Source organism: Castanea sativa, chromosome 10 (assembly GCF_040712315.1).
Source record: "Castanea sativa cultivar Marrone di Chiusa Pesio chromosome 10, ASM4071231v1".
NCBI classification, from domain to species: domain Eukaryota; kingdom Viridiplantae; phylum Streptophyta; class Magnoliopsida; order Fagales; family Fagaceae; genus Castanea; species Castanea sativa.
Window position 1 is genome coordinate 31,146,940 of NC_134022.1, and position 60,948 is coordinate 31,207,887.

At 35.8% G+C, this 60,948-nt stretch overlaps 4 protein-coding genes across 5 annotated transcripts; 2 read left to right on the forward strand and 2 right to left on the reverse strand.

Annotated features, from left to right (window-relative positions):
- The first annotated feature begins 8,677 nt into the window (after nucleotides 1-8,677).
- Nucleotides 8,678-9,706, forward strand: LOC142612387 (uncharacterized). Its single transcript, XM_075784482.1, has 4 exons — nucleotides 8,678-8,776; nucleotides 8,822-8,968; nucleotides 9,032-9,192; nucleotides 9,298-9,706. Exons 1-4 carry the CDS (start codon nucleotides 8,678-8,680, stop codon nucleotides 9,704-9,706), a joined length of 816 nt encoding a protein of 271 aa, XP_075640597.1.
- Nucleotides 9,707-15,588: 5,882 nt separating this feature from the next.
- On the reverse strand, nucleotides 15,589-16,119 carry LOC142612388 (dirigent protein 9-like). The gene has a single exon (XM_075784483.1). It carries the CDS (start codon nucleotides 16,117-16,119, stop codon nucleotides 15,589-15,591), a length of 531 nt encoding a protein of 176 aa, XP_075640598.1.
- Nucleotides 16,120-25,620: 9,501 nt separating this feature from the next.
- LOC142613704 (pleiotropic drug resistance protein 3-like) lies at nucleotides 25,621-49,085 on the forward strand. Its single transcript, XM_075786165.1, has 24 exons — nucleotides 25,621-25,943; nucleotides 30,229-30,352; nucleotides 31,154-31,242; nucleotides 31,370-31,454; nucleotides 31,680-31,839; nucleotides 31,921-31,997; nucleotides 32,105-32,158; nucleotides 32,256-32,346; nucleotides 40,263-40,564; nucleotides 40,646-40,927; nucleotides 41,024-41,340; nucleotides 41,555-41,715; nucleotides 42,416-42,519; nucleotides 43,860-44,013; nucleotides 44,154-44,294; nucleotides 44,500-44,570; nucleotides 44,662-44,994; nucleotides 45,358-45,648; nucleotides 45,948-46,031; nucleotides 46,208-46,341; nucleotides 46,531-46,758; nucleotides 47,577-47,748; nucleotides 47,817-48,071; nucleotides 48,767-49,085. Exons 1-24 carry the CDS (start codon nucleotides 25,621-25,623, stop codon nucleotides 49,028-49,030), a joined length of 4,296 nt encoding a protein of 1,431 aa, XP_075642280.1. The 3' UTR covers nucleotides 49,031-49,085.
- A 2,282-nt stretch (nucleotides 49,086-51,367) lies between these two features.
- On the reverse strand, nucleotides 51,368-59,825 carry LOC142611570 (squamosa promoter-binding-like protein 1). Of its 2 annotated transcripts, none has more exons than XM_075783639.1 (11): nucleotides 59,652-59,825; nucleotides 58,588-59,513; nucleotides 58,077-58,258; nucleotides 56,049-56,599; nucleotides 55,013-55,087; nucleotides 54,817-54,924; nucleotides 54,597-54,714; nucleotides 54,358-54,499; nucleotides 54,016-54,166; nucleotides 52,712-53,338; nucleotides 51,368-52,102 (listed from the first exon to the last, which is right to left on the reverse strand). In XM_075783639.1, the coding sequence occupies exons 2-11, from the start codon at nucleotides 59,187-59,189 to the stop codon at nucleotides 51,659-51,661; spliced, it is 3,000 nt and encodes a 999-aa protein (XP_075639754.1). In that variant the 5' UTR covers nucleotides 59,190-59,513; nucleotides 59,652-59,825; the 3' UTR covers nucleotides 51,368-51,658. The 2 variants fall into 2 exon arrangements, with proteins under 2 accessions (XP_075639754.1, XP_075639755.1); XM_075783640.1 differs by having other exon boundaries at nucleotides 59,648-59,825.
- Nucleotides 59,826-60,948: the final 1,123 nt, after the last annotated feature.

A 60,948-nucleotide genomic window follows, 5' to 3' on the forward strand; every position in this document is an offset into this window, starting at 1 on the left:
GGTGGAGTCCGCAATACAAGATTGCTTAACACTCCTCCAACTTATGGCTCTACCTCCCAAGGTGAAAACACATCCTGAAGTAGATTTTCTGAAATCTAGATCTGATTGAAAATCTGAATCTGTATAGCCAATGGGAATCAAATCCTCACTATGGTAAACAAGCATATAATCTCTCGTTCTCCTAAGATACTTGAGAATATGCTTTACAGCTTGCCAATGTTTTGGTCCTGGATTTGATTGATATCGGCTGACTATGCCAACTGAATAACAAATATCTGGTCTAGTACAAAGCATGGCATACATGAGACTTCCCACTGCAGAAACATAAGGAACTTGTCTCATCATATTTTCTTCCTCTTGAGTCTTAGGCCTTCGGTCATCAGACAAAGGAACTCCATGTCTAAAAGGAAGCAATCTTTTCTTAGAGTTTTGCATGTTAAACCGTTCTGAAACCTTATCTATATATCCAGCTTGTGATAAACCTAACATCTTATTCTTGCGATCTCGCCAAAGCTTGATCCCTAGAATAAAGTTAGCCTCACCCAAGTCCTTCATATCAAATTGGCTTGACAACCAAACTTTAACCGATGACATTACCCCTACATCATTCCCAATGAGTAGAATATCATCAACATAAAGCACCAGGAACATTACTACTTTGTCTCGATGCCTTTTGTACACACATGGTTCATCAAGATTTTGTTCAAAACCAAATGACTTGATTGCTTGATCAAATCTAATGTTCCATGACCTAGATGCTTGTTTAAGTCCATAAATGGACCTATTCAACTTGCATACCATATGCTCTTGGTTTTTCGCTATGAAACCTTCTGGTTGCAACATGTATATTTCTTCTTCAAGATTGCCATTAAGAAATCCAATCTTGACATCCATTTGTCAAATCTCATAATCATAATGAGCAGCAATGGATAAGAGAATTCTGATAGATTTAAGCATGGCTACTGGCGAAAAAGTTTCATCATAATCAATACCTTCTTTTTGTGTATACCCTTTCGCCACTAGTCTTGCTTTAAAGGTTTCAACATTTTCATCTATCCATCTCTTTCTCTTGTAAACCCATTTGCAACCAACAGGTTTAATGCCGTTAGGCGCCTTTACAAGATCCCATACATGATTGGAATCCATAGAATCCAATTCAGATTTCATAGCTTGGACCCAATAATGTGCATCTATATCATTCATTGCTTCATCATAAGTGTAAGGATCCGATTCAGCCTCTTCTGAGATAGCCTCATAAGTTTCTCCCAAACCTATGAATCTTATAGGAGGCCGAACAATTCTCCCACTACGACGAGGCACCTGTGTACTAGACATCTCATGAGTAGTATCTTGTGGTGTATCTAATACAGTCACATTATCCCTAGTTTCATCCATTGGTTGTTCAACTATCGGTTCATTCATTTCAGCCAAGACAACTCTACTTCTAGGAGTAAAATTATTCATATAGTCATTTTCCAAGAATTTGACATTTGTGCTAACAAACACTCAATTATCCTTATGACTATAGAATAAACCTCCAACTGTTCCTTTTGGATACCCTACAAAAAATACCACTTATGTTTTAGACTGTAACTTGTCAGACTTTCCTTTCAACACATGTGCTAGACAACCCCAAATGTGAAGATGTCTCATACTAGGCTTACGCCCATTCCACAACTCTACAGGTGTTTTAGGAATAGACTTCGAAGGTACTAAATTCAGAAGATACATTGCAGTATTTAAGGCATATCCCAAAAAAGAAATTGGTAGAGTCGAATAACTTAACATAGACCTAACCATATCTAAAAGAGTCCTATTCCTTATTTTTGCTACACCATTTTTTTGTAGAGTTCCAAGTGCAGTCAACTGGGATATAATCCTATTTTCAGTCAAGTAATCCTTGAAATCACCAAGACGGTATTCGCCACCTCGATCCAATCGAATGGCCTTTATGTGTTTACCCAATTGATTTTCAACTTCAGCCCTAAACTCTTTGAACTTTTCAAAGGCTTCGGACTTCCGTTTCATTAGGTACACATAACCAAATCTAGAGTAATCATCAGTGAAAGTAATGAAATACTCATAGCCACCTCTTGCTTTGATTGACATAGGACCACATACATCTGAATGTACTAGTTCTAGCAAATCTTGCGCTCTTCTACCTTTTGCATTAAAAGGTCGTTTGGTCATCTTACCTTCCAAACAAGATTCGCAAATTGGAAAACCATCAAAGTCCATGGGCTATAAAAGTCCATCTTTGATTAGTCTTTGAATCCTACTTGAATTAATATGACCTAAACGCAAGTGCCATAGATATGCACCATTAGTAGAAGAAAACTTTCTCTTTAATGATTTCACATGAGAGTTACTATCTAATTCAGAATTGTATAATTCATGCTTATCAGGAGTTAAAATATAAAGACCATCTACAATATTGCCAGAACAGATAAACACTTTATCCTTCTTTATTACAACATTGTCTTTCAGGATAACACAATATCCATGTTTACCTAAGTAAGTTACAGAAATTAAATTCCTACGAACATTAGATACATACAAACAGTCTTCCAATATTAAAACTCTAAACTTAAAACACAAATTAAACACTCCAACAGTTTCAACTGGAATCTTGCTCCCATCAGCCAAAGTAAGAAATAGTTCTCCCTCATTCAACTTTCTGGTCTCCTGGAACCCCTGCAAAGAATTGCAGATATGATTAGTACAACCTAAATCCACACACCAGGAATCTGTTGGATTCTGTACCAAACATATTTCAAGAAGAAATGAACTTTTCATACCCTTATTCTTGGTAGCCTTGTATGTTGGACAATTCCTTTTCCAATGTCCTTTCTCACCACAATGGAAACACTTTCCTTTGGTTTTCTTTCCTTTGTTGGCAACCCCTAAGGCAATTTGTTTACCACCATTCTTAGTGAAGTCCTTCTTCTTCTTCTTCTTCTTCTTACCCTTGCCTTTCGACTTAGGTTGAGAAGTAGAAGCTTCACCCACATTGGCTTCAACACTAGAAGTACCAAGGATGCCTTCCGCCGCCACTAACTCATTCATTAATTCAGACAAAGAATAAATCTTTTGTTCATATTATAATTAAGTCTGAATTCCTTGAATGATTCTGGTAGTGACTAGAGTATCATATTCACTTGGGATTCTCCATCAATGTCGGCACCTAAAACTTCTAATGTGTTTAGATTAGCAATCATCCTAAGACAATGCTCTCTCACTGAACTTCCTGCAGCCATTTTGGTATTATAAATTTGCCTCATGGTTTCTTGCTTTGCAGAACGGCCTTGCTCACCAAACATCTCCTTCAGACTATGCATTATGTCCGAAGCAAGTTCTACATCCTGCATTTGATGCTGTAGAACATTTGAGATAGATGCTAGGATGTAGCACTTGGCCATCTCATTAGATTTCTGTCAACGATCATATCGCTGTTTTTCCTCAAGAGGAGCATCTAATGAAGGAAAGTTAGGACATGGTTGAGTAAGCACATATTTGTGCTCTTCAACAGTAAGAACAATGTCCAAATTTCTTTTCCAATCAATATAGTTAGATCCAGTCAGTTTGTTTTGGTTAAGAATAGAAACAAGTGGGCTAAATGATGCCATGACAAAATCTGAAAATAATAAACATGAATATAATAAGTAAATTGGACATTATCAATTTAGCATAAAAGCATATAATATGGAACCTTAATAAAACCATAAAATAATATATGCAACGATAATCCAATCTCATATTCAATATCCCTCAGCATAGAGTGAACATAAAATACTATGATTGATTGAGAACTATTCTCATTATTAGTGCTATCATGATAACTCTTATCAAACACTAATAATATGCCGTTTTATATTTAGCCTCTAAGTAATAATAGTAAAAACTCAGCATAGAAGATACTAAAATACTTAGTCTAGTGTATGCCATTGTCTAGAATCATGTGTAACCACATTTCATCCCTTTAACAGGCTTATTTTGTAGTACCATGATAAAATACCCTCCGCATGGAATGCAAAACTCGAAGCTAAGACAAGGTGTTTATCAAACCACTATAAACCATGAAATTCAATCTTGTAGGACCATGAAATAAATACTCTCCGCATGGAATGCTAAACTCGAGACAAAGACAAAGTATATATTTCACACTACTATGAACCAACAATGAAGGCCGTGAGATCCAACCCTTGAATCTCTCTCCCACTAGATATTTTAAAATAAAGGTTTTTAAGATCAATAATGATAATAATGCTAGACACGTAAAAGAAAATATAATCCTAATCTAATTAGGAATAAATTTCATTAAACTAGCATTAACATATATAAATATATATAACGTAATAAAAATCTTTATTATATATAAAAATATATATTATATTATATATAATATAATATACAAATTAATATATATAATATATATTTAATTACATTACGTTATATATATGTATTAAATATATTATAATATATATATATATATATATATATATATATATTGTTGTCAGAAGATTAGAATCCACACGGATTCACTTTCTTCAAAAGCAACAAAAAATGGTCAAACCATGCAATGTAGTCAACCCGTGCAACAAATTCAAATCATGCAATTGAATTCCAAGCCAAACGGTGCAATGAATGAGAATAACTACCCATGTTAATAATTACCCCTATTCGAATAAACATCAAGGCAACAGATATTGAATGTTGCCGTGCAGAACAGTAATGGCTATAAATATATATATATATATATATATATATATATATATATATATATAAATTGTTTCATATGAATTCCAACGCTAATAACATTAATTCATAAAACAATGATTATCAAACCATGTCTACACTAAGATAAAAGTTTTCTTAAATTCTAAAATCCAATCACACGCTATACAATCATGATATGAAAACCTGGCTCTGATACCAATTGAAGGAAAAATTCTGGTTTTGTAATTCATACAAAACCCACAGCGGAAGCAACGAACTAGGATCTATTTCATTCATGATTGATAACGTGCACAATGTAAATTTCAGAATTTAAGAACAAGATAGCGTACTTTGGTGTGGAGAAATTCAAAACAAAGATTAGAAGCACTTGGGAACACTTTTAATATTCACTCCAATTCCACTTTACGCCCAAGACGTGTGGTCTCTCAATCAGTTTTTCAAAGGGAGAATGAAAGTGTGTCTCACACTCTGTCACACACCGTTTCTTTTTCTTTTCTAATCTCTTCTAATAAAAATTCTGTATGTTTCTCCCTTTATAACTAACTGATTATCTAATTGGGCTGGCCTATTGGGCCTTTCCAATTGGGCTTTAGTGTGTGGCTTGGAGTGGGACCAAAAGGGACCAATAAGATACTAGCTCCAATGGGCCTTGGGCTTTTCCGTCAACTCTTGACAAGTCCAAAGTTACCATTAATTATATTTAATACCACTATATAAATATAATTGCACTTTAGGCCTTATTAATAAATTATATCCCAAGACTTTATTATACACGTAACCCCTTCATAAAAATATTCGTAGTAACACAAAGTCATAAATGTAAACTGCCACTTTGTAAATTACTACATCTTATCCTTGAGTACCCGGTTTAATCCTTTAAAGTTATTTATTATATATTTATGAAATCCAATTTCATAAATATATACTTTAGTAATTTCTTACTAAAGTGGTTAGGCCTAACTCTCTGAATAACTGAAACCATTAAACTTATCTCAAAGGAATATTTTATATCTCTATCAAGAGACTATGAATTTCATCTTGAGAATATATGTTCCATCAACACTAAATGTGGCTGCCCAACATACTGAGGTTTTGACCATCACTTCAGATCTCACTCCTGATATGTCAAAGCAACCTACACTTCATGATTGGGTCCATTATTCTCTCAGGATTAAGAGTTCATGCAAGTAGAAGTCGTAAGATTTATTATTCATTTGACAGTCGTTAGAAGAATAATAAATCTCACAGCGGTCCTGTTTAATATGTTTTAACTCTTAAAACATATCAACATATCAACTAGAAGTTTCCACTTCCATGATCAAGACAAATCATCTTAGTTGACATGTTATAATCTTCACAGATGAAATGCCCAATTTCATCACCGACTACGAACTATAAATTCTGAGTTTACAAACAACTTGTGATTTACATCTTCTGTGACTTTTCACATAAATCACATACAATGCATCTCATGGACTATATGATAATGTCCCATATTCATGTTACCATTATTTTAGATAATAATAAAATAACTTTATCAATCACAATATTAAGTTATACATCATGTCATACATAATGTCATACATAATATCATACATAGCATCATACAATAGGATTTAAGGGCACTAATCCTAACAGTTGAACCCCAGCAAGTGTGCCTTTGGAGTGGCCTCGGGGAAGTTCTTGGGATTCATGGTGTCCCAAAGGGGGATAGAAGCAAACTCAGAGAAGGTATGAGCCATACTTGACATGACATCGCCAAAGACCGTAAAAAAAGTCCAAAAGCTTACAGGGAGGATAGCAGCACTCAACAGGTTCGTGTCTAAAGCAACGGACAAGCGCTTACCCTTCTTCAAGACAATAAAGCAAGCATTTGCTTGGACTGACGAATTCGAGGTAGCTTTCCAAGAATTCAAGCACTACTTAAGCAACCCACCTTTCTTAAGTCTGCCCAAGGAGGGGGAAGACCTGTATTTGTACCTGGCAGTATCAGCCACAGCCGTCAGCACAGCTTTGATTCGAGAAGAAGGTAGGAAACAACTCCCAGTCTACTACGTTAGCCAAGCTTTCCAAGGGGAAGAATCCTAGTATCCAAGGATTGAGAAGATTGCGTTTGCGTTGATAGTAGATTCGCGAAAATTGAGACCTTATTTTCAGGCGAACCCCATCTTAGTAATGACGGACCAACCCATTAAGAAGTCCATGAACAAGCTTGAGGTTGCAGGTAGAATGATCTAGTGGGCAATCGAGCTTAGCTAGTTTGACATTGAGTACCACCCCAAGACAACTATTAAGGCGCAAGCACTGGTAGATTTCATCACTGAATTTACCATCCCCGACAAGAAGGAGAGTACGAACGAAGTGATAAGATGGACAATTCAGACTAACGGTTCATCAGTCCAAAAAAGAGGTAAAGTAAGGGTCATCATCATTGTTAAGGACATATTTTATGTAGTTGGCTAATTCTTTGACAAAACGCACTTTACTTGTATTTAGGTAGATCTAGGATGTGTTTAATACTTCAAAGAACATGTTGTTCAAGTCTAGTATTAAAGCCCTGAAGATTTGACCAAGAAACAAGTGAAGAAAAAGTGTTTACTAAAGCTGGACAGATAGCTGGACACTTGCGGACAACTGCTCGACAGATGCTCGACAGATAGCTATCTATCCAGGTTTAATGAGGCTCGACACCTGCTATCTATCGAGGTTACGGAAATCAGAATTTTCAGATCTGATTTTTGAGCTAGGCTTTTGTATTTATGTAGGGTTTCTTTTCTCACAACCCTAAGCATATATAAGGCTTATTTTAGAGACCGTCACATAAGAGAATACAAGGAGAACAATTGCAAAAGGTGACCGAAGCTTTATTCTCTCTGAAAAAAGCTACTGCGTCTTTGCACCTTAGGGTTTTGTAAGCAAGTGCTTCTTGATCTTCATTGTTGATGAAGTGAAGAACTTTGTAGCCAACATTCTTCTTCTCTAGTTGGTGATTGAAGTCGTGTACTAGGATTCACGCAATTGGTTAGTCACGTACTGGGATCCGTGCATCAAATGGTGGCGTTCATATATTGAAGAGTTCAGAGGTTCTGAAGTGGTAGAAGGTTTCTACTGTGAGTTCATCTACGGGGATTGTAAAGTTTAGGGACAAAGATTTTGTACTAGATCTGAAACTTCTCTTTACTATAGTGAATTGCTTTTCGGGAAGGTTTCCCCTAGGTTTTTTACTGTGAAACTGGTTGGTTTCATTGGTTTTCCTAGGTCATCATATCTTGTCTTATTTACTTTTTCGCTGCACTTTAGTTTGACATGATATTAATGTTTATTTGTTTTAACAAGTTTTATTCATAATAAACCTAATTAATAACTTAGGTTTAAAACTTGTTAATTGTATCAACCGGGGTCTAAATTTCCCAACAATCATTACCTCCAAAGGAGAGACACTCCAGTATGGAGTTCAGTTAGCGTTCTCGGCCACTAATAACGAAGCAAAATATTAGGAAATACTGACGGGTTTAAGGCTATACTCCTCCAGAGTGATTCCAAGCTCGTCATAAGTCAAATAATGGGGGAGTTCGAAGCGAAAGACGAGAGGATGCAAAAGTACTTGAAGTTGATGAAGCTTCTGGCACAGGAGTTCTACCAAGTGGAATTCACATAGATCCCCAGAAGCCAGAATATAGAGGCAGATAAGCTGGCGAAGCAGTCGTCGTCAGAAGCAAGGCTAACAGATACAGATTTGAAGATTGAAGTCCAAAAGCACCCCAGCATTGAAGAAGTCTTTACTTTCGCAATCTAGAGCACAGGCAACTGGATGACTCCGATCATATCCTTCCTTCAAGATGGACACTTTCTACAAGAGGTTAAGGAGGCAAGAAAGGTCTAGAAAAAAGCAGACAGATTCACGATCCTAAACGGCACCCTGTACAAGAAAGGCTTCTCCATGCCGTACTTGAAGTGCGTCAACGAAGAAGAGGCCAAATACATCCTAGAGGAGATCAAGGAAGGGATTTGCGGAGACCATGCAGGCCCTAGATCCTTGGTAAGCAAAGTTATCAAAACAGGTTACTTCTGGCCTACTTTGCAGGTGGACGTGAAGGAACTCGTCAAGAAATGCGACAAATGCCAGAGGTTTAGGAATGTCCAACGCCTTCCAACAGAGAAGTTGACGACGATAGCCTCCCCATGGCCATTGCACAATGGGGAATTAACATTGTCGGCCCATTGCCCCGAGGTAAGAGGCAGGTAAAGTTTCTACTAGTCACTATTGACTACTTCACAAAATGGGTTGAGGCAGGTAAAGTTATCAACCATCACTAAAGCAAAAATTCAGAGCTTCGTATGGAAGAACATAATTTGCAAATTCGGGATTCCACAGACGATCGCATCAGACAACGGGAGGCAATTCGACAATCAAGGCTTCAAGGATTTTTGCTCAAGCCTAGGGATCAAGAACCAGTACTCATCCCCAGGACACCTATAAGCGAATGGACAAACGGAGGTGACTAATCGAACACTACTCAAGACTACAACTAGAACCCCGACAGGAGAAACCCCCTTCAGACTCACTTATGACACTGAGGCAGTAATCCCAGTCGAGGTGGGAATAACCAGCATCAGACGAGAGACGTTCCTTGAAGAATGCAACGACGATAAACTAAAGGTCAACCTGGATTGCTTGGACGAGGTCAGAGACGAAGCCTCCAACAGAATGATGAAGTATCAGCAGAAGATGGCCGAGTACTACAACAAAAGAGTGAAGCTTAAACAACTTGACATAGGAGACCTTGTCCTACGCAAAGTCACCCCGGCAACTAAGGACCTAGCCCAAGGGAAACTCGGCCCAACTTGGGAAGGACCCTATTGGGTCATCCATTACTCCAAACAAGGCAGTTATCACTTGGAGACCTTAGACAAGCAGAAACTGCCACAACCATGGAACATTGAGCACTTGAAGAAGTACCATCAATAGATGTAACAGATAATTGTATTCATTTTTTAAAGTAATAAAAGGACTATTCAGCCAATGACCTAATGCGAACAAACCTAGCAGTTTAAAAATCACAAAAATTGGCTAAGTACAAGATTCTGCATAGACGGATGTAAGTTACTGACGAAGCCAACAAATGACAAGATCCCTGAAATAAGTATAAGTCACAAAAATTGGCTAAGTAACAAGATTCCGCATAGATGGATGTAAGTTACTGACGAAGCCAAGAATGACAAAATCCCTTCACTAGGTGTAAGTCAAAGAAAAATTGGCTCTGCATAGATGGATGTAGAAAATCCTTCTCATGGGTATGGATCGAGACCATCTCAACGAGTATGAGTCAGTGAAAATTTTGACTAAGTAACAACAATATGAGTTGCTGACGCACAAGGATGAGGCAGACAGAGATTACATGCATTCACTAAGTACTACGCAAGAAAGGAGCAAAAACAAGTAAGTACTAAATTATGATTAAAGGCCCAAAAACGAGCAACCAGCATTGTGTCAACGTTATAATTAAAAGCCCATAAATACTGGGCAAAAACATTATTCTTAGATTAAAATAAAAATATTGTTCTGAAAGTAGAATTAGAAAGCCCAAAACACACGGGGCACCCAAAAAATATATAAGTAAATAAATAAAAAAGAAGTCACAGGTTCAGGCAGCTGTTGAAGGCAGAGAGGCGTCCCTAGGAGCATCACCCTCAAGAGCTGTGGACTGAGAAGCTTCACCAACTGCCATCTCCTTGTCCACCTCTTCAAGGTCTAGGTTTTCTAAATCCACTCCGACAGGATGCTTGACAAGATAGCGCCTTAGGAACTCGAAACCTTTGAAGTACCAGCTGAAGAGGACAGTGTTATACTCCTTCTTCGTCTGGAAGGCTTCCACGGACTTCACAGCAATCGTCTTGAGTTTTTCCTTTGCAGCCAAAAGTTGTTCGTCCTTCTTCGAAACTAGCTACTTTTCCACCCTCAACTCGTCGAAGATGCCCTTAACCTATTCCTTGACGGTGTTAGCCTCAACCATAGCAGCGATCAAATCTTTCTTCAGTTTGGAGTTCTCTACTTCCAAAACCTCCACCTAGGACACCGTGGACGCAACCTTCGCCTCCTGGGTAAGGAACTCTGAAGTAATGTGAAGGCTTTCCCCCAGCACCAAAAAAAAAAAAAAAAAAAAGGATGAATTCGCACAAGTACACTACCTGGACGAGCTTGTGGAGATGACAACCCACGACCTCTTTGGGAGACATGCCCGAGAATACTTTCATCTCCTTAGCAGTAAAGGTCTCTTGCACCCTTGCCAGCACAACCTCAGTGTCGTCCCAAACACTGGACGAACATGAGTCAGCTTTATCCTTTCCCTTGTCACCAGTGTGCTGCCTCTTTCGTTGGGGAATGATCTCTTCAACCGAGGTAGCCGGGGAGGCTGTCCTCGTCGTCTCAGTCCCGGGGGTGACCGGGGTAGCTGGAGTGACGGAGACCCCCTTCTCCACCACGCGCACACCTCTGGTCCCAAGGTTGGAAAGGGGCTTGTTCTTCTTGGCCCTTATTTATGTGTACATCTCCTGATTAAACTTCGTTGTCATCCTTGCAAAAGGAAAACACTTGTAAAAAAAAAAAAGGAACAACATGGACAAACTCTACAAACACCTACTCTTTTTCTGCTCAATTTCTATATTTCGCAAGACGAAGGCGGAAGGCTCTAGAGCAAGACAGTGAAAAGTTAAAGTCTGCAGGTCAACCAAATTGTCAAAATCTTCTATCATCCTCGCATACTCGATGGCCACTTCAACACGCTACTTGTATCTGCTTTTAACCTTTGGCTATCTCTTAACTATGCACGAAATAGCAGGCAAGAATGTTAGCAGTGACCAAATATGAACCAAAAAAAAATTAATAATATTGACGAAGGACTGGTGGAAAGACGACGCACCTAGACTGGGGGTTCCCCATCGATGGAGCAACCTAGGGATGTCTCCCTAAAATTTGCCAGAAAGGGTCTCCCACTCATCCCCGGAGACAAAAAAGAATCAAGACTTCCAGTACCAAAATGACGAGGGTAAGTCCCTAATGATCCTAGCTTCCTTGACCCAAGGCACTAGCTCGTAGTACCCGTACTCCTTGGATTCTCTCAAATGATACAAGTAAACGGGCTCGTCCACTTCAATCATATCCCCGTCAGTAGCAGCCAGCCATATCTCCATATAGCTGACCACTATCCTCCAGGAGTTGGGCATAAGTTGCCTAGGAGCAATTTTGAAATGATTTAAGAGCTCCATGATAAAGGGATGGACCGGGAATCTGAGCCCACTCAAGAAGGTAGCCTTGTAGAAGCATACCTCCTCAGGCGAGAAGTGGCAAGCTCGTTCTTCTTCACGAGGAAGACAAACCCTAACCCTATCAAGGAATTGGAATCTACCCCTAAATCAGGAGAGCGTCTCACCGTCTAAACCACACACCTCCCCAAGAGCATGGAAAGCCCTAACTTCCCAAGGGACGGAGAGCGCGATATCTTCCTCCACCACCACAGGATCATCGCTAGACAACAACCTGGTCTCAAGCTCGCTCGATCTCACATTAGATATTGCCCCTCGCTCACTCACTAAACCCCCGAACCAATCAATTGACTGACAAAGCAAGGGGACCAGGTCAGCCAAAGCAATACTCAAACTACTACCTTCAAAGACAAAATTTTCAACTAAAGGGAGAATGGTGCGTGAAATGCCTAAGGCTGCCCCTAAACACGCAAAAAGGAATGAAATTGAGGGGCAAGCTATCCTAACTTTAGTACTACTAACTATTAAAAACCAGAAAACGGAGGGGGAGAGAAGATGATCCTAAAAGCCCCAAAACAAAAAAAACAAAAAACAAAATATATATATATATATATATATATATATATATATATATATATATATATCAAATCAGAAACCCAGCATAATCTTTCTATGCCATAGAAAAACGAAGAAGGAGAGAAAAGATAGGCATACCTTAAAGGAAGCAACCACAGAATGCGAAAAGCTTGAGGAAAATCGCAGGAACAGATTGGAGAAGAAGATGCGCAGAGCAATGATTGAGAGTTGGAAAAAGTGAAGGGGAAAAAGGAAAGGGAGAAAGTTTAAAAACTAGGCACAAAAAACTGAAATCCAGTGGGAAAACCAAGAGTCACACAATTGGGGCATTAACTGCACTGATCAAAGCACGCCACGTGGCCACGATGCGTGTGGCGCCACCACTACGCATTAAATGTGGAACAGAACCCCAAGAGCCACATCTAGTTATAAAACCTTTCATCTTCTGATGGTTGTCCTGACATACCACGACGACCACAGAACCTGGGGGGCAGCTGATGGGACTGACGAGGCTTCTTTCTTTGGACGACCTCATGAAATACCTTCGTCCACCTCGACACGGTATGGATGAGGGTAGGCAAGCCATTAATAAGAGGATTCAATACCTCGGACAGTTACCAGCTAGCTGTCAGACCATTGGAGCCTCATCAAGACTTGCATTAATAAGCCCTAAGGCGTTACAAGAAGAGCATTAAAACCACAATCAAGGCCCCAACAACTAGAAACCACAAACCTATATATACACACACTCATTAGAAGCACAGAAGGTACATAATTCTCTCAAAAGATTTCTATATACTAACTTTGGCATCTGAGACATTGTGGCAAGCACCACACCGGTGACCACCTTAGGAGAGCCTTTGTTCCACGTTTGCAGGAGTAGTGACGAAGGTTCAACACCATCTGGACGAACCAACTTGACTGACAATTTATACATCATCAGTAAATATGATGGGACAAGAATCTCGGGTCACGTACAAAGTGATCCACCCAAAACAGACTTTTCATATTCCTTAGCTCGTCTAGACAATAGACAACAAAGGAATAAGGGGGCAACTGACGAGTAGCATATAAATGGTTGTCCATTACTTGCAAACTTTCCATGATAGTGACGAGTAAGGGTATGGATGAGCGAATGAGCATTAACTCTAGGCAGTAATCATTGATTGGGTAATGAATAGCACAAAACCGTTACCATTGTCCAATAATGCAGAATTAAGGACCCATTACAAACAGAAAATGTTGGAGTTAATTTGCAATCGTTAAGAACTAATTATCCAGTTGCAACATGACGGTATTATGAGTATTAACTCAGCCTAAGGTTATATAAAGCCAAGTAAAACAAGTAAAAGGACATGAACACACAACTGCTATACAAATTACAATTTTTTCAGAGAGAATAAGCTAACTTAAGCATCATAAGGTTCTTGGTAGGCCCCAAACCAGTGCCCTTATCTATTGAGTGCTTTCTGTGACATAGGTTTTACAGATCGTCTATGATACTTATGAGGGGCATACTGACGGAGCAAATTCCTACTTCATCATAAACCATGTCATCATTTAAAACTTTTAATGACATGATACTTAATATACCTTGAATTTGTAAAATTTAATTAGAATCATGAAGTGGAAGATGGATCTATTTTAAATCAAGAGCGTTTGTTCCACATTATTAGAGTTAAGTCCATTTTGATAAGATCACAAGAACATCATGCTTGCACATTAATGATTCACGTGACACCACCGCGCACTCTTGGCGTGATGGTTACTCTATAACTATAAGTGCTTGTAGGGTGTGGAGGGCAAGGATTGGGTTTCAAGTCTCTAGAAGAGAGCTTCACACACATATATATACTTAGATTATGCTAAAGTAGAATTTCTATCTCATAAAAAAAAATGATTCACGTGACAAAGTCATATTTATTTTAAAATGGGTAATGTATACACGATTTAATATATTCAATAAACTCTATTAAAGTATCAATTAGCTAGCAATTATTAATAAATTTTTGATATATTTACTTATGGTTTTGAGTAAAGTCGTGCTTCGCACAATCATAATACTAGTTTAAAAATAATAATAAAAATATTAACCTTATGGGATAACTACACTTTGCCCACCTGTGGTTTGCCTTTAATTTGATGTGCCTACCCATGGTTTAACTTTTGACACTTTACCCACCTGTGCTTTCCACCGTTACTCTATCGTAACCCACCTCTCCCCCAGCCGCTACTCTAACACACAAAATGTAAAAAACCAAAACCCAAACAAATCAAAACACACTCACTCCCAAAACTCACTCACTCCCATCCAACCCAACTTGCTCACCAAACGAAGATCTCAAGAGATGTTTTCAAGTGCGCGACAAAGGTGGACTTCTTGTACATGTCGTTTGGGGTTTGGTCCGAAATGATGAAGATGTTGGAGATGAGGTTCGTGAAATCGATGGCGATGGAGCTCCACCAGTGGGCGTCAAATCCAGAAACTTGAATGGAGCAATGGTTCTAGACCATTTTGAATTAGAATTGGAGGTCCACTAAGGGGCTGGATTTGGATCCGCATGGGAGAGGAGGATAAGGAGGAGAAAACCCAAGAAGGTCAGTTTCAAAGGCATGAGATCCTAATCTGGCATAGTTGTGGTAGTTGAGGGTGAGATTTTTCTTTCTAATTTTGTTTGAGTGAGTGGTTTGGAGAGAGGGAGTGAACCCATAAAGGAATTGATCTGGCTGTTTCAAATTTTGATTCCATTGATAAAAACATTTTATGTTGTACACTTGTACTTTATCAAAAAGATTAGGAATTTTCAACAAGTACAGCATTAACCTTTTAAAAAAAAATGTAAGCAAGCATTACTGCATTGCTCAGACTCATTCAAATCGATACCCAAAATGATCCAAACTTTCTTTTAATATATAAACAACAAAATTCTCATACAAATACAGATACTTGAAATTCAGACACAGACACAGAAACAGCCACACCAATCAACAACAACCACAAACTACAAACTGCTAATAAGAAAGGTAAACACTGAACTGCAAGATGGTATCCACGTCGTCTGTGGTGTGCTGATCCTCTTGATGAAGCGACCCCAACGTGGCGTACCCTTTTGCATTCTCATACTTCCCAGTCCCACCAACCACCGCTATCTGAAACTCATGCGACGTCGTCCGATGCACCCCAAAGAAACTAATCGTATCCTCCACCACCGTCTGGTCTTGGTGTTGTTGACCACCAGCACCACCACCATGTGAAAGCAACACTGTCACAGCAATGGTCTGACTCGTCCCATCCAACGAGCTCGCCAAGTAAAATCCTTGAGCTTTACCAATCACAGCTGAACCCAGCTCCTGTCCTTCGGTTAATTCATCGTCTAACACAGTTAACGATCCAAACATGAGTTTTTGTAGCAAAGCCCCAGATGGCAACTGGCCCGCCGTCACAAACAGCTGGCTGTTTCCGCCGTTAGTGACGTCATTGTTGCTGCTGTTTTGGAAGGTGGTGGAGGATTGGGGTCCAATGCCAAATTTTGTTCCATTCATCTCCTGAGATCTTCGTTTGGTGAGCAAGTTGGGTTTGATGGGAGTGAATGAGTTTTGGGAGTGAGTGTGTTTTGATCTGTTTGGGCTTTGGTTTTTTACATCTTTTGTGTTAGAGTAACGGCTGGGGGAGAGGTGGGGTTCAATAGAGTAACGGTGGAAAGCACAGGTGGGTAAAGTGTCAAAAGTTAAACCACGGGTAGGCACATCAAATTAGAGGCAAACCACAGGTGGGCAAAGTGTAATTATCCCTATGTTTATTTATGATAGGTCAAAAACGTATTGACCCCTTAGCAAATTAATTAATTAATTATCCGAGTTAATTAATTAAGTTAATTGAACATGTAATAGTGTGGTAGCACAAACAAATCATCAATTAAACTAAGTGCAGCAGAAAATAAATTTGACATGGTGGCAAAACCCCACCGGGTGAATTTAAGGTCACCACTCCCTAGAATCCACTTTTATCAATCACAAGTAGCTACAAATAAAAGTAATCCTACAGTTGAACCCTTACCCCAATACCCAATTGGACTTGTATTGTAGCGGCACTCTCTCCTTTCAATGCACGAATCATAGCACGTGACTAACCAATAATGCACGAATCCCCGTACGTGACTAATAAATACACTTGGATATGCATGTAATCAAATCTGGAAATTCTGATTTCATAATTCTCAACAGATACAGCATGTATCAAGATTCTGTCGAGCTTCAACATTAAACCTCGATAGATAGGCTTCTGTCGAGACATCTGTCGAGCTTTAATGAACAACACTTCTTCACTTGTTTCTTGAACAGACTTGCATGGCTTTATCACTTGACTTGAACAACATGTTTCTTGAAGTCTTAAATCATCCTAAATCTACCCAATAACAAGTAAAGTGCGTTTTGTCAATGGATTAGCCAATTACATCAATAATATCCCTAACAATTTAAATGGCTAGAAAATTAAATTCCATTACCATGAAAGTGAAAAACCAAATGAGGCCATTTCCAAATTGGCTTGATTAAGTTCATTACACCAAAGACCATATGTTTTGGTTAAGCATGAGGAGTACTTACAATAAAGTTAGGGTCATAGTAATTCACTTCACCCAATTTGCCAACAACCTCAAACATGGGTCTACCATAGTTTAATCTTTTCTTATCCTGTTAGAGGTATAGAGGCTAATAGATATGTGTGAGGTGGTAGGTATATTTAGTGTTATGAAATTGTTGCGAATGACATGAAGTAAAATTGGCATTGAAGCTCTAGCTAGGTAGCGGTTAATGGACATGCCTTCAAATTTTTGTGGTCATAATACAATTAATTCTTCTACAAATGCAACAAAATCTCACCACATTTCAAAACAAGTTAAAGCATTATCCTGCCATAAGTCAAAACAAAATAAAATAGCATTACATTTAGGCCCATCAAAATTTCTTTTTAGAAATAATTATAATATGCTGCTAATCTCACAACTTGAACCTTTATCCCCCTAAACCTCCAAGCACTTAGTGCATGGGCATTCCAACCACAACTGAAAACAATGTTGTTGTGAAAATATTGACTTTGTTGTGTTTCTAGATTTTCTTAATACAATTTTGGTAGTAGAATTGAGTTAAAGTGTTTTTTTTTTTTGGTGAAACCAAACTAAGTCAAAGTTTAATTTTATCAATTTAGTATTTAGTGATTGAAAAATGCTCCCATATTAGCCTTATCTTATTCTTATACCAAGTCTAATAAATACAAATCCTCTATTCAATTTTTTGTGTTCCAATTAATATTTCACCAATCATAATTTGTCACAGATTATTTTTTACTTTCCTCATAAAATACCCAAAGTTTAAAATGGAGGGAAAAAAAATCAAGCACGTGACATAAAGTGAAATACAGAAAAATGAGACAAATGATTTATATTCTTACTCAGAACTTGAAAATGGTACCATTTCATTTATGTCAATAATTTCACACGTTAGAAAAGTGATGTTAGAAAAGTGATGCTTGAAAGTGGTGGAGGAGTTCCCAAATCCATTCTTGTCATAAAAAAATACTTCATCCGTCCCACTTTGTTTGTCCTGTTTGAAAAGTCAAACTTTTTAAGGAAACATTATTTATTATCTTGTCTGTCTTATAAAAATATATAAGTTTACAAAACTACCCTTAAATAAATTTATCAGTTTTTTTAAAAAATGGTTATTCTTAATGAGACAACTAAAAAGGTGTCCTAATTAGATTGATTTTTAAAAAAATATTAGTTAGTTTTCTTTTCAAATAGTTTTGAAAATAAAGTAGGGGTATAATAGAAACATTAGTAAACTAATAATTTTTATTTTTAGAAACAATACAATATTTTGAGACATCCCAAAATCGAATAGAGAGCAAACAAAGTGGGATGGAGGGAGTAAATGTTTTAATGATGATGCATCCCCATCGTGGTTGACTGGTTGTTTTAATTAAATCATTAATGACAAATGATTAGTTCTCCCAATGATTTAAAGGCAAAAACTTGTTGCACATCAGCGTGAAAATGTACAGACATGTGTGCAACCATCCCAACTCTAATTAATTTAAGTTATCGGGTGATAAGAAATTTTAGCGAGCCGTCCTGTTCTTATTCTATCATGAATTTGAATTGTTTAATTAGCAGAACGTGACCCAGGTGATGCTTGAATGAAGTTGATCATGCCACCAGATTTGTTGTTATCTGGTCTTGTAAATTCTTACCCATGGTTGCATGTGTAATGTGTCGGTGTTTAGTTGGGCAAGTTGGTAAGCAAAGGGAGTTGATTTAAATTCTACTAAGGTTTTGCAACATATATATTATATAAGTATTTCTAATCATTAGAACAAAAAAAAAATTTCCTGGCGTTTCTTCCTACTGTGAAAAAAGTGATGCAGAGATGTAGCACATGGTTGTTTCATTAAATAATTAATAATTTATTACTTATCCAAATTATTTAAGTTAGTGGTCGTGGGTAACAAGAAATTTAACCATCTTATTCTTATTCTATCATGAATTTTGAACAAGTTAAACAAAACCTGCAGAGACCAAGGTGATACTTGAATGATGTTGATCATTGTCAGTGTATGGGATGATCATGATGCACACTATCGTGTATATTTTTTCACTATTGAGAGATTTATATGTTTCACAATACGGTTGTGTTTTTTGTAATGAGTTGAACCCCTTATGAAAGATACAATTCTTCAGAGAGTTGTGACTCTTGGTGAATATATCTGTTATTCTTGAAAAAAAAAAAAAAAGGTTATAACCTTTGATAAAAGTTCTAACTTATATACAGGAGAGGCACAACTCCTCACAATTTAAGACCTTTCATGGAAAGGTAGATGGATTTTTATAAATAGGACATTATACATTTTCACTATTCTAAATGAGTGAGTTTTAGTTAGCTTAATTAACTAGTATTTTTTTTTTTTTTTTTTTTTTGTCTTTGTCTTTGAATAAGAGATCTAGATTCGAACTCCATCTACACCCAAAAAAAAAAAAAAAAACTGCTCTAACTAAAAAATTATTAGGTAATCCCAAATTACAACCACATAATACTCTTAACTCTCCTCTCAAAAAAAAAATCTTAACTCTCTCATGAATGGTTGACTCAACTATTAATTTAATTGTGAGTTTCAATTAGCTCAACTGATAAAATCTTTGATAATTGAATAATAGATCTAAGGTTATCCTCACCTACGTCAAAAACCGATTGATATTTTGGTCTGATGATAAAGAGCACAATTATCCAAAGAAAACACCATAAGTTGAAAATCGATTAAAAATGAAAGACCTATGAATTTAATTAATAGAATCTACTATTATTCATAAATGAGAATACCACCTTATTATATATAGTTATAGAATATTGTAAAATAGTGACTCAAAAAAGAAAAAGAAAAAAAAAGAAGACCAATTACGATCCGTAGGGCTGTAAATGAACCAAGTCGTTCATAAACAGCTCGGGTTTGATTCGATAAAAAACTCGTTCATGTTTGTTTGTTTATAAACAAGCCAAGCTTAAGCTTTAATTTTAGGCTTATTAATAAACGAGCCGAACCCGAGTAAAAAATATTGTTCATGAAGAAGCTCATGAACACCAAGGCTTGATACAAAAGTAACAAAACAAGTTGAGCTTAGGCTTATTTACGAGTTTGGTAATAAAATTGATATGAGCTTGACAAGTAAACTCATATCTTTCTAAAACTTTAATTAATTATAAGTTGAGACCACTCATCCAAACCAAATAGGCTAGATAATCAACTTGATATAGGCTTGATAATATACTTATGTTGGATCTCAAGCTCAAAAGCATGATATCAAGCTTGAGTTTGGGCTTGATATTGAGCTCGAGCTTGGCTTGACTAATGAATTAAGCCAAGCCAAGCCGAGCTCAAGCTTTTATACTTTATAATGAGCTCAAGCTTAAACATTATTTGTATGCTTGCATCAAGTTCAAGTCAAGCTTGAGCATTCTATTTTTGCTGTCGAGCCGAGCTTGAACATTCACTAATCGACAAAGCTCGGCTCGTTTACAGCCCTAACGATTCGTATATGATACCAACAATCATGATTCATGCCATGCCATGCTGCCAATCATATATCAATTCATGCCACCGGTTGTGTGTTTGATAAAATGCAATTCAAGCAAGCATGCCCCTTAACTGAACAAAAGAGTCAAGAGTCAACCTCCTCATTTATTTTTATTTTTTTATGAAGAGGATGGAAGCCTGTTTCATCCTCTCTAATTTCCCAACTTAATTTTATTTTGTCCAATAGTTGACAACATCACATAATTCTGTTTAAATTTAAAATAATTCTTAACATAATTCTGTCTTTATTCATTGAAATCTAATGCAAGAAGATAGAGAAAGAGCCTGTAGTTTTCCAATTTTATTTTATTTTGTCCAATAGTAGACAACATCATAATTGTGCTTCAATTTAGAATCTATTTAACATAATTTGTCTTTACTCAGTAAAAGACTCACCCTTAAAAAAAATAAAAGAAGAAGAAGAAAGAGAAAGGGTGAGTCTTTTTTTTAATTATTTTAATTATAATATTTTTATGGTAAAAGGAAGGACTGGAATTTCCTAATGGCTGTAGGGAACTGAAATTCCTTTCATTCATTTAATATATAAAAAAGAAAAAAAAAATGAAGAATGAAAAGACATTCTTAAAATTCAAAAAAATAAGGACACGAGTTACTCTTTCTACTAAACGAGAGAACAAAAGATAATAACTTTCTAATTATCCAAGGATGATTTTTGTCTTTCATGAAATTAAAAGACAACATGATTTAATTATAATAAATATTACAAGAAATGTAACTAAGTAAGAATATAAATGTAAGGCAATAAAAATCACATTAGATAACTAAGGGTATGTTTGGAACAAAGAGAGATGGAGAGAGAGGAGAGCTTCTAGCCTTATAGCAACCTCTCCTCTTGTATCCCTTCATCCAAATATAGGATAAAGCCACAGATTGTTTGCCGGAGTTCATACCCTTTAAAAAGTTGAGTGTGTGAGAAATATAAAAAGATACATGATGCCAAATAAGTCTATAAATAAATCAAGCTATTTTTTTTAACAATTTAGACCTAATTTAGGAAAAGATTTGTTTTTACTTCATTTATTTAGCCAAAAATGAAAAAAACTAAACTCAAGCTGAAGATTAGGCTTGGCTATTAAACTTGTTAACCTCAAATATAATAATGTATTTGAGAACTAACTCATGAGTATGAGACTCAATTTAATTTAATATAATATTTTTTATATACAAAATATACTAATATAGACATTGGATTATTAGATATTGGATTAAATTATTTGAGCTAAATAACAATTATATAAACTAAATTAACACAAGTTAATAACCAGAAGTCAACATATAACCATTTTTAAAGCAATAAAAAATAGAGAAAGAAAAAAAATATTATGACGACAAAGTAAAAAACCGAAAGAGAACCTCCAAAGAAAAAACCACTATGACGGTAAGGGGTTCTTTCGCCCTAAGAAGGAATTCACTAAATACAATTGAAGTACACAATTTGCTAAAAATCTTCCATGAACTACATTTGTGACTCCAAAAACCACCTTGAAGGTTTTCTCTCTGCAACAACACGCTAGGATAGCTCAATGGCTATAGCTCTAAATCTCCAAACAACAAATTAGTTGAGATTGATCTTTTATATATTTTAGTTGAGATTGATCTTTTATATATATATTTTGCACGTAGATCACAAAAACCAAGGCAATAGCTTAGTTTTTAAAACACGTTAGATTCCAAGTTTCACGATTTTTGATCTTTAAAGCCGTTGTTGAAAGCTTCAATTTCTGTCTTCTTTGAGCTACATCTTGGACTCAACCTTCAATTTTCCTCACATTTTCATTTATACTAGTAATTACATTTGTTCACATTAATTATTCAGCAAAAAAAAAAAACTGTTTATATTAATTTATCAAACTAAAGATAATAATTGTTTATACGTTTGAGGATTCATTTATTCCAGTAATAGAGCTTGCTTGTGCATTACACATGTAACCTGCCATTTATATTAGTTTGATAGACCAATTAAATTTAAAGTGGACCAAGATAGTTTAACCTATTATGTTTTTTTTTATAGCAAAAAAAATAATCACAACCCCATCAAGATCAGAACCCTTTAGAATCAGTTTGAATCTGAGAGAGCTCATACTAGTGCACTTAATAAAGATAAGGTTTAGGGTGTGCATACTGCATAGTGGTTTTTTTTTTTTTTTAAGAATTTTTAGAGATTAGAACTTTCTTATACATGATCTTTCATTTTAGATTATAAAGAAAAATAACTAGGATGTTATTTATGTTGTTAGGCATAAAGGAACTTAGGCATATTATAGCTTTCTCATAAGAGTTAGTAATATCGCAGTTAAGTTTTAAGGTTCTGTTGGCCTTTATAAGTTCTTCCAGTGATGACGGGTTTTTATTTTATTTTTATTATTTTTAATATATATATTGGGATCTGAAAATAGAAAAATAGAAAGTATTGATACGAGGAAGGGAAAAAATGTACGTAGTTGAATTTTTTTTTTTTTTTTTTTTAAGCTTTAGGCACTAAAGCTTTGCACTAGATTGAGACGCTCTTCTCTTCTTATTTGTTTTTTTTTTCCCCTTTCCCATGAGTTTTATATATTTACTATATAGTAATTAGCAAATGCTGAAGGTGGTTTGCCACTAATTTAGCTATTAATCCTCTGTTTATTCAAGTGTTTTAAACTTGTTTGGCTAGGTCCATCAAAAAAAAAAAAAAAACTTGTTTGGCTAGGAAGACCTTATAATTTCAACATTGACTTTCCTATGTTTTTGTTTTAATCCTAACATGAATTGAAAGTCAAATTTCTTTTTTGAAAGATAGAGAATTGAACAAGTAATAAGATATGTCTTAATTAATAATTTGAGAAAAGTGTCTACTTGGGGAAGAGTTTTTCTATGCGTGTATATGAATATATATATATATATATATATATATATATACACATATATACACACACACATAAAGATAAAAAAGTAAAATGAAACTTGATATGAAATGTCATGAGCATACGACAATATATAGAATCATGACTTTAATTCTCCTATTACTATAAGCTCAGAACCTAGAAACAATAAAATAAATCAAATTAAGCAAATGGAACCCACATTTGATTTAATCAGTAAACAACTCTGCTCCCAGGGACAGAGCCATTTCTTTGGCCTTGGGGGGCAGCAGCCCACCTTCAAATTTGGGAAAAAATTATTAGTATATATATATAGGTACTCATTTAGCAATTTGGTTCAATAGAATTACACTTAACCCCTTAAAAATAGCATACTCCAAAAAAAAATCAGCCCAATAACAAAATCACCGATAGGAAAGTTACAAAAATTAGCCCAATTTACCAAAATAAAAAAGCCCAGCCCTTAAATTCCCAAAGAAAAAAAACTGCAACTGAGAAAGAGTGAGAGACGCTGAACTGAAAATAGAGGCTGAGAGGTGGTGTCACTGCAGCACAACATGATTCCGGATTGAGAATACAAATACATGCAGAATTGATATTTTGAAGGACACTAGAGAGAGGGAGAGAGAGAGAGAGAGAAACAGGGTTTAAAGTGGACGAAATAAAGAAAAAGGAAGAAGATAAAACGAAGTAAGAGAAACAAGTGAAAAAGGAGAGAGTAGAAATAAAAATAATTAATTGTGTGGATGTAAAAAAGGTGGAGAAAAAAAAATAAAAAAAAAGAAAGATCTAGAAGATAAGGAATGGGTGGAGGGGAATAAAACGGAAGAAAACAAAAATAAAAAATGTGGCATGTAGGTCGGTGGGAAAACTAAAATCATGGCCCTAGTTGGGATTATATTTATGGTAGAAATATAAGTGAAAAAAAAATAATGTAAATTGATCCAAAATTACTAAAAAAAATAATATAATTCTAATATAATATATTTTTATTTTGCTCTATATATATATATATATATATATATATATATAAGTAACAGTAATTTCAAAATGGTACACTAGTATTAATTAGTATTAAAATATTTAGTTTTCTTGGCCAAATTTAAAAACAGCATTAGGTATTGTTTTGACTCCCTTGATTTGTTAATACTAACTGGAGTTTCATAATAATTTTCTCTTTATGCTATAGCCTCCCTAATTCGAAATTCTATCTCCGTCCCTATTTGCTCCTAAAGTTCTAGAGAGCTCACTTACAGGACAACTCAACAATTTTGGGGACCTAAAGTAAAAATTTTAAGTGGACTTTTTTTTAATATTTAAATATTTATTAAACTTTTTTATTTCTTATTTAAAATCTATTTTCTTGCTCTTTGAAATACAAAATTACTAATTAAGTTTTTATTTTTAAATTTCTGTAACATTTTTTTTCAATTAATAATATAGCTAATTCACTTAATTTTAGTGTACTTTAAATAAAATTTTTTTTACTTAGTATAATAAATAATAATAAAGTAAAAGAGATTATTAATGCTACCGTGTCTGTTAGGGAAGTTAATTTTAGCGTGTGGGGCTGTGCATGTGGTTGTATTGTGTGCGCTAGTATGTTATGGGTATTGTGCTACTGCTATTAGCTATACGTGTGGTGTTGTGCACTGCACTATGGAGCCTTTTGTTTCTGTTTTTTTTTTCCTTTTTTTTTTTTTCCCTTTTTTAATCTTTTGTATTTTAGGATACAATAGTCCTATTTAATGCAATCTTTTGACCGATAAAATGGCATATATATTTATATATGGGTGTGTATGCGCGTCGCGCATGACTCTACTTGTATAATATATATATATATATTACAAGAAGGGGGACCGTAGGCTTGCATCACTTGCTTTTATTATTTTATACAAGTAGGGATTATAGGCTTGCATCACTTGCCTTCAGCAGGCCTTGCTCGATCACGTGGCTCAGTTTTGATAGGGAGACAGAGGGTATGTATATATATATATACACATATAGAAGCTAAGAGAGTTACAGTGTAAAAACAATATGGCGGATATAGGAACAAGCATGGACATGTCCATGCTTCACCATGCATCAAGTTCCTTGAGCAATAATAGTAATCCAGAAAGTGCAATAGAGTTACAGTACTGGGCTAAGATTGAGAGATTACCCACAACAAAACGAGTGAATATATCATTGGTTGATTGTAAGCTTTTGAATGATAGCAAAGAAAAGAAAGCAGGAAAGAGAGTGGTGGATGTTACCAAGCTTGGAGCAGTAGAGAAACACGTGTTCATTGACGAGCTTTTGAAGGAAATTGAGGAAGACAACCTTCGGCTCTTAGAGAAACAGAAAGAAAGAATAGATAGGTATAAACATTCATCCTTCCTTCTATTGTTTATTTCTAATCACTACTTGTTCAACATATGCACTGATGCACAATGCAACGTGCATTTGCAAGAGGAACCATTTTTTTATTAAAAAAAAGTACAAAATCAAAACAAAATCTTTCAAATACAACTTGTTTGATCATTTGTATTTTAAATTGATTGTACTTTCTCTTAGTACACTGCCAGTACTTGGTTTTCTTTTTTTTTTAATAAAATTTTTTGTTACTTATCCCAAAAACAAAAAAAAACAAAAACAAAAACAAAAAAACCAACAACAACTTTGAAGGAAAAGGATGTAGTAAAAAAAAGGACAATTTCTCCACCGGTTTAGGAGAATCTCTTCAAAGTGGTTATGTAATGACTAAGAGCATCCACATCAGTTAGTAGATAGTCATGTATAATGCAAAAATTTCTCAATTTTACACATTTTGAGTAAAAAATCTCCTACATCAGTGAAGCTAAAACTAAGTAAAATCGTACAAAACCATCCATGAGCTACAGTAATCGTGTATATTTACACAGTTACTGTAACTCGTTTATACAATATTTTATCATTTTCTCCTTCGCTCCTTTTTTTCTCTCTTTGATCCGTGCTCAACAGACTCCATTCTCTTATTTTTTTTCTCAACACAGAATATACACAGAGATATACTTTGCTCAAAAAAATAAAAACACAAACAAACACAGATCGGTGCTTGACTGGTCGGAGCTCGTGGGTCTTGCCGTGGATCGGAGCTCGCGGACGCGAATCGGAGCTCGCGGATCGCCGATCAAAGCTCGCAGATCACCGATCGGAGCTTGCGGATCGCGATCGGAGCTCGCGGATCACGGATCGAAGCTCACAGATCGCCGATCGGAGCTCGCGGATCGCCGATCGGAGCTCGCAGCTCGTGATCGGAGAGGGAGTTGATCGAGAGGGAGAGGGAGAGGGAGAGTTGATCGAGTGGCAGAGGGAGAGGGAGAGTCTGAGAGAGAGAGAGAGAGAGAGAGAGAGAGAGCAAAAGTCATAAATGAGTTGGGAGAGAGAGAGCGCGGTAATTATATGAGGTAGTTGGAAAAATAATAAAATATTAAAGAAAATTGATTATTTAATTAAAAATGTGGTAGGATAGATGAACTGATGTGGGTGTTTTGTAAAATTGGATGTGTAAAATAGAAAAAGTGGGTTTTTAGTGTAAAAGTGGATGGGTAAAATGAAGGAACTGATGTGGATGCTCTAATGATTCGTAAACCATGTACATGAATATTTGTTTAAATTATTATGTCATGGATTGGATGAATTTTCTTCTAGCTAATCTGATTTGGAAGTAAAATCCGTCCAAAAGTAGAAAACTTAACTCAAGCGTATAAAAAAAAATTTGTTTTCTCACATGACTTGCAAGTTGAAGGGCGCAAGACATAAAGATTAATATTTTGGACAAAAATTCGATCCAAAAAATAAAATATTCAGACCTCTATAAGGGTAAGACATAAGGATAAATTATCTATATCATATATACAATATTAACCACATAGGTATTATTAAGAGGCTTGTAGTTTAGTGGGCCTAAGTTCTCATCTAAGAGCATTACCATTAGGTCTTTCATAAAAAAAATGTTATTTTAACCCATCAAACGCCAACTTTATCATTTTAACACATCATTTTACAACATGCAATTTATCAGATATTTTATTATTTGATTCTAAATATTAAAATAATATATACACCACGTTAAATAATATATTTACTCAAACCTAGCCAATATACAAACACATACCCAGTGGCAGTCGCCACCAACAACCACCGCCACAACCAAGATCTTCCTCTACCACCCAAAATACAACTCAAAACAAACACAACCAAATACCCACAACAAATTCCAAATCCAAAAACCTCAACAAAAGAGAGAGAGAGAGAGAGAGAGAGAGAGAGAGAGAGAGAGAGAGAGAGAGAGAGAGAGAGAGAGAGAAAAAACTGAAAAATCTTTAACAAACACCGCCGGCCCACTATAGCCACAAACATCGCTGACCCAAAACTCAACCAACCACTGCCACAACCACAACCACAACACCACCACTAGCCCAAAATCCCAACCCAACCGATCAATCAATGACCCAAAACCCACACATCAAAACCCATCCCAAATCTCACACCCACGACCCGATTAAGAGATCTGAAGGTTGGCGGCGGGGGCTGTGGAGGTGGACGGCGAGGGTTGTGGAGGTTGGCTACGAGGTGAGGCGGCGAGAGATCTTGAGCAGGGAGGAGAGGGAAGAGATAGAGAGTGACAGAGAGAGAAGAAATAAGAGACCTAGCGTGGGAGGTTGGCGGCAAGGGATGTGGAGGTCGACGGCCAGGGTTGTGGAGGTTGGTAACGAGGTGAGGTGACGAGAGATCTTGAGCAAAGATGAGAGAAATCTTGAGCATGGAGGACTGAGAGGGAAGAGATAGAGAGTGACAAAGAGAGAAGATGAAGAGAATTGGTGGGATGAGAGAGAAAGACGAATAAAATAATAATAAAGCCGTGTGCTATATTGCTCCATACTATGCCAAAGTTATGACAATACTGTAGTATGTTGTATAATTTTGACACATTTGAAACACCTCATGAGGCTTGAATAGTGGTGTTTAGTGTGTCAAATGCCAAATATTTGGCATTTAACACACCTGATGGTACTGCTCTAACTTGGTTATCCCTAATGTAACCAAGTTAGAGGATTTTATTATTTTCGTATATTTTCCATGCTTACAAAATTTAAAGATAATAAAAAATCAATCGACATCAATCAATAGTCATCAATCAATTAATTAAATTTAAGTTTTTGTAGTTTAAAATAATATATAACAAATGAGCTTATGGATTAAATGGTAAATAATATTCAATTGACATGAATGTTAAGAATATATAGAACAAATAATTCAACGGTACGATTTTCAAAATATGAATTCTATAATAAATTATTAGATAATGTAACATTACTTAGAGTTACACAATGTGTAATTTGAATCCAATATATATATATATAGAGAGAGAGAGAGAGAGAGAGAGAGAGAGAGAGAGAGAGAGAGAGAGAGAGCATTGACCTCCCCTAAGATTTTCTTTTATTATACTTACATCTCCTAGAATGTAAACTATTCATGCTGATTCCTCTTAAAAAATTAGTTGAAAACAAGGTTTTAAAAAATCTCAAAGAAGAGGCTTTTAAAAATCCTGAATTTCCTATTAAATAGGGTGGGGACGACAGTTTATAGTTTTTTTAAAAAAAATTTCAATCATCTTTGGGAGGTCAATGTAAATACTTTGAATTTTAGGAGAAGTGAGTGTTTTAATGCAAACTTAAGGAGATGTGAATGAAATAATAGAAAACCTCATAGGAGGTTAGTGTTAAATTTCCATATATATAAATATAGATTTTGCTTTCTTCAGAAGATGCTGACAAAATTAAAAAATAAAAAAAGCTGTTGAAGAGTCATAATATTGCTCTTAGTACTTCTGAGGTTTAGGAGTCTGCTGCAATATAATCGAATGGTGGAGATTGACTCTAATGTGAGATAAAACTATAATATTAGACGAACATGAAATGGCCAGAGCATGGACTGAAAGAGCAGTAGACCTTGCTTCTACTACGGAATGTTCCCTCTTAATCCAAAAAAGAAGAAGAAGAAGAAGAAGAAGAAGAAGAAGAGCAAGCTATTTAATATAAAAAGATTATATGTTTGAAAAGTCCAATAGGTGGATTGAACCAAAAAAGAAAAGCATTTCTCCAAAGAGTTTAAAAAAAATATGTTAAAATTAGTATGTGTTTGGATACCGTTTATTTTACTGAAAACTGGAAACAATTAAAAAAAAATCATTTTTCGATTACTATTCACTTTTAAAATTACTGTTTATAAGCCTAAATACAACTGTTCATGTCCCATGAACAATGTACAAGGTGCTGAAGAAAAAAAAAAACACTTCTACGTGAAAACGCAGATGCAATCCAAACAAAGCTTTAGAGTTATAAACCTCTGGATTCTAATGGAAAGACGTTAATTGAACCAAAGCTATTAGACCAAACCTATAAAAATTTTAACGTTGTAAATGGAAGGTTGAGTGGAAACATGGGTCAAACTCATGACCTTCTGACTTATTGCTCTTATATTACCACTTCTTCTAAAAATTTAAACAGTAAAAAATAATAAATGTAATCATTAACTATAATTCTAACTTACCGCAAATTGTAAATGTAAACATGCACATGCTACCATGCCGTTTATACTGAAACTTTTTTGTCTCTTTAGAGTGGGTCTGGAATTGCCAAGTGTGGAAGTAAGATTCCAAAATTTGTTCATAGAAGCAGAATGCAAGGTTGTTCATGGAAAACCCATCCCTACTCTTTGGAGCACACTCAAAGACATAATCGTAGTAAGTGTTCCCCACCATTTATTTTTTCTAATGTGTTTTAGTTTTAGAATAAATCTAGAGCCTTCAATAGTAATAAAAAATAAATAAATCTCACATCATTTCGTGTATAATTGTGTAAATTTACACTAACACAATTTATATTATATTTAGTTATTTATTCTTCCTTTACGTATCTTGAGAATGAAGAAAGAAAGTGAATGATGGTTGTTGTATATGAAGAAAGAAAAACAATTTTTAAAAAATCAAGAAAATTTGATATTTTAATAAAATGTAGTGTAAAATAGATACTTTGATATGAGGTGTTTGAAAAGTAAGTATGTAAAATAAAAAAAAGTAGGTTTTTATGCTAAAATAAACTTGAATTTTTATACAAACTGATGCTAACGCTCTCCAATGAACATGGACTAGTTATACTAGATTTCAGCTTTGATATCTCTAGCATCTCCCTCAAACTCAATTTGTCTTCAAACTTCCATCTTGAGAGGTGACATATTAACTATATTGAATTGTGTGTTACAATAGATCTATCTAGAATGATAAGATATATATACCTAGTTGGTAACTCGTGAAATTGCATTCTATACAATGTACTACGGTAGTTGATATCATATGTGGCCTGTAATAGAGTACTTCAAACTTTGCTAATGTTTGGATATCAATATATTAATATAGGTTCAATATATACCTGAAATCATGCTATTGCATTTCTTGCTTTTTCTATGATGAGCTTTATCCTTTTCTTTAATGTTTTTAACAAATGCTTAATCTTGGATAGTAAATGAGATGTCAAATATTGAACAGGGTATGAGGTATACTAATGAATACAAGAATTCTAAAGTGAACAAGCTAAAGATTATCAAAAATGTCAGTGGCATCATCAAGCCTTCAAGGTTGATCCTGAACACACATGCTAGTAGTAACACTCACGTGTTTTGATATCTTTTCATTGGCAAAAGAAACAATGTATTCTATGAAACAACATTACTTACTGGCTTAATAAGCTCACTTTAAATGCAGGCTGACTTTATTGCTTGGCCCTCCAGGATGTGGGAAAACCACTTTGCTACGGGCACTTGCTGGGACACTAGATCAATCTCTCAAGGTTTTCTACTTGTTCTTCATGTCCTGTCAAGGAAACAACAAAAATAACAATATAACCTGTCATTTCTGATATATAAGATAGTTGTTGTGACCTATACTACATATTTACGCATTTGAAACAAATTCATTTGATTTTAGAGATACAGATTCTAATATAACTACTCATCTAAACTAGTGAATCAATCAACAAAATATAAATTATTATTACGTGAATGTTGATTTTCAGGTCACAGGTGAAATCTCCTATAATGGTTATGAGGTCAATGAGTTTGTTCCTCAGAAGACATCAGCTTATATAAGCCAATATGACCTGCACTTGTCTGAAATGACAGTGAGAGAAACACTTGACTTCTCTGCACGTTGTCAAGGCATTGGGGACAGAGCAGGTAGGCTTTGTTCTGCATCTTGTGACCACAATCATGCTCTTATATTATTAAGTTGATCTTATAGGACTTTCTTTGTTGAAGATATTATGAAAGAACTTTGTAGAAGGGAGAAGCAAGCTGGAATTATCCCCGAATCAGATATTGACACTTACATGAAGGTAACTAATTTGCAAAAAACAGTTTACTTCTCTATCATATTTCCAAAATAGTAGCAGCTCCTTCCATTGTCCTGTTTTCCCATTGCTAATGAAAACTTGATTGATAGGCTACTTCTATTGAAGGATTAAGAAAAAGTCTCCAAACGGACTATATATTGAAGGTAATTATTTTTACTAAATTCAATGATCCATGATCCAGTTCCTAACTTCCTATCCTCACTCTAACAGCAATTTTGTTATCATTATCGGCGATAACAGATTCTAGGACTAGACAATTGTGCTGACACACTTACAGGAGACATGATGAATAGAGGAATTTCAGGCGGTCAAAAGAGGAGGCTCACAACAGGTTTTCCAGAATCAGAGATAGAACTGAGGGAGGGGGCCTTGGCCCCTTCCACTTTTTAAATAATTTTACTTTTGTATGTATATAAATAAAATTTTTAAAATATGATCCCAAAATTTACATACTTGGCCCCCTCTCCAAAAAATTTACAAATTAACCCAAATAGAAAAAATATCTGACCTACCCTTTTGCCTAAATGTCACAAAAATAACCAGAAAAAAAAAAAAACACTTCAGACAAACCAAAAAAAACAATCAAACAAATCACAAATCTTAAAAAAAAAATAAAATAAAATACCCTTAAGGCAATATAGCAGATTAGGCTTTTCCTTCTCTAATTTGACCTATCTTTTCTCTGAAATCTCTCCTCAATCCTCTCTCTGCTCTCTCTAAGATGTGTTGTGTAAGCCCATGAGGCAAATCTTCTGCCAATATTTATCTAATAAATGCTAGTAGCTGATAGTGTATTAGTGTGTGAACTTTTTTTTTTTTTAGAGGAAACACTATAATATTATTGATCAAAAGCTGACTTGGCTTGGATTACAGGAAAAATGTGTGGAGGAACATCCTCCATCCACACCAAGAGCTCACTAATATGTCTCGCATGTCTAACTATGTTGTGGGCTGCCTTCTTGACCTGTCTTAGCTCATGATTAAACTCAACTTCAGCGAACTGCTTTACTATGTCCTTTGCTTCATCTAATAGGTGTCCATACTCTGCCAAGGATAATTCTTCCCCCCTTAGACCATCAATAGTGATCTTTGAGTCACCTTCAAGGACAATCGATGATAGTCTGAGGTCTATGGCAAACTGTAATGCTTTCTTTGCAGCTATCACTTCTATTGCAGTGATCGAAAAGGGCAGTTGGAAGCTCTCTGCCATTGAGGCCATTAATCTGCCTTACCCATTTCGGACAATAACTCCAACACCAGCAAGGTTATCTTCTCTAAACACTGCCCTGTCAAAATTAACCTTTGAGTTTCGACCAAGGAGGAGGTTTCCAGATAAGTCGAGGTGGAGTTTGGCTGGGCTGATCAGGTGGATGTGGAGGGATGGTTCGGACAAAGGAGGCTCTGGCCTTCTGCACTTGCTGGAAAATTTGTTGGATCAGGAAGGGTTGCTCATTTGTTCTCATGAAGTTTCGGCAGTACCAGATTGCCCACACCGTTGTTGCGAAAAGGTTCAGATCGTTGCCCGTGTCTATGATATGCTCCACCAAATCTCGGAAACTTGCAAAATGCGGAGTTGCATTATAATTCCAGCTGGAGTCATGAGACCAGACCTGTGATAGAAGTGGACATGACCACAGCGCATGAATCACATCTTCGGATGCCCCTTTACACTGATCGCACCGATCAGCCGCCAGGATAGTTCTTCGCCTGAGGTAAAACTTGGTTGGGATAAAATTCTTAAGTGCTCTCCACAGAAAGTTTCGGACCTTAGGCTGAACTTGTAACCCCCAAATCTTCTTCCAAAGTGTGTTGTCCGCTGGTTAATAGTCATTGTTGTCCAAACTCTGAGACTTGTAAAGGAACCTGTACCCAGACTTGACTGAATATGAGCCCGTTGGAGTGAACGGCCATATGAGGACATCTTCTACTGGTCTGTTACTCAGTGAGATGGAATGGATCAATTCAGCATCTCTAGGATTGAATAGTTGTTGAAGAGTAGCCGAGTTCCATACCTGTTGGAAAGAGTCGAAGAGAGAAGAAACCTTTGCATCCTCCCATCCCGATGGTATTGGTGAGGAAATGTATGGTAAGAATTTAGAGGGCAGCCATGGGTCAGACCAGATTCGGATTGAAGTCCCATCTCCTACCCTCCAACGCAAGCCTTCCTTCAAAACATCTCTACCTTTTAAAATGCTTCGCCACGCATGAGATCCAGCTTGTATATCCAATGCCTCCATGATTAAGCAACTTAGAAAAAAATTTGATTTGAAGACTATAGAATAGAGAATTTTTATTATGGAGAAAATGTCAAGTTTGTTTTGCTAGAAGTGCATCATTGAATAGTGCCAGGTCCTTAAAACTCATTCCCCTTCATTCTTTGGTTTGCATAATTCATCCCATCGAACCCAATGTATTTTCCTTCGATATCCTCTTTGTCCCCTCCAAAACTTGCGAATAAGCTCCTCCAAATCATTACACAAACCAATAGGTAGTTTGAAACAATTCATGGTATACGTGGGGATGGCTTGAACTACTACTTTAATGAGGATTTCTTTACCCACTTGAGATAGTAGCTTTTCTTCCCACCCTTGTAATTTCCTCCACACTCACTCCTTGATGTAGTTGAATCTTATTTTTTTGTTCTTCCCCACAAGGGATGGTATACTCAAATACTTCTCATGACTCCTTATTTCCTCTACCCCCAAATTATTTTTAATCATCAACCTCCGCTCTTCACTAGTTGAGCGACTAAAGAAAATGGTAGTTTTTGCCTTATTAATTTCTTGGCCCGAACTCATCTCATAAACTTGCAAAACTTCCATTATTTTTTGGCCCTCCTCGACATCAGACTTGCAAAATAGCAAACCTTCGTCTGCAAATAAAATGTGTTTTAGTATGGGGCTTCTCCTAGATAGGGAGAAGCCATCAATGTCTCCTCTTAAGGCTGATTGGGTGAGTAAGCCATGTAGCCATTCCGTACATAATAGGAACAAGAAAGGGGAGAGGGGATCCCCTTATCTAATGCCCCTTGATGGCCTTATAAATCCTTGTGGTACACCATTGATAAGAATAGAGTATGATACAGTGGTCACACATAACATCATGAGAGTGATCCATCGTTCGTTAAAACCCAATTTTCTCATCATGCTATCCAAAAAAGGCCACTCAACTTTGTCATAGGCTTTGCTCATGTCAAGCTTAACGGCCATATACCCCCTTTTTGGATTTGTTAGTGTGCATACTATGAAGAGACTCAAAGGCAATTAGAATATTATATGAAATAAGACGATCTTTGGTGAATGCACTTTGGTGTTCGGTTATAATGTGTGGGAGTATTTTCTTTAATCTATTGGCTAACACCTTAGAGAAAATTTTATATAGAACATTACATAAACTGATGGGGTGAAATTCCGACACCAATTCAGGATTTTTAAATTTAGGAATCAGAGTGATAAAAGTGTAGCTATTCATGGAATGTGAGAAGCAGATGAATAATCATCTGCTTTCTGAAGAAATTGATTGAGATGGTCTGGTAATGTTGCTGAATTTAAGAAAGATAAAATAGATGTCGTGATATCCTTACCAACCAATTCCCAATAATGCTGATAGAAAAAGGGAGGCATGTCGTCTAGGCCAGGTGCTTTGAGCGGAGCCAGTTGATTAAAAGCCACTTGAACTTCATTTTCTATAAATTATGATAGCAATTTCCTATTCATCTCCTCGGTAGCTATGCATTGCACAGTCTCCAAGGCCACCTTGGGTTGGCATGTACAAGTTGAAGAAAATAAATTGCTGAAAAAATTCAACATCTCCGTTGCTACCTGCCTTGGATCCGAACACCATTCACTCGATGCATTCTTGATCGAATCAATTTTATTTTTCCTAAACCTTTGGGTGGCTCTACTATGAAAGTATCTAGAATTTTTGTCCCCATGAATAGCCCATAGAGCATGCGATCTCTGAAACCACATCCTTGTCTCTTTATCAAGAAGCTCATTCACCTCATTCCTCAACCCTCTAACCCGAAAGTTGATCCCAGTTGTAAGGGCCTCCAATTTGGCCTTAGCCAAGAGTTTCTATTTCAACTTTAATTCCTTTCTTACACTCCCAAAATTCTTACTACTCCACCTTTTTAATGTCTTCCCACAATTTTCGATTTTTGGTACAATATTCAAAAAATTATGAATGATGCTATGCTTACCCCATTCCTACTACACTGTGTCCGAGCAACCTTTCTTTGCTAATCACATCTCTTCAAAGAAAAAAGGCTTTTCAAGAATAACCGGTTCCAACACTTCAAGCATGGTGAAAAATGGGGGGGGGGGGGGTGATCCGAAGTGCTCGAAATTAGATGATGCACTAATGAACCTCCAAACCTTAATAGCCATTTATTGTTTGCCAAACTTCTATCCAACCTCTCACAAATGGTTTGCCCATGTCTGAAATATTTCTTCCATGTAAATGGGTTACCCTTGAACCCTATGTCTATGAAACCACACTCATCCATGGTGTCTCTGAAGAGTTGCATCTGAGCATGACTTCGATTTGATCCCCATTTCTTCTCTTCTCCTCTCAAAATCTCATTGAAATCCCCCGCACATAGCCAAGGAAGGTTGAATTGAGAGTGTAGTTGCTGAAGTAAATCTCACGATTCATGGCGTTTATGGGTTATTGGATCGCCATAAAAACCTGTGAACCTCCAAGCCCCCTCAGTGCCACCCCCAACAATACAATCTATATAATTTTCTAACGACGTCTCCACACACAAGTTCATTGAATCCTTCAAGAACAACAAAAGCCCCCCTCCTCTATTTATTTGAGGGACACAGAACATGTGACCAAATTTCAAGTTTCGTTTAATACTTTTTAGCCTTGCTTCATCCACCCATGTTTCGGTAATGAACATGACGGAGGGATCCTTTTCCTAGAGAAAATCTCCATGCTCTCTCTCTGTCACCTAGTTTCCAAGTCTGCGACAATTCCACACTAAAAGACTTATGGCTCCTGGTGAGGCTATACTGCAATCTACACCATTGTATTTGTACACATTTTGGATCCGCATGGGACCTAAAAATGTTTGTGAGGAGATTTGGGGTCATCAGCTTCACTGAGACTTGCTTTTCTCTTCCTTTCAGGTTCAGGTTAGGGTTCAAACATTCCTGGACTACACTACCGCAGTAGGCGTTCCAAGTTCTGAGATTGTTTGTCATTCTAGTCTATGAAACCACACTCATCCACGATGTCTCTGAAGAGTTGCATTTAAGCATGACTTCGGTTTGATCCCCATTTCTTCTCTTCTCCTCTCAAAATCTCATTGAAATCCCCTGCACATAACCAAGGAAGGTTGAATTAAGAGTGTAGTTGCCGATGTAAATCCCACTATTCATGGCATTTGTGGGTTATTGGCTCGCCATAAAAACCTGTGAACTTCCAATCCCCCTCAGTGCCACCCCCAACAATACAATCTATATGATTTTTTGAAGACATTTCCACGCACAAGTTCATTGAATCCTTCCAAAACAACACAAGCCCCCCTCCTCTGTTTATTCGAGGGACGCAGAACATGTGAACAAATTTCAAATTCCGATTAATACTTTTTAGCCTTGCTTCATCCACCCATGTTTTGGTAATGAACATGATGGAGAGATCTTTTTCCCGGAAAAAATCTCCAAGCTCTCTCTCTCTCTCTTTCTCTGTCACCTAATTCCAAAGCCCGCGACAGTTCCACACTAAAAGACTCATGGCTCCTGGTAAGGCTGCACTGTAGTCTACACCATTGTATTTGTACACATTTTGGATCTATGTGGGACCTGAAAATGTTTGTTAGGAGATTTGGGGCCATCTACTTCACTGAGACTTGCTTTTCTCTTCCTTTTAGGTTCAGGTTGAGGTTCGGACATTCCTGGACTACACTGCCGCAGTAGGCATTTCCAAGTTCTGAGATTGTTTGTCATTCCTGTGATCTCAACCGTTGATGGAAGGGTCAGCTAGGGTTTTTTCATTTGATGAGGGAGAGCGTTGAATATTTTGAGGGTGGATTCTGAGGTAAATACCGAATCATTATGGTGCAATAATTTCTCCTTTAAACTCTGGATCAGACTGTCGTCCACCTGTAAGCCATCTATAACGCACTTCTTTTGCACATTAACTTCAGCATTCAACTCCATAGAGACAGAATGCTTTCCCCCGTTTGTTCAGAATCCCTTTCTTGTTCTACTGTTGATGGTGACCTTGCAGCTGAGGCCGCTCTCCCCGCTGCATGGTCAGCCATCTCGGCTTTTTTCTCCCTAGATTTGCTCTGCTTCGCTCCTCATAATAACCCAGAACATAAACCACATCCTTACGGGAAGATTTTTATGGTGGTGCTCGTAAAAAAGAACCAAATTGTTGCTGATTCGTTGTCAAAGAACCTTTGCTCTAAATTTACAGGTCATAGTCCCTATCATCATGATTTAAACATCCACACCAGTAACACATACTCAACAAGCGTTTGTCCTTGAACTTTACCCAATGTTTGCTCCCATTTGGTAGAGTAATCACCCTACCTCTACACAGAGGACTTGTTATGTCAACCACTACTCTCACTCGAAAAAAACGGCCTCCATCACCATCAATTGTCGTTTGATTTATGAATTTCTCCAACTATTTCACATAGTCTCTCTGCCACCTTCCTTGATTGAAAACTTATTGGGATGTCATGGACCTACACCCAAAAAGGGACTTTCTTGAAAACAAGCTCTCCAACTAGAGCATCATTCACATAACATTGCATGACAATCAAGTGCTTATCGAAGCTTCATGGTTGACTCTGTAGAATTTTGTCCACTTCTGCCAGATTATTGAAAATTAAAGGACTATGTTATTTCCTTGGTTACAAATTCTGAACCTTTTATCGGTCTTCCAAAGTTGTTTGAAAGTTCTTGCTACCGCCTCCATCTGAAGAAAGCGGGAAGTTAAGAATTTTGTTGCAATAACAAACTCTCCTTTCCTATGGTCCTCAAGAAGGATGAAATCAATTTTTTCTTTGTCCGGCAAAGACATATTGTTCCAACTCATAGTTAGTTGCTCCATGGCAATACTATCAAGTTTTGCATGCAGCAACATGAAGGGGAGTTAAAGAAATAGTTGTTTCCCACGAATATCCCCACAACAAAATTAACACTAGCCTTAAGAGTATACCTGATACTCCTAAAGAAAACAGAAAAACCAGCCAAACTCTCCTTCGAGGAAGGGACTAAACTTCTACAGTCTTAGCGACTGGGAGATTGGTTAGTTTGGAATTAACTTACTTGCAAAATAAGCGAACATTAGTGTGTGAACTTGTGGCTATCGTTTTTGTCGAAAAATAAAATAAAATAAAACAATTGTGTTGTGTTGTGTGAATGGTGAACTTGTGAATGCCCAAATGGGTAGAGGGGGTTGTGGCACGTGTTTGCTACAGCTCTACATGGAGTATGTGTGTGTGTGTGAACTTTTGGTTCAAAAGAAGTAACTAATGATAAAAGATGTACTCATCCAAAAAAAAAAGTGTAAGGTATGTCTAAATAGCACATGAAGGGGACTCATTCTATTATTTATTTATTTAATTTTGAGATACTTCATTATTTCCCTATCTTATAAATCTATTGTTCAAAAAAAATAGTTCCAAAGAAAAACCAAATAAACATTGATTTTTACATTGGATAAAATCTCATGACTCTACAAGTCAAGAAATTGTTTGAATGTTATGTAGATGTAAAACAAATCCTTATAATGTATATGACTTTTTATATGATTTCTAGATAATGGAAAAATCAACTATAATGTTTGATTTTGTGAAAGAAAATGCAAATAAATTCAAAGTCATTACTGATATCCTATTTTCTGAAAATCATCGAACAACATTTTGAAGAATCACTATTGGTGAAATAAATATTAGTTCATCAACATGATTATATATTTTTGTCCACAAATACATGATTAAGATGTTAATAGATGTTACGAAATTCAATGAACTATTCAATGAACTTATAGTAAGCTTCCCCCCCTCCCAATTATGAATCTTGGTTCCGTCCCTGTCTAGAATGCAAAAAAATTCTTGTATACACTAAAATTATAAGCAAAATAGGAATCCAATTCTAACATGGGACGCCTTTAGGCTTTAGCTGAAACCTTCAGTGTTAATCCTAACAAGGACAACTTTCTAATGTTTGAGCATTTTTTTGTCTTTCATCAAAATAAACTTTCCTTAATGTTCTTCGCCACCAGGGGATATGATCATTGGTCCAACAAAAGCTCTCTTTATGGATGAGATATCAAATGGTTTAGACAGCTCCACTACTTTCCAGATTGTTACCTGTCTGAAACATCTAGCAAACATAACAGGATCCACCATTTTGCTATCACTTCTTCAGCCAGCACCAGAGACCTTTGACCTTTTTGATGACATTATCTTAATGGCAGAAGGGAAGATTGTATACCATGGGCCTCGCAACAATGTTCTAGCGTTCTTCGAGCATTGGGGTTTTCGATGCCCACCACGAAAAAGCATAGCCGATTTCCTCCAAGAAGTATGCATCTTTCTTTAAAGCAGAAACATGTTAGCACATTTTCATTGAATTAACCTCCCAATGCCTTCTCCATTTGTGTAGGTATTATCTAAAAAAGATCAACCCAAGTACTGGTACCATGAAGACCGACCTTACTTTTACATCTCTATAGACAACTTTGAAAAATCATTCAAGGAATATCACCTGGGAGAGAAGCTAAATGAGGAACTTTCTAGGCCAGTTGATAAATCAAAGTACCCTAAGAAAGCTTTGTCATTTGACACTTACTCATTGAGTAATTGGGAACTATTTAAAGCATGCATGGCTCGAGAATGGTTACTTATGAAGCGTAACTCATTTGTTCATGTGTTTAAATCTACGCAGGTAATGGATAGTAGTGACAAGTAATTTCTGTGTTATCACTTATTTGACAATCTTACAAAACAGCAAACATTTCACATTTGAATTTGTTTACTACAGCTTTTGTTCGTAGGATTGGTCACGATGACAGTGTTTATCCGCTCACGGATATTGAGCATCGATCTGGTCCACGCAAGTTACTACATGGGGGCCATGTTTTACACTCTTATTAGGTTTATATGTTTGGGTCTTCCAGAGTTGTCATTGACAGCTTCCAGACTTGCAGTCTTCTACAAGCAAAGAGATTTCTACTTTTATCCCGCGTGGACTTACTTCATTCCAGCTGCCATTTTAAAGATTCCATTCTCATTCCTAGATGCTTTTCTTTGGACAAGTCTTACTTATTATGTCATTGGTTACAGTCCTGAACTGGAAAGGTGTGTTTTTCAAGGGGGAAAAAACTTAAATACACAGTTGGTCGATAACTTTTCAAGTATTTTAGGGACTAAAAATTATTACTTTAAACTTCATAAACTAAAGTTTTGGGACCAACAGTGTATTTTGGAAAATATAAAATGCCATTCAATTATGTAAACAATATGAATTATATATATGTCCCCTGCTCATATTCATTTTATTTATGACTTTCAGGTTCTTCGGCCAATTCCTTATTCTATTCCTTGTCCATCAAATATCGGTGTCAATGTTCAGTTTAATTGCATCAATCTTTCGAAATCCAACAGTTGCAGCACCATGCTCACTACTCACTTTGATAGTAGCATATTTATTCAGTGGATTTGTGATTCCAAAATGTAAGGACTTTTATGATTTCAATCAGAATCCTCAATCCCCAGGTCCCAAAAAAGAAATTATATATATATATATTGTCCGCTTTACAAAACCTTGACTTAGATTTTAACAAAGTACTCACAATAAAAAGAGGAATAAAAATTTTATTAAAGTACTTCAAACTCACAAATAAAGAGATTAGGCTACTGCCTTGAGAGCTCACTGCAACTTTTTTCTCTCACACACTTTCACATCATACATTTATCCTCTTTTATAAGAGAAATTATCAGGTTCTCATGGTAGACAAGTAATGTAGTCCACCATTCCATTAAAAGACTCCCACCTACTTAAAATTTCTAAGTTAGAAATTTTTTTTAAATAGAAACTAATTACTGACTCAGCAATTTTAAACAAGTGGGAGTCTTTTAGTGGACAAGTGACGTGGTTCACTAGAGAACTGCATAATTTCTCCTTTTATAGGGTGAAGTTACAAGAGCTGTCATTATTGTCATGACTCTTTGTTTTATACAGAAAATTTTAGAACACGGAAAACTCAAAGACACAAATGTTATGGAATGACAATAAATACAAACAGTTATGGAAAAACAAAATATACAAATAGTTATGCAAAAACAAAAGGCACAAACTATTATGAAATATCAAGAAGCACCTTTTGGTTTACAACTTCCAACATCTCTAACTAAATGCATTTCATGACTGCAGCTTCTCTACCTGCTTGTTTGAAGTGGGGCTTTTGGTTTTCTCCTTTGGCATATGCAGAAATAGGTGTTTCATTGAATGAGTTCCTTGCACCAAGGTGGCAGAAGGTGATAAGCCAAACTAAGGCAAGAACTAAAATGGGGTCTTTTTTATATTTATGTACTAATTAAATTATTATTTATTTAATATTTTTATATTATGATATATTTCATTTAGAATATATTTTACTTTTTGAGATATAAGTTGACTAATTAAATTTTTGTATTCAAATTCTTCTAACATCTTATTTTTAATCGATAGTATAGTTAATCCACTTTAACTTTCTTGAAACATTGTCAATCTTAGATATGATTTTATTAATTCTAATTTTTAAAAATTTCTTTGAGCAGAAGCAACTGTAACATGTATTGTTAGTAAAATTCTTTAAGCATTGCATGAATTTGGAAATGAATCTAACGTTTTTATATAATTTAATATGTCAATTGGAGTATATTCTTTTATTTGTAAAATTTCTTTTAAAACTTTTTACTCTTAAAATAAATCTCAACCATTAATATCATAATAAATATCATGTTTGAGAAAAGATTCAAGTTTAAGACAGTAGTTTTGCAAATTAACATCATCTAGTTGAGAGAGAGGTGGAGAGCAAGAGCTGAGAGAGGCAGAGAGAGAGAGAGAAAAGGTATGATTAATTTTAGGGATTTGAGATTTTTTATTTGTTTTGATTTTTGGGATAATTGATTTTGTTTAGACCAAAGAATTTTTTGGGTACCTTTGGTCATAAGAATGTCTCAGATTTTTTGGAGTTTCATCTAAAACTTTTTTTTTTCTACTACCTTTTTTTTCAAAAATTTGGGGGACCCTTCCACTTGGGGGCCTTAGGCAATGGCCTAATTGGCCTATGGAAGGGCCGGCCATGAGCCAAACTACTAATATTTTTTTTTTTAGAGAGACTTTTAACCTATAGCATTCATTCCGGATGATAACTATTTATCATTAGACCAAAACACTAATCGGTTTTTAGTATACTAATATTTTTTTTTAGAGAGACTTTAACCTATGGCGTCCGCACCTGATAATTTATCATCAGTCCAAAACACTAATCTTTTTTTAGTCTAGGCTTTTTTTTTTTTTTTAAGAAACTTTTAATCTATGGCGTCCGCTCCTAATGATTTATCATCAATCTTAAGACACCAATCGGGTTTTTTTTTTTTTTTTGAGAGAGACTTTTAACCTATGGCGTCATCAGACCAAGACACCAATCGGTTTTTAGTATAGGTGAGGGATTGAACTCCATATCTCTTATTCAACCATAAGAGACTTTACTAGTTGAACTATCTGGAACCCACAACTACTAATATTTTTTTTATGAAAACTGAAAAGTATCACATATCAGAGGTACCTATGTTTCTCACAGTTAATATTCCACGATCATTGCAACGTACAGGATTCATCTTCAAATGTCACTCTAGGGCATCAAGTTCTAATGAGCCGCGATCTAGATTTCAGTGCCCACTTTTACTGGATTTCAGTGGCAGCATTAGTAGGATATTGGATGGTTTTCAACATTGCAATTACTTTGGCTCTGAGTTATCTAAAGGGTAATTTGTCACTCCGATGCATATGCTTGAGAACATGAGAAAATAAATAGTCATGGCCAAAAAAAAAAAAAAGACAAAGGTGAATTATAATTTGATTATCCATCTCGATTAATCTCTAATGAAATATGAATTTTATACAGCTCCAGGGCGAGCCCAGACTCTGATTTCACATGTAAGGCTCTCTACTCTAAAGGGAAAAGAAGATTTGAGAATTGTAGGTCCAGAAAAAGAGCTGACTCCCTTTGGTCGATCTACAACTGTCAAAGGAACCGAAAGAATGGGTAAGAGCTAAGAAGCTTACTTATTATTATTTTTCCAATACTTGGTAAATACTAATGCATGTAGATACAAATGGTCCAAGACTCCAAATGGATCAATTAAAATACTATATATATCATCTCTTGATTAACATACAACATATGGATGAGCTGCTTTTTTTTAGGGGCGTTGAAATATCAACATTGACTTCTTATGTGTATGCTACAGGCGTGGTTTTACCTTTTGAGCCCATAACAATTTCATTTGAGAATGTGCAATACTATGTTGATACCCCCAAGGTATTTGCAAGGTCTACTGAATTGACTTTTTGATCTTTTTGTGAGTTAGATATGATTTACATTGATCAAACTTCATCCATCCATCTCCCAGGAATTGAGAAAGAAAGGTTTTCCCGAGAAAAGAATACAGCTTCTTCAAGATATTACAGGTGCATTCAGGCCTGGAGTTCTTACAGCTTTGATGGGAGTTAGTGGAGCCGGAAAAACAACGTTGATGGATGTTCTTTCGGGAAGAAAAACGACAGGACATATGGAAGGCGAGATAAGAATTGGAGGGTACCCTAAAGTCCAGGACACATACTCCAGAATATCTGGTTACTGTGAACAAAGTGATATACATTCCCCACTACTTTCAGTAGGAGAATCAGTAGCATACTCAGCTCGGCTACGCCTGCCAGCTCAGATTGATAAATTTACAAGACTTGTGAGATGCCTTTTAACTTAAAAGCATGTATTGTAACTGGCTGACGAACATGTTTCAAATCTTATGTATCTTTTTAAAATTAAAAGGTCAAAGAGAACCAATTATTGAAAAACCATTGAGTTGACATGAAGTGGCAATTCAATGTTTCACAAATCAAATAATTTCATAGTGAAGGTGGCTGCCTGCCTCTAGTAACAGGCCATTCTTCCTAAATTTTGGAAGAAATAAACACATAAAGTATGTGAAAGTATTTAAATTTTCTATATATGCCTTTCGAATTTGCATGCATGAATTTTTCAATCTATTTGTATAAAAATGAAATGCTACCTAATGGAATGTCAATTTGCCAAATTTGTGTCTCAGGAATTCGTAGCAGAAGTTCTTCAGTTGATTGAGCTTGATGACATTAAAGATGCTTTAGTTGGCGTCCCCGGGATCAGTGGTATTTCCACTGAGCAGCGCAAACGGCTTACTATAGCAGTAGAGCTTGTTTCTAATCCATCCATAATATTTATGGATGAACCCACATCTGGTTTAGACGCCAGAGCAGCTGCAATTGTTATGCGAGTTGTGAAAAATATTGTTAGTACAGGAAGGACAGTTGTTTGCACCATTCACCAGCCAAGTATTGACATATTTGAAGCATTTGATGAGGTAATTAAATGATACATTTCATTCCATAAAGATAATATTTGAAGGAAAATGGGAAAGCTTAAGATTATTAATGTGGAAGCACCTGGTAAATGTTTCACCAACTAAAATAAGTCCTCGTCCTTGCATAATTTTATAACTAGGGAAGGTTTATATTTTATAATACATCTCTCTCTTTTCTTTTCTTTTTTTCCAACTAACGAAGAGAGATGGAGTTTAAAGGCATAATTCCAAGCCAACTTCAGAAGGAGCACCCTATGCTTGTTTGTTTAATTTTCTGCATTTACTGAAACTTCCTGCAGCTGATGTTGCTTAAAAGAGGGGGGCAAATAATATATTCTGGAGAGCTGGGTCAGAATTCAAGTAAGCTTATTGAATATTTGGAGGTAAGTTATTAACAGGAACTTTTAAGGTTTTTTTGTTGGCATGAGTGGTCAATTCATTCACTTTATTAGTCAGAAATTCAAAAAATGATTTCACAATAGAGAAATGCCTCAAAAAGACACAGTGTAACCCAGGGCGAATAATATATTATGATTGTCTATCACCTTTTTCTGGACAGGGTATTCCTGGGGTTCCAAAAATCAAAGAAAATTACAACCCAGCGACATGGATGTTAGAGGTTACAAGTCCTTCTGCAGAAGCCAATTTAGAACTGGATTTTGCCAGTTTCTACCAAGAGTCTAATTTGTGCAGGTACAGATTGCAATCATCAGAAGTCAAAAGGCATAGTGCCTGGGTTTTGAATTGATTAAAATCTAAAATTATATGCTTGAAGAGGGCAGGGAATAGTAAAGAATATAATAACAAAGCATTAGCAAGTAATCTACCTCATCAACACCTACTACATCAAACCAAGTGACATTATGTTCATGTTCTATGTAGAGAAAACAGAGAACTAGTAAAAATACTAAGCTCTCCAGTACAAGGTTCAAAAGAGCTGCATTTTCCTACTCGCTTTCCACTAAATCGATGGCAACAATTCAGTGCATGTTTCTGGAAGCTACATCTGACTTACTGGAGAAGTCCTCATTATAACTTGGCGCGCTATCTAGTTTTCATTTTGTCTTCTTCATTATTTGGAGCACTTCTTTGGCAGAAAGGGAAGAAAATGTAAGCACTCTTTACCTATGTAGTTTTTTTTGGTACAATTACTGATTAAGTTTTGGAAACAATTTATTGCAGTTCTTGAAAGCACACTAGGAATTGTAACACTTTCACGTTAGCTGTTGCCCGAAGCATATTCACTCTTTATTTAGTATAAAAACAGGTGGAACAAAGTAATGAATGCATTTTCTAGAAACCACATATTCATGAGTTTTTACTTGTCAACACCAACCAAGAGATTTACCAATTGAGACAACATATTACACCAGTGTAGTATAACAAACCGAAGTTTAAACAGCTGCCTATTATTTGTATATTTTTCACATGCATACCCATTATTCAACTAAATATATCTGCATGAGCAAAAAGCTTTGCTAATCACAGGCTTCTTAAATATAATTCGAGTAAACTTGTACCATAGATCAACATTGCTTAAGTTTACAATTTCAATTCATCTATCTTAGCAAAAACTCTGCTAAGTGGCGAACATGCACAGATGGTTCCCTAGTAATGTACATTCTTGATTGTAAGAGTGTTACATTTGGACCATGTAATCAAAATGAGGCTAAGCCTTTCATATTTTGTGAGCAATAACTTATATCTAGCATCTTCGAACAATCTGCATGAAATATTCATTGAATATTGAAAGACACATTTCACTCACTGATGTTCTCAACAGCATCCTGAGTGGTAATCTTGGTATTTACTTCAAACTTAAAATTATGCCTATCAAAAACAGTTTTTAGGATTTCAAACACTACATGCCAGAGATTTTATGTCTTTACCATTTGAAATGTCGAAATATTGTCTCTTTCTTTGAACAGAGAAAGTGAAATGGATATTATCAACATACAAGGAGCAATGTTTATTCTCATGCAGTTTATGGGAATTTGCAACTGCTCAGGTATTCTACCATATATATTCACAGAACGCAATGTTGCATATCGAGAAAGGTTTTCTGGAATGTATTCCTTATGGGCATTTTCATTTGCACAGGTACTAAAATTTCCTAAAGCAGTTGTTAGTTTGTTACCATTGCCAAAGATTAATGTAATATTTTGCAGGTGGCTGTTGAAATTCCATATATATTCTTTCAAGCATTTCTATTCACTACAATTACATATCCAGTAATAGGTTTTTACTGGTCAGCATACAAAGTGTTTTGGTACTTCTACACAATGTTTAGTATGCTCCTCTTCTTCAGTTATTTTGGTATGCTGTTTGTTTCGTTGACCCCAACTTATCTAGTGGCTTCAGTATTGTCGGGTTTCAGCTACACCATGTTGAATTTGTTTTCAGGGTTCCTCATGCCCGGACCAGTAAGCCAACTCTTACCTTTAATTGCTCTTGGACATTCACATTTACTTAGTCTAGCATTTTGACAAAGTATATGAATCTAAAAATGGTTATCAAGGAAATATGAGAGATTATGACTTCCAATAGCATAAATTGACAAAAAAAATACATATGGCCAACTCTGACTAGTGTTTAAGAAATCATACTCAACTCCAAACTTTTGCAAATAAGGCTTGGTTATTGTGGTATTGTTGTTGTATATAAATCTAAAAATGCATAGAAAGGGATGACAAAGTTAATTTATTAAATCGCCATAAGATGGTGATCAAGAATTTATGAGTTTATTGATTTTTCTAAAGAAATTTATTGGGAATTATGAAATTAGTAGGAGTTCAGTTTACTTATTATTATTTTTGGATAGGTAGGAGTTCAGTTTACTTATGTTATAAAAAAATAAAAATAAAAAGTACCCAGTGCACAAAGCACTAACTTTTGTGGGGTTTAAGTGAGATCATGGTAGGCAAACTTAAGCCAAATTTTGTATGAAAATGCTAATATCGGATTCGAAACCATGACCTATTGTTTTTAGTGAAAGGCACTTGTCATTGCACCAAGGCCCAACCTCTAGTTTACTTATGCTATAATAGAATTCTATTCTTTTAATCCTATGAATAAGATTCAATTCAACTGACCCAACTGTGATTAATTTTTCATGCAGAAAATTCCCACGTGGTGGGTTTGGGCTTATCGGATTTGCCCAACTGCCTGGTCCCTACAAGGGTTCCTTTCTTCACAATATGGTGATATAGAGGAAATAATGATACATGGAGGGCAAACAGCCATTAATGCCTATATACAAAGTTATTATGGGTATAACTATAATCAATTGGTTCTTGTAGCAGTTGTTCTTTTAGCATTTCCACTTGTCACTGCATTTGCTTTTGCATATGCCATGGCAAAACTAAACTTTCAGAGGAGGTAAAGATGCTCCTCTCATACAGATGTAATACATAATAGCAGCCTTGATAAACTTCTGTTTAAGCCATTAAACTTGTTTGTGGTTCAATAAAAGCTCTTGCTGCATTTGGTAAATATGATTTGGCAGAATGAATTCTGACAGGATAAATTCTTGGGAGAAATAGCGTTTTGCTTAGGCCCCTCTGCAAAGAATACAAAGTTCTCAAGAAAAGTTCGTGCTTACAATCTGGTACTTAGACTAGTTGCATCAGATAGTGAATATGGTTTTCCAATCAAAGTTACAGTTACAGTATGACTTTGATACACTAATAACTGATCAGTGATCAGTTTCTGCTTTCCACAAACACTAAAGCAAGAGAATAAAATAGTGGAGGAGACTCAACGCTGCTAATAACAACGAATAAGCACACTATTTGTTTTGACGGAGAAAGGAGAGGTTTTTAGGATTGCATGAGAGAGAGAGAGAGAGACTATTGAGAAGTGATATTATGAGTGTACTCTCAGACATGAGAAATGTAAATTAACAATTTTAAACACAAGGAACCAAATTAGTGAAATTAGTAAAGTTATATTAGACTAGTTGGGAGTTGGGACCTCTTAAGAGTTTCAAATTCGTATTCTCCTCCTCCCGCTATTGAATTTTTTATAATAAAAAAATGGCCTTTAATGAACGAAAAGAAAGAAAAATAATAATAATTTTATTTATACATCTTAAATTTGGATTATTGCATAAATTTTAATTAACTCAATTAGTAAAAGTTAAATTTGCTCATATTTTCAATTATCAGTTTGGAAGTTAGTAGGTCAGCGATACTTTGAAAAGATGAAATTACTCATCTTTTCAATTGATCTGTTAGTATTGGAGGTTTGATGAAAAATTAATTTGCTTTTCACAATACAAATCAAAACAACTCATATTTTCATTCTTAAGTTCAAGTGTATTATCCTACTCAAAAAAAAAAGTTCAAGTGTATTATGCCAAGAAAATTATTGCATTTGAGTTTTAAAAAATTATGTTTTCATTACATTTTACATTGAGAATCTAGGACAAATGATTAACCTGGAGAAATATTTAAACACCATAGTGGGTCTATAATAGAAATGGCTCACATCAATGACTGTATAACTGTGTAAATTTACATATTTGTTACAGTAACCATATAAAATTACATCGACATTATTCATTTTGCATTCAGTTTTTTATTCTTTCTTCACATATCCTAAAGATGAAAAAAAAGAGTTAATGGTAGTGGTTGTATGTGAAGAAAGAGAAAATTAAAAGGGTAAATTCCATTAACATACCTTGAAGTTTAGATTAATACCAACCAGGTCCAAAACTCTTTAAAACAAACCAATTTGGTTCCTAAAACCAACTTAGTCCCTAAATCAATTGAAAAAAAAAAAAAAAAAAAAAACCAACTGTTTAAGGACTAATTTGACTTTAGGAACTAAATTGGCTAATTTTGAAAAGTCTTAGACCTGATTGGCATTAGCTTAAACCTCTAGGTATACTAGTAGAATTTTCCTAAATTAAAAAAAAAATCAAGAAAAATATTATTTTAATGAAATATAGTATAAAATAGATATTTCGATGTTTAGTGTTTTGAAAAATGAGTGTGTGTGTGTGTGTGTGTGTGTGTGTGTGTGTGTGTATAAGAGGTTCTTGTACTAAAATAGATAAAAAATAAAAAATAAAAATTGCAAAACCTGATGCAAAGGCTTAAAAGTTAAGACTTCCAAAATAATCTTGGTTTTAAGAATTTTAGTTTTAACTAATACTTAGCAATTACATATAAGTATTGCAGTTTTTTTACTTTATTTTATTGGGTGGGAATAAGGTTCAAATTCCCCCCCGATTTCTATCCATTTATCAAATATACAACAGTTTGTTTTCTACTACTTGGTGTAAAGAAGAAGTTTGTTTTCTACTACTTGGTCTAAAAACGAAGAGGCAAGAGCCATATCTTATGGTGGACTGATAATTGGAAACTAAAATATAGTAATAATAATAATAAAAATAATAATAATACATGAAGAAGTAGAGTAAAATTGGCCGAAAATTAGGCTAATTTTTAATTTTCGGTCTACTCTACTCTACTCTACTCTCCCTCAATCCAAACTGACCATTAGAGAATCACCTTTACCAACAAGTTAATTTCACCTCAGGAGCAGCAGCCTTTTCTTCCAGCATGAATGTTTTTCAACTCTTGATCATCTTTCATTTACAGACTGAAACCTAAAAGAAAGAAGTAAATTGTTCATAGTGGTGGCACGGTTAAACATATTGCTATCTTCTCATCAGTCAACACCAAGGAAAACTCCAGAGTGAGTCATTAAGATATTCTTAAAATACCTCTAATCCTTTATTCATTCTAAACCGAAAAATGTCACCAATACAAAAGGAAACCCAGGGACACAGAGATAAAGGGGTAGTAGAATGCACTTATTTCAGTGAACACTAAATCAGCTTGAGGGAAGTACACTGAACATTAAATAAGTATGTCAACAATATTATTGAGTCCAAAACCCACCCCAAAGAACGGGTTCTACAGGAAATCTCTAATTTACAGTCTATAAATGCATACAATTACAAACACCTATCATATATTATCAGCTTCAGAGTTAAAGCACCTCAGATTGAACCAAAGGCCAACGCTTCCCAACTGAAGGGGCGGAACACAAAGAGAACTTCAGGAGAGCTTTTAAACAGAAGGGCCACACAGACACAGACTGCAGCAATGGCAACCATTGAGAGCATCACAGGTCTGTACACCAGAAACCTGCTGCCTGTTCCATAAGCCAGTTTCCGATCACAAAGCTTGCACTGCTGCCGAATACATTTCAAGTCAGTCCCTTTAATCTCAAAGGTTGACGTCAGCTCATTATTTTGCTTTTTATTCACACTACAGTCTGAGAGAACACTGGGAATGTCAAGCACCACATGCTCAGCTGCAGATTTCTTATTAATTTTCTTCTGGACCAGGTGGATGTACGAGTAATGGCCACGCAAGCGAGCATAATCTTCAGGTGTGGAACCTGTGCTGTCACGTGCACTATTCCATGCTTCAATTCCCACCTGAATCAGACCCTCCAATTTAGTCATCTTTAAAGGATAAATATAAATAAAAGTACATATATAAGAGTGCCATGGTCTTTACTGGAAAGTATACATACATAGTGCTATGTTCAATTATAATAATTCTGGGTTGCTAACTAGAAATTGCCCTCAATTTCCCATCTAAACATGTACAAAAACTTCAACACCAACCATATAACAACCAGAGGTGGAATTTAAATTTGCTATATAATGTCTAAAGAAATGAACACTGGGTTGGGTTAGCTGAACCAATAACGGAAGGTAGTAATGAGTCTAGAAGATTGAACAATTGGGTCAGAAAGGGTTGCCATTGACTTTGTCAAGTAATTTCAAACTGGAAGCACTAAAGCTAACCAGCAGCCACTGAATAAATTGTATGTATGACCCAATTGACTGAATCACACTACATAGCAAATAACTTGGTTTTATGTTTAAATCAGGTTGGTATAAATATCATCAATATGGAATATGAAGGCCAGAAAAGGGTATATAAAAGCACTGATGAAGGTAAGCATTCAGGAAATTCTAAATATCATACAAAATTAACTCTCTTCTTTCCAGAAATAATTTAGACAGAGGAAACTTTACCATTTTTGGATCATCAGTTAATGCATCCAATACATTCTCAGAGCCATCTTTACCGGCTGCAATGTGAAGTGGTGTCAAACCTGAAGGGCCTACAACATCAGGTCTAAACAAGAATCTTCCTTTGCCTCCATCAACCAGTGACTTGTTTTCAGATATTAATTGATCCGAGATTTGATATCTCAAAAGAAGCTCCACGAGTGCCCGACTATTTCTCCTTACCGCTCTGTGAAGGAGACCCATCTCCGCTAATGCAAGATTCAGGGAAGAGTGCTCCCCTGTACCCACAGTTTCATCAAGCAGTATGCCCAATAGTTTTCTCACTACAGCACACCAATCATGGTCCATCGAGAACTCCATGAGCCACTTGAATCGTTTTAAATGAAAAGACTCTGGATTCGGATCCATGTTTCCCAGTCTAGACTTTAACTGACTTCTATGGAGAAGCCAACCCATTTCATTGATGAAGCCCAGAGCTTGATTCTTGGTTTCCATTCTTCCACTTCCCCCCAGATCTGCATTAGTTTCACTCAACTCCAATTCACTTTCAAGTGCACGGATCTCTGAACAAACATCCTCCTCTGCAACTATAAAAGGAAAGAAGGTACTGCTGAAACCATGATCTTCAATCTGGACATATTCAAGAAAAGAAAAACCACAGTTTACACTAAGGCCATTGTTAAGAAAGTTTTATGTTCTACAAAGAAGGACAGAACTGTACACATATGCTTAAAAATATCAACAGCATCAGATGAGACAGATAAAGAACTAAGTCATAATTCATAAGTAATCAGTGCAGGTGGGCGTATATGCAAATGTACATGTACATGTACATGAGCATATATTGCCCAAGGCACAAGCAACAGCAGGGATTAGTCAGTCTCCGAATCTTCTTTTAATTTTTTTTTTTATAGTAGAACATGAAGATAGAATCAGTCATGCACCATTTGTCTTCTCTCTCTCTCTCTCTTTACTATTTCTACCACAAATTCATTGCTAACAACCAAATATGGACAGAATTAGGGAGTGACAGCAAATCCATCTCAAACCTCTCTGTAATTCATAATTAATAAGCCAAAAACAATTAATTAGGAAACAATCAAGACTGAAGTTTACACCACTAACGAAATGACCCCCTATCCAGATGAAGAAAATTGCTAAGTACAGCATAATGACATCACAAAATGGATGAAAATTATTATTTACAGTCAACCATTCTGGAAATTTTAGAAGTAAAACCCACTACTTGGGATGGGAGGTTGGGCAATGGACCGAGATACATGAGAAGAAATAGAAGACAACAGCACCTCAATGAAGCCTCTTCCTTTTACTGCAGGAATAGAGCAAGAAATATTGATGCATTGGAGCTCATCATTCTCCTTGAGGGTATTGAGACTGTCCATTGAATCATAAGTATTTTCCTCTACCAGATAATTCCCTTCAAGTGCACAGAGTAACCTGGGAAAAAAAAGGGAGGGGGGGGGGGGGGGGGGAGGCATTAAAGGCTTTGTAGAAGCACATTGGTCCACAATAAAATACATGGCTAAACAAAAAGAAATTCATAGTTCAAATGAAGCTTTAACATCACTTCAAGGGCATCAGGATTTAAGAATAATGCAAGCCACATTGACAGTAATGATCACAAATACCTTGTGGTGGGCCGAGTGAGGTTAATGCCTTTGACTAAAAATTGAGCTCTCTCAGTTGTAGATATGGCAACAGGTTTAACACTTAATATTTTGCTATAATTGTTACTTCTCAGAGGTAAAGATGTATCTATGATAACCTGACCTGTAGCACAAATTTAGTAAGAATGTTAATTCCTCCACACCAGAAGTGTTACTACTTCACATACATAGTCACATCACTATTATTAACTTTGACAGACCATCGTAAATAAAGGCTATTTGGTGCTGCACTCTAACATAAACCCATCCAGTTCTCCAGAAAGAGTCATCTGAGGCATCTAGAAGCCTATTCAAACTGGAACTCAAGTCATAGCAAAGCTGCAAAAGGCCATCAAGACTTATAAAGTCAGAACTCTTGCCTGAAAGAAAAAATAACACACACACCCACAACAGATGCAGTTCCATTAATATAAAGCTTACTTCCTCCCATGCAGCCTCAGCCTGATGTAGATATATAGTAAGAACGATACAACCAGGCCTAATGTAGCTCTCAATGTCAGTAGGACTGTGAGATAACCAGTCAAGAATCTGGAGGTTCAAAAATTTTCAAAATTAGAACGTTAAAGAAAGGAAATGCAAAACAACTGCATTCATTAAATTTTAAAGTTGAAATTACCTGTGCTCGCAGTACAAGAGGGAAATCATTTGGATCTTTCCCGAAGAGTTTAAATACAATTCGATCTGTGCGGCTCTGTAATGGTGGCGAAAAACAAAGTTAGAAGACAACCTCTTGATGCCATACATATAATTGAAAAGAAGTAAAAACTATCCATTCAAAAACATAACAAAATGAAAGGGGGAGTGGGTTATTAACAGTACAATTCACATTGGAAGCCAGTAAACAAAAGTAATGGGATTCTGTATCAAAACTAGAAGGCAAATGAATGAGAGACAACATTTCATAAATAAAAATTCATGTCACAAGACTATAGACATGCGTCTTGAACACAAAAACAAGGAGTGCCCCTTTAATGATGCAGGACAAAACTAAAATTGATACAACTCTGAAATTAAAGTAATTTTAAAAGATAAAAGTAACCTAGGAATTAATGCCTAGAGTTGGCTGGAATCAACACCAGAACATTCCAATGGAAATTTTATTAATCAAGCAAACTGTCAACTTTGTTGTAGGTATACAATAACTTGCTTATATAGACCACTAGGAATAAACCATAATTTTAATTAACTTAAGAAAGTCCAATTAATAAATTATAAATATACCCTTGGGCTCTTGGAAATTAAATTAAATAAAAATAACTCAATTAACTAATAAGACCTAAAATAAAATCCAATGGACTAATATAACATACAATTGACTACAAAAATGAAATTGTATCCATACTCCCTGCATCATTTTAATAGTGACTTCCACCATAACAATATCCCTGTATGTCAATTAAGAATCTAAATAGTACATTTCGACTAGTATAAAAATGAGAAAAAGGGTGGGGACATTGTAACAGGTCAATTCTTACTATGTTAAACAACGTCTTATGGATATTTTTGCTCTACAAAATTGCACTTTTCTTGCTGATCAACTTAAATGAGGCACATTAGTGTTGGTTCTACACAAATATGCCAGCACATGTTGTGCATACTAATGGCACTCACAATATACGTCCATAAAACATATTCTGAAGCAGAAAATATACCTGAGCTTCTCCACTTGAACTCGAAGGTGACTGAGCAGACGCTGAATCTGAATTTCCACTCGTTTGAGGTGGACTTGACTGATGAGAGTCCAGGGAGCTAGTCCCCATATTCACTGGAATAGGAGACCTCTCCATATCTTCCATGCCATCATCTGAGTCAATATATATGTCATTCAAATCGAAATTGTTCATCTTGATCTGCCCCGCACTACTATCTCTGACTTCTGAGTAAGCTGGAGGGCTGTTCAAAATGCTGGGTTTTGAAGACATGTTTTGTATGTCTCCAACTCTAGTATCATCCACACTAAGGCCTTGACGTGGAATTTCAGATACAGGTACAGGTTGATGTTGTTTAAAAGGCCTTGAAGGTCCTTGAAGACCATTTGAGAGTAAAGCAGAAAGCAACTCAGAATTTCCAAGTGATGCCAAATTTGAAGGTTCCCGCAAAATCCCAGATATGTCCTTTCCCCCATGTTCAGCAGTTTGGTTGGCAAGGCTCCTTAGAAGATGAGATAGCACATCCTGTTCCGTCGTTTGGTCTGATCTATTGGCTGCAATTCAAGAAAGGGAAAGACGCATCTCACTGACCATTTCAAATATTTATGACAAAAATTATGTATATAATTATAAAACCACCATAAAATCACTGCTTCTTCTTCTTCTTTAAACAACCGTTTATGAGGAAAGTACATACCAAATCTGAGAGAATAGTTTCTAACAATCAGTAACTACTTCTGTGACATGAATTACAGTTTCAAAGACCACAAGACTCATCTGTCATGATAGCGATTTCAACCAGAGCACTTAATTCCAATTCACAATCAAGGGCTGGGTGCAATAATAACCATTAAGTGTGCTAGACACGCTTATCATCTGATAAATGAGAATAAAATGCATCTAACCAATAACATTTCTTGGTTGAGTTGTTTGACAATTGATGTGAGATAGGAATCCTCATAATTTCTCTAATTAAAATAACAATGACGGTTTCTTTTTTTTTTTTTGATAGGAACAATGAAAGATATTTTTATATTAAAATGCTAGGTGAGGGGCATAAATATTCAGTAGGAAAAGTAAGAAATCACAGTGTAGGGAAAGAAATCACAGCGCAGGGAAATAAACAGTTCATTCCTCTTTGAAATCATTTAGGTATGATGACAATTCCTTAAGTAAGAAATCATTTGCAGGTTCCTTAGGTCCTTCTTGTTTGTTGTCCACGAAGAAGTCTTTTTTTAATAAAATTATTCTTAACTATAAAAAATAATATAAAAAGAAAAATAAAAAATAAAAAAAATAAAAAGAAAAAATCATTTGCAGGTTAAAATCAATAGGCAGGTAAACTCCCACATCTGCAAGTTAAATCTTCAGGACTGCTTTCTGAATAAGTAATAAATTTATTTAAACAAGCATATTAAGGGGAGCCCATGTACATAGGATTTATACAAATTTAATCCTCAGGATTTAAAACAGATCGGTACATGTTTAATAGCAGACGATGTAAGATGTCATTATCACATACTTCCACATGTCCCAGCCTCCTCATTTCTCTCTTACTTCAACGAAAGGCACAGTTCATCACCAAAATTTGCATGTTGACAAACAATCCTCCCATATTTTTCACCCACTTATTGTGTGCTTAATTAGGTCCCTACTATCTTTAATATTTCATCTCAAAGGTCACCATATGCTTTTTCTATTGACACAAGTAGACAATTTAATCAAGATGTCAAATTATTGATTAACGTAGCTTCTTCTTAAATTCATCTCTAATCTACTGTAATAATTAATAACTATAAACAAGGTATGCAGGAGTCTGAATCAAATCTGAGCAGCTAACAGTTCATTCTCAAATGGGCCAGAGAAGACAGAGTAATTGTGCATCAAGAAAGAAAAGCTCAAGAATCTAGCATCGTCCACTATCATTGCAAAAAACATGACCAAGGGGGAAAAGCAAGGAAATATAGAAGGATCAAACAGAAAAAATTCAAATCAGTTTTAATAATTACAGTGCAAGTGTGTCATACTCACAGTGTAAGTTTGAAAGTATCCTCAAAAGACTAATCAATAAATAACCACTAGTCTGATCATCATTCAGCGTATTTCCATTTACAACAGGATCAGGATTTGTTTTCCTCCTCCGTTTATTATGGCCAGCCAAACGTCTGCGACAACTTCTCTTCCCTTCATCAAACTCTTGAAGTACATGAAACCTGCCAATATATATTAACAAAAAACCATGTAAACAGCATGATTGTTGCTAAAACATGAATTTGCATCAAGGATAATATATAAAGGAACAGCAAGCTGTGGGAAAATAATCTCAAGCAAAATTTGGGCATGGGGCTGGAGACCTTGAGAACATTTCAAGACGCAAAAATTCTCCATAACCATATTTCAAATCTTTTATTGAAATTCAGCAACTATGATATGTTTCTTGTATTACCAGGGTGATCAATAATAATGCACATTTTCCACATGATTATCAGAAGTGATTATAACTACAAATATTATCTAAAGTAACAAAGAACTGAATGCTTACCTACTACACTGCTGACAGAATCTTTGCCAGGTATTTCCTACTAGTGCCTTACTGGCCTTGGAATGCATCTCACAGACCTTGTGCCGTCTGTGATAGTCTTTCGCATTGTTCAGATCAGCACCGCAGTCTTCCACTTGACAAACAGCACGGTTTGAAGTACTTCCCACCAGCTTAGTCTTCTTTCCGCTTGTTCCTTCCCAATTTCCTACTTCCCTCTCAGTCACCTGATATCCCTGTCCACCAAGCTTCAAAGCAAGGTTACCTGCTTCTTCATCATTCAAATTGTCATCCTCCACCACTATAACCCTCCTCCTTTTCTCCAATTCCCTCTTCCCTTTCTCAAGGCCCAGACTTACTTCATCAGAACATGATGATGAACTATTCGACGAGCCCCCATTCACTGGAATCTCAGACCCAATTGGGAAAAATTGTTGGCCAACACTATCTGATGGCAAAGGATTCAACCTGCTGGCAATAAAAAGATCACCATCCCATTTCCAGTCATTCGAATCCCAATCCGAAGTCCTCTTCCCCATGGCCCGCAAATCCGCAGCACTCATAGCATAGAAACTATGAGCTTCACCTCCAAATCTAGCCTCCATGATTCAAACCCAAAATTCCAAAAGATCCAAATCCACTAATTACCCCCTCCCACCAAAGAAAACAGCACAAACCCAGAAAATTAAATCCTTTTCCACTAACAAATCAAAGTCAAACCCCAAAATTGAATCAACCCCAAAACTCAATTAATCAATCAGCTTCACTTCTTCCCCAAAAGTCCAGAAACAGTACACTGACACAACCATGGCTCCAATTAAGGGCAACCCACATACCAAATAATCTTAAACTAACCACCAAAGCCTCCAAAATCAACTAGAAAAGGCCCAAAACCATGACCCAAATCTCAAAAACTCAACTTTCCACATCTAAACAAAGTAAAACAGTCTAAATCAATATTACAGATCATGTACAAGCTCAGAACATAACAGAACAAAAATATATATATATATATATATATATATATATATGTTGAAAACTTTTAAGAAAGAAAGCAAAGTACTTGCCCAGAAGTGGTTCCTGAAGAATCGGAAATCAACGGTGGTGTCGGAAAAGTGCACGATTCCTTAGGCAAGTTCTCTGCTTCAGCTGATGATGATGATGATGGATACGATGGTGATGGTGATGATGATGGTGATGATGACTGTGGTGATGATGTTGTTGTTGTTGTTGTTGTGTTTGTGTGGTGTAGTGTGAGATGTTAATATGTAATAGGCGTAGATAGTGTACGGTGCACATGAAAGAAAAAACCAACAAATTTTTTTTAAAAGCAAAAAAAAAGAAAAAAAAATTAGATTAAATCTTTACCATAGTACATGGATCATGGATGAGAGAGAGAGAGAACAGTACACCCAACTGCGGAAATGGTGGGTCCAACAATGCACACCGCGTGTCTCTCGCCCTCACGATAATAAAGATGCCCACCTTGCTTTTTCTTCCTCGCGTGGTTGTATATGTGTATGTGTATTTCTATATGTCTGTATCGTATCATAGTACTAGGCTCTTTTGTTTCTGTCGTAGTTTCATGGAATTTGGATAAAACTTGTAGCTCCATTTAGTGTATGGATTTTTTTTTCCCCCGGAAAAAGTGGGATTAAAACTTTTTTTAAATGGGTATACTGAGTATTTAAATATTCCATCGGGTATATACAGTCCTCCGTAAAATTTGTATCAAAATTTTCTTTAAAAGGGTATTTAGATCTCTTTGAGTATCTAACTGTTTCTTCGAATGTATGCAACCCCGTATAAAACTGGTATCAAAAATTTCTTAAAATAGTATCTAGATCTTTTCAAGTATCTAACTATTGTCTTGAGTATATGCAGTCCCCCAATCCTACATACACCAAATTATTACAAGAAAAAATTTCATAAGAGTGGTTCCAAGATGTTGGTAAGAGATTTTAAAACCAGTATCTTATAAATATAATGAGACTTTAAAAACCATTAACAAACCATAATGTATAGAATTATTAGCGTGTGTTTGGCATAAAATAATTTAGATAAATGTACAATTATTAAAAAAAAATTAGTACCGAAAAAGACAATGAAATCTTTCTCTTTTTACTTTTTGTTATAAGTGCCCATTTGGATAAGCGTTTTGGTAATCAAAATGAGCCTTTATAAAGAAATTGCTAGAAGTCAAAATATTTGGCATTGCGTTTATAAAGAAATCACATTGCTAAAAAACTGAGTTTTTAAAACACAATGAGGTCAAGCTTTTTCAAAAACACTTTTTTATGAATTTACTATCAAAGTTCCTTTTTAAGTGTGAAATTCTTAAAATATCCTCACAAAATTGCATAA

Bases quoted from the DNA above. Each gene is read 5' to 3' on its own strand.
- LOC142612387 (XM_075784482.1), top strand. From the start codon at position 8,678: ATGCCGTACTTGAAGTGCGTCAACGAAGAAGAGGCCAAATACATCCTA. The intron at 8,777-8,821 runs GTAAGCAAAGTT...CCTACTTTGCAG, and splicing joins ATGCAGGCCCTAGATCCTTG to GTGGACGTGAAGGAACTCGT. The intron at 9,193-9,297 runs GTACTCATCCCC...AACCCCCTTCAG, and splicing joins AGCCTAGGGATCAAGAACCA to ACTCACTTATGACACTGAGG.
- LOC142613704 (XM_075786165.1), top strand. From the start codon at position 25,621: ATGGCGGATATAGGAACAAGCATGGACATGTCCATGCTTCACCATGCA. The intron at 25,944-30,228 runs GTATAAACATTC...TTGTCTCTTTAG, and splicing joins CAGAAAGAAAGAATAGATAG to AGTGGGTCTGGAATTGCCAA. The intron at 32,347-40,262 runs GTTTTCCAGAAT...CTTCGCCACCAG, and splicing joins AAAGAGGAGGCTCACAACAG to GGGATATGATCATTGGTCCA.
- LOC142612388 (XM_075784483.1), bottom strand. From the start codon at position 16,119: ATGAATGGAACAAAATTTGGCATTGGACCCCAATCCTCCACCACCTTC.
- LOC142611570 (XM_075783639.1), bottom strand. From the start codon at position 59,189: ATGGAGGCTAGATTTGGAGGTGAAGCTCATAGTTTCTATGCTATGAGT. The intron at 56,600-58,076 runs GTGAGTATGACA...CTTGAATTGCAG, and splicing joins GATACTTTCAAACTTACACT to CCAATAGATCAGACCAAACG. The intron at 54,925-55,012 runs GTAATTTCAACT...TTGAACCTCCAG, and splicing joins CTCTTGTACTGCGAGCACAG to ATTCTTGACTGGTTATCTCA.